Source organism: Saimiri boliviensis, chromosome 5, assembly GCF_048565385.1.
Source record: "Saimiri boliviensis isolate mSaiBol1 chromosome 5, mSaiBol1.pri, whole genome shotgun sequence".
In the NCBI taxonomy this organism is placed as follows: Eukaryota; Metazoa; Chordata; class Mammalia; order Primates; family Cebidae; genus Saimiri; species Saimiri boliviensis.
This window is the reverse complement of record NC_133453.1, coordinates 155,208,346-155,280,434: the sequence shown is the minus strand read 5'-3', so window position 1 is coordinate 155,280,434 and position 72,089 is coordinate 155,208,346.

Genomic DNA, 72,089 nt, shown 5'->3' with positions numbered 1-72,089 from the left:
GGAAGTTGTCTGACAGTGAAGTAAGATCGATTATTTGGGTGTGGAGCACAAACAGAGGAACCATCTCTTAGAAAACTTAACTCTCACATTCTGATGCGGCCAGGATGTTTTGTAGGAAGAGATTCCATAGCTCCCATCCACGACCAGTGAATAGGAATTAGGTACAAGGCGTGGTGGCTCATGCCTGCAATCCGAGCACTATCAGAGGCCAAGGTGGGCAGATCACCACGTCAGTTCAAGACCAGACAGGCCAATATGGTGAAACACCATCTCTGGGCCGGGCACGGTGGCTCAAGCCTGTAATCCCAGCACTTTGGGAGGCCGAGGTGGGCGGATCACAAAGTCAAGAGATCGAGGCCATCCTGGACAACATGGTGAAACCCGGTCTCTACGAAAAATACAAAAAATTAGCTAAGCATGGTGGCGCATGCCTGTAATCCCAGCTACACGGGAGGCAGAGGAAGGACAATTGCCTGAACCCAGAAGGCAGAGGTTGTGGTGAGCTGAGATCATGACACTGCACTCAAGCCTGGGTAACAAGAGAGAAACTCCGTCTCAAAGAAAAAGAAAAAAAGAAACCCCACCTCTATGAAAAATACAAAAATTAGCTGGGTGTGGTGGCAGGTGCCTGTAATCACAGATACTTGGGTGGCTGAGGCAGGAGAATCCCTTGAACCAATGAGGCAGAGGTTGCAGCGAGCTATCATGCCACTGCACTCTAGCCTAGGTGACAGAGCAAGATTCAGTATATATAAATATATATATATATATATATATAAAAAGACCGTTTTAGCTGAGTACTCTGAAAAACTTGTCTAGCATTCAAAGCACGGACAGTTTTAGCTGTGTATTTTCAAAAAGTTCTCTCTACCTGCCATAGCTCATGATGTTAAAACGAGTGATCTGTGTCCCCTTGAGTGGAGCATTCTTTTAGTAAGAAAGGATTAAGTTCAATTTGAATTCTGGAAAACGGCTTCTCATCTTCTCAATCAGCTGTCAGTTTTGTGCGTTAATTTCTAGGAGAGGTAATAGAGTCAATCCAAAACCAAAGGTGTATTCAAGTCCAGATTGACAAGTCAAACCAAGAAAGCAGGCACTGAGCTGGCAGAGGGATCTTTTCCCAGTGGGCGTTAAGGCCCACATAAATCCCTGTAAAGGAATCAGGAAACAGAGACAGAAAGGGACTCGCCTAAGGCTTGTCACATGAAAGTGCCTGGCAGACTGACTGGCAGAGGGCTGGAAATCAAATCCAAATCTTCGGACGTGTAATTTCACAGGGTGCACCGCCTCCCCCAGGCACAATGTGACACTTCAATGGTTTACCGAGAGCTTGACGGGATGGATGTCAACATGAAAAGACATTCGATTCCATCGGACCTGTCTTTGGCCCATTGTCTCTAAGGAGAATGTGCCTGGTTCAAATTCTCACTTTGCTTCTCATCTGAGAGATGTGGCCTCAGTGGTCAATGGGAAATGAGCTGGTTTCAGTCACCAACCTCTCACTCATCACCAAGAAAAATTACTTCAACCATACATGGATTGTGTTTTCAGGAGTGCTGGGCTTCATCCACAGTTCTCAGTAACATGCAAAAAGAGGAAAAAAGATTTGCTGATCAGGAATGGAGACAGAAATACAGACACACACACACAGACACACCTACACACACACAAACACACACACGAACACGTGACACAAAAAACACCCAAACACAGGCCGCACACACAACTGCTCGTGTTCAGCAAAATACTTAGTGGTATGAGGTGGGCTTTGAACCCGTCCATGCTCCAAAGGAAGACACACCTTTCGCTATTTCACCCATCTATTCTCGTAGGGAATGTGAATAATTCTTTAAGACATGGCTCATGATGACAGGGACCACTATCATTTCACCATCAGAGGCAGACAAGAGGACTGCAAAGGACTCAGGTGTCATACCTGCTGACTGAAGAGGACTCCCATTTCCCCTCAAACCCAAAGGCACAGCAAAAGCAGCTTTCTCTTTGAAGAGCACACAACTTTTTCAAAATACACAACTAAAACGGTCCCCGCTTTAAGTGCTTTAGCCCTTAAAGATGGGACCGTTATAGCTGTGTATTCTGAAAAACATGTCTAGCATTCAAAGCACGGACAGTTTTAGCTGTGTATTTTCAAAAAGTTGTCTCTACCTTCCATAGCTCATGAAGTCAAAATGAGTGATCAGTGTCCCCTTGAGTTGAGCATTCTATTTGTAAGAAAGGATTAAGTTGGATTTGAATTCTGGAAAACGGCTTCTCATTTTGTCAATCAGCTCTCAGTTTTGTGCGTTAATTTCTAGCAGAGGTAATAGAGTCAATCCAAAACCAAAGGTGTATTCAAGTCCAGATTGACAAGTCAAACCAAGAAAACAGGCACTGAGCTGGAAGAGGGAACTTTTCCCACTGGGCCTTAAAAACCACATAAATCCCTGTGAAGGAATCGGGAATCAGAGACAGAAAGGGACTCGCCTAAGGCTTGTCACATGAAAGTGCCTGGCAGAGTGACTGGCAGAGGCCTGGAAATCAAATCCAAATCTTCGGACGTGTAATTTCACAGGGTGCACCGCCTCCCCCAGGCCCAATGTGACACTTCAATGGCTTAACGAGAGCTTGTCGGGATGGATGTCAACAAGAAAAGATATTACATTCCATCGGACCGGTTTTTGGCCCATTGTCTCTAAGGAGAATGTGCCTGGTTCAAATTCTCACTTTGCTTCTCACCTGAGAGATGTGACCTCAGTGGTCAATGGGAAATGAGCTGGTTTCAGTCACCAACCTGTCACTCATTACCAAGAAAAATTCCTTCAACCATACATGGATTGTGTTTTCAGGAGTGCTGGGCTTCATCCACAGTTGTGAGTAACATGCTAAAAGAGGAAAAAAGATTTGCTGCTCAGGAATGGAGACAGAAATACAGACACACACACACAGACACACCCACACACACACATACACACACACACACGAACACCTGACACAAAAAACACCCAAACACAGGCCGCACACACAACTGCTCGTGTTCAGCAAAATACTTAGTGGTATGAGGTGGGCTTTGAACCCGTCCATGCTCCAAAGGAAGACACACCTTTCGCTATTTCACCCGTCTATTCTCGTAGGGAATGTGAATAATTCTTTCAGACATGGCTCATGATGCCAGGGACCACTCTCATTTCACCCTCAGAGGCAGAAAAGAGGACTGCAAAGGAATCAGGTGTCGTCCCTGCTGACTGAAGAGGACTCCCAATTCCCCTCGAACCCAAAGACACAGCAAAAGTAGCTTTCTCTTTGAAGAGCACACAAATTTTTCAAAATACACAGCTAAAACGTCTCCGCTTTAAGTCCTAAACCACGTAAAGCGGGGACCGTTTTAGCTGTGTATTCTGAAAAACAAGTCTAGCATTCAAAGCACGGACAGTTTTAGCTGTGTATTTTCAAAAAGTTGTCTCTACCTGCCATAGCTCATGAAGTCAAAACGAGTGAGCTGTGCCCCCTTGAGTTGAGCATTCTTTTAGTAAGAAAGGATTAAGTTCAATTTGAATTTTGGAAAACTGCTTCTCATCTTGTCAATCAGCTGTCAGTTTTGTGTGTTAATTTCTAGGAGAGGTAATAGAGTCAATCCAAAACCAAAGGTGTATTCTAGTCCAGATTGACAAGTCAAACCAAGAAAGCAGGCACTGAGCTGGCAGAGGGATGTTTCCCCAGTGGGCCTTAAGGCCCACATAAATCCCTGTGAAGGAATCCGGAAACAGAGACAGAAACGGACTCGCCTAAGGCTTTTCACATGAAAGTGCCTGGCAGACTGACTGGCAGAGGGCTGGAAATCAAATCCAAATATTCGGACGTGTAATTTCACAGGGTGCACCGCCTCCCCCAGGCCCAGTGTGACACTTCAATGCCTTAATGAGGGCTTGACGGGATGGATGTCAACATGAAAAGACATTCGATTCCATCGGACCTGTCTTTGGCCCATTGTCTCTAAGGAGAATGTGTCTGGTTCAAATTCTCACTTTGCTTCTCACCTGAGAGATGTGACCTCAGTGGTCAATGGGAAATGAGCTGGTTTCAGTCACCAACCTCTCACTCATCACCAAGAAAATTTCCTTCAACCATACATGCACTATGTTTTCAGGAGTGCTGGGCTTCATCCACAGTTCTGAGTAACATGTTAAAAGAGGAAAAAAGATTTGCTGCTCAGGAATGGAGACAGAAATACAGACACACACACACAGACACAGACACGCAAACACAAACACACACACACGACACAAAAAACACCCAAACACAGGCCGCACACACAAATGCTCGTGTTCAGCAAAATACTTAGTGGTATGAGGTGGGCTCTGAACACGTCCATGCTCCACAGGAAGACACACCTTTCGCTATTTCACCCGTCTATTCTCGTAGGGAATGTGAATATTTCTTTCAAACATGGCTCATGATGACAGGGACCACTCTCTTTTCACCCTCAGAGGCAGACAAGAGGACTGCAAAAGACTCAGGTGTCGTCCCTGCTCACTGAAGAGGACTCCCATTTCCCCTCGAACCCAAAGACACAGCAAAAGTAGCTTTCTCTTTGAAGAGCACACAACTTTTTCAAAATACACAGCTAAAACGGACCCGCTTTAAGTGCTAAAGCGGGGACCGTTTTAGCTGTGTATTCTGAAAAACATGTCTAGCTTTCAAAGCACGGACAGTTTTAGCTGTGTATTTTCAAAAAGTTGTCTCTACCTGCCATAGCTCATGAAGTCAAAACGAGTGAGCTGTGTCCCCTTGATTTGAGCATTCTTTTAGTAAGAAAGGATTAAGTTCAATTTGAATTTTGGAAAACTGCTTCTCATCTTGTCAATCAGCTGTCAGTTTTGTGTGTTAATTTCTAGGAGAGGTAATAGAGTCAATTCAAAACCAAAGGTGTATTCAAGTCCAGATTGACAAGTCAAACCAAGAAAGCAGGCACTGAGCTGGCAGAGGGATCTTTTCCCAGTGGGCGTTAAGGCCCACATAAATCCCTGTGAAGGAATCGGGAATCAGAGACAGAAAGGGACTCGCCTAAGGCTTGTCACATGAAAGTGCCTGGCAGACTGACTGGCAGAGGGATGGAAATCAAATCCAAATCTTCGGACGTGTAATTTCACAGGGTGCACCACCTCCCCCAGGCCCCATGTGACACTTCAATGGCTTAAGGAGGGCTTGACGGGATGGATGTCAACATGAAAAGACATTCGATTCCATCGGACCTGTCTTTGGCCCATTGTCTCTAAGGAGAATGTGCCTGGTACAAATTCTCACTTTGCTTCTCACCTGAGAGATGTGACCTCAGTGGTCAATGGGAAATGAGCTGGTTTCAGTCACCAACCTCTCACTCATCACCAAGAAAATTTCCTTCAACCATACATGGATTGTGTTTTCAGGAGTGCTGGGCTTCATCCACAGTTGTGAGTAACATGCTAAAAGAGGAAAAAAGATTTTCTGCTCAGGAATGGAGACAAAAATACAGACACACACACACAGACACACACACACACAAACACACACACACGCACATGACACAAAAATCACCCAAACACAGGCCGCACACACAACTGCTCGTCTTCAGCAAAATACTTAGTGGTATGAGTTGGGCTTTGAACCCGTCCATGCTCCAAAGGAAGACACAACTTTTGCTATTTCACCCGTCTATTCTCGTAGGGAATGTGAATAATTCTTTCAGACATGGCTCATGATGACAGGGACCACTCTCATTTCACCCTCAGAGGCAGACAAGAGGACTGCAAAGGACTCAGGTGTCGTCCCTGCTGACTGAAGAGGACTCCCATTTCCCCTCGAACCCAAAGACACAGCAAAAGTAGCTTTCTCTTTGAAGAGCACACAACTTTTTCAAAATACACAGCTAAAACGGTCCCCGCTTTAAGTGATTTAGCACTTGAAGCGGGGACCGTTTTAGCTGTGTATTCTGAAAAACATGTCTAGCATTCGAAGCACGGACAGTTTTAGCTGTGTATTTTCAAAAAGTTGTCTCTACCTGCCATAGCTCATGAAGTCAAAACGAGTGAGCTGTGTCCCCTTGATTTGAGCATTCTTTTAGGAAGAAAGGATTAAGTTCAATTTGAATTTTGGAAAACTGCTTCTCATCTTGTCAATCAGCTGTCAGTTTTGTGTGTTAATTTCTAGGTGAGGTAATAGAGTCAATCCAAAACCAAAGGTGTATTCAATTCTAGATTGACAAGTCAAACCAAGAAAGCAGGCACTGAGCTGGCAGAGGGATCTTTTCCCAGTGGGCGTTAAGGCCCACATAAATCCCTGTGAAGGAATCGGGAATCAGAGACAGAAAGGGACTCGCCTAAGGCTTGTCACATGAAAGTGCCTGGCAGACTGACTGGCAGAGGGCTGGAAATCAAATCCAAATCTTCGCAAGTGTAATTTCACAGGGTGCACCGCCTCCCCCATGCCCAATGTGACACTTCAATGGCTTAACGAGGGCTTGACGGGATGGATGTCAACATGAAAAGACATTCGATTCCATCGGACCTGTCTTTGGCCCATTGTCTCTAAGGAGAATGTGCCTGGTTCAAATTCTCACTTTGCTTCTCACCAGAGAGATGTGACCTCAGTGGTCAATGGGAAATGAGCTGGTTTCAGTCACCAACCTCTCACTCATCACCAAGAAAATTTCCTTCAACCATACATGGATTGTGTTTTCAGGAGTGCTGGGCTTCATCCACAGTTGTGAGTAACATGCTAAAAGAGGAAAAAAGATTTGCTGCTCAGGAATGGAGACAGAAATACAGACACACACACACAGACACACACACACACACACACACACACACACACAGACACGACACAAAAATCACCCAAACACAGGCCGCACACACAACTGCTCGTGTTCAGCAAAATACTTAGTGGTATGAGGTGGGCTTTGAACCCGTCCATGCTCCAAAAGAAGACACAACTTTTGCTATTTCACCCGTCTATTCTCGTAGGGAATGTGAATAATTCTTTAAGACATGGCTCATGATGACAGGGACCACTCTCATTTCACTCTCAGAGGCAGACAGGAGGACTGCAAAGGACTCAGGTGTCGTCCCTGCTGACTGAGGAGGACTCCCATTTCCCCTGGAACCCAAAGAAACAGCAAAAGTAGCTTTCTCTTTGAAGAGCACACAACTTTTTCAAAATACACAGCTAAAACGTTCCCGCTTTAAGTGCTAAAGCACTTAAAACTGAAAAACATGTTTAGCATTCAAAGCACGGACAGTTTTAGCTGTGTATTTTCAAAAAGTTGTCTCTACCTGCCATAGCTCATGAAGTCAAAACGAGTGAGCTGTGTCCCCTTGATTTGAGCATTCTTTTAGTAAGAAAGGATTAAGTTCAATTTGAATTTTGAAAAACTGCTTCTCATCTTGTCAATCAGCTGTCAGTTTTGTCTGTTAATATCTAGGAGAGGTAATAGAGTCAATCCAAATCCAAAGGTGTATTCAAGTCCAGATTGACAAGTCAAACCAAGAAAGCAGGCACTGAGCTGGCAGAGGGATCTTTTCCCAGTGGGCGTTAAGGCACACATAAATCCCTGTGAAGGAATCGGGAATCAGAGACAGAAAGGGACTCGCCTAAGGCTTGTCACATGAAAGTGCCTGGCAGACTGACTGGCAGAGGGCAGGAAATCAAATCCAAATCTTCGGACGTGTAATTTCACAGGGTGCACCGCCTCCCCCATGCCCAATGTGACACTTCAATGGCTTAACGGGGACTTGACGGGATAGATGTCAACAAGAAAAGACATTCGATTCCATCGGACCTGTCTTTGGCCCATTGTCTCTAAGGAGAATGTGCCTGGTTCAAATTCTCACTTTGCTTCTCACCTGAGAGATGTGACCTCAGTGGTCAATGGGAAATGAGCTGGTTTCAGTCACCAACCTCTCACTCATCACCAAGAAAATTTCCTTCAACCATACATGGATTGTGTTTTCAGGAGTGCTGGGCTTCATCCACAGTTGTGAGTAACATGCTAAAAGAGGAAAAAAGATTTGCTGCTCAGGAATGGAGACAGAAATACAGACACACACACAGAGAAACACACACACACACACACACACACACACACATGACACAAAAATCACCCAAACACAGGCCGCACACACAACTGCTCGTGTTCAGCAAAATACTTAGTGGTATGAGGTGCGCTTTGAACCCGTCAATGCTCCAAAAGAAGACACAACTTTTGCTATTTCACCCGTCTATTCTCGTAGGGAATGTGAATAATTCTTTAAGACATGGCTCATGATGACTGGGACCACTCTCATTTCACCCTCAGAGGCAGACAGGAGGACTGCAAAGGACTCAGGTGTCGTCCCTGCTGACTGAAGAGGACTCCCATTTCCCCTCGAACCCAAAGACACAGCAAAATTAGCTTTCTCTTTGAAGAGCACACAACTTTTTCAAAATACACAGCTAAAACGGTCCCGCTTTAAGTGCTAAAGCACTTAAAACTGAAAAAAATATTTAGCATTCAAAGCACGGACAGTTTTAGCTGTGTATTTTCAAAAAGTTGTCTCTACCTGCCATAGCTCATGAAGTCAAAACGAGTGAGCTGTGTCCCCTTGATTTGAGCATTCTTTTAGTAAGAAAGGATTAAGTTCAATTTGAATTTTTGAAAACTGCTTCTCATCTTGTCAATCAGCTGTCAGTTTTGTGTGTTAATTTCTAGGAGAGGAAATAGAGTCAATCCAAAACCAAAGGTGTATTCAAGTCCAGATTGACAAGTCAAACCAAGAAAGCAGGCACTGAGCTGGCAGAGGGATCTTTTCCCAGTGGGCGTTAAGGCCCACATAAATCCCTGTGAAGGAGTCGGGAATCAGAGACAGAAAGGGACTCGCCTAAGGCTTGTCACATGAAAGTGCCTGGTAGACTGACTGGCAGAGGGCTGGCAATCAAATCCAAATCTTCGGACGTGTAATTTCACAGGGTGCACCGCCTCCCCCAGGCCCAATGTGACACTTCAATGGCTTAACGAGGGCTTGACGGGATGGATGTCAACATGAAAAGACATTCGATTCCATCGGACCTGTCTTTGGCCCATTGTCTCTAAGGAGAATGTGCCTGGTTCAAATTCTCACTTTGCTTCTCACCTGAGAGATGTGACCTCAGTGGTCAATGGGAAATGAGCTGGTTTCAGTCACCAACCTCTCACTCATCACCAAGAAAATTTCCTTCAACCATACATGGATTGTGTTTTCAGGAGTGCTGGGCTTCATCCACAGTTGGGAGTAACATGCTAAAAGAGGAAAAAAGATTTGCTGCTCAGGAATGGAGACAGAAATACAGACACACACACACACACACACACACACACACACAAACACACACACACACACACACACACATGACACAAAAATAACCCAAACACAGGCCGCACACACAACTGCTCGTGTTCAGCAAAATACTTAGTGGTATGAGGTGGGCTTTGAACCCTTCCATGCTCCAAAGGAAGACACACCTTTTGCTATTTCACCCGTCTATGCTCGTAGGGAATGTGAATAATTCTTTCAGACATGGCTCATAATGACAGGGACCACTCTCATTTCACCCTCAGAGGCAGACAAGAGGACTGCAAAGGACTCAGGGGTCGTCCCTGCTGACTGAAGAGGACTCCCATTTCCCCTCGAACCCAAAGACACAGCAAAACTAGCTTTCTCTTTGAAGAGCACACAACTTTTTCAAAATACACAGCTAAAACATGCCTAGCATTCAAAGCACGGACAGTTTTAGCTGTGTATTTTCAAAAAGTTGTCTCTACCTGCCATAGCTCATGAAGTCAAAACGAGTGAGCTGTGTCCCCTTGATTTGAGCATTCTTTTAGGAAGAAAGGATTAAGTTCAATTTGAATTTTGGAAAACTGCTTCTCATCTTGTCAATCAGCTCTCAGTTTTGTGTGTTAATTTCTCGGAGAGGTAATAGAGTCAATCCAAAACCAAAGGTGTATTCAAGTCCAGAATGACAAGTCAAACCAAGAAAGCAGGCACTGAGCTGGCAGAGGGATCTTTTCCCAGTGGGCGTTAAGGCCAACATAAATCCCTGTGAAGGAATCGGGAATCAGAGACAGAAAGGGACTCGCCAAAGGCTTGTCACATGAAAGTGCCTGGCAGACTGACTAGCAGAGGGCTGGAAATCAAATCCAAAACTTCGGACGTGTAATTTCACAGGGTGCACCGCCTCCCCCAGGCCCAATGTGACACTTCAATGGCTTAACGAGGGCTTGACGGGATGGATGTCAACATGAAAAGACATTCGATTCCATCGGACCTGTCTTTGGCCCATTGTCTCTAAGGAGAATGTGCCTGGTTCAAATTCTCACCTTGCTTCTCACCTGAGAGATGTGACCTCAGTGGTCAATGGGAAATGAGCTGGTTTCAGTCACCAACCTCTGTCTCATCACCAAGAAAATTTCCTTCAACCATACATGGATTGTGTTTTCAGGAGTGCTGGGCTTCATCCACAGTTGTGAGTAACATGCTAAAAGAGGAAAAAAGATTTGCTGCTCAGGAATGGAGACAGAAATACAGACACACACACACAGACACACACACACACACACACACACACGACACAAAAATCACCCAAACACAGGCAGCACACACAACTGCTCGTGTTCAGCAAAATACTTAGTGGTATGAGGTGGGCTTTGAACCCGTCCATGCTCCAAAGGAAGACACACCTTTTGCTATTTCACCCGTCTATTCTTGTAGGGAATGTGAATAATTCTTTCAGACATGGCTCATGATGACAGGGACCACTCTCATTTCACCCTCAGAGGCAGACAAGAGGACTGCAAAGGACTCAGGTGTCGTCCCTGCTGACTGAAGAGGACTCTCATTTCACCTCGAACCCACAGACACAGCAAAAGTAGCTTTCTCTTTGAAGAGCACACAACTTTTTCAAAATACACAGCTAAAACGGTCCCGCTTTAAGTGCTAAAGCACTTAAAACTGAAAAACATGTCTAGCATTCAAAGCACGGACAGTTTTAGCTGTGTATTTTCAAAAAGTTGTATTTACCTGCCGTAGCTCATGATGTCAAAACGAGTGAGCTGTGTCCCGTTGATTTGAGCATTCCTTTAGTAAGAAAGGATTAAGTTCAATTTGAATTTTGGAAAATTGCTTCTCTTCTTGTCAATCAGCTGTCAGTTTTGTGTGTTAATTTCTAGGAGAGGTAATAGAGTCAATCCAAAACCAAAGGTGTATTCAAGTCCAGATTGACAAGTCAAACCAGGAAAGCAGGCACTGAGCTGGCAGAGGGATCTTTTCACAGTGGGCGTTAAGGCCCACATAAATCCCTGTGAAGGAATCGGGAATCAGAGACAGAAAGGGACTCGCCTAAGGCTTGTCACATGAAAGTGCCTGGCAGACTGACTGGCAGAGGGCTGGAAATCAAATCCAAATCTTCGGACGTGTAATTTCACAGGGTGCACCGCCTCCCCCAGGCCCAATGTGACACTTCAATGGCTTAACGAGGGCTTGACGGGATGGATGTCAACATGAAAATACATTCGATTCCATCGGACCTGTCTTTGGCCCATTGTCTCTAAGGAGAATGTGCCTGGTTCAAATTCTCACTTTGCTTCTCACCTGAGAGATGTGACCTCAGTGGTCAATGAGAAATGAGCTCGTTTCAGTCACCAACCTCTCACTCATCACCAAGAAAATTTCCTTTTAGCACTTATAGCGGGGACCGTTTTAGCTGTGTATTCTGAAAAACATGTCTAGCATGCAAAGCACGGACAGTTTTAGCTGTGTATTTTCAAAAAGTTGTCTCTACCTGCCATAGCTCATGAAGTCAAAACGAGTGAGCTGTGTCCCCTTGATTTGAGCATTCTTTTAGGAAGAAAGGATTAAGTTCAATTTGAATTTTGGAAAACTGCTTCTCATCTTGTCAATCAGCTGTCAGTTTTGTGTGTTAATTTCTAGGTGAGGTAATAGAGTCAATCCAAAACCAAAGGTGTATTCAATTCTAGATTGACAAGTCAAACAAAGAAAGCAGGCACTGAGCTGGCAGAGGGATCTTTTCCCAGTGGGCGTTAAGGCCCACATAAATCCCTGTGAAGGAATCGGGAATCAGAGACAGAAAGGGACTCGCCTAAGGCTTGTCACATGAAAGTGCCTGGCAGACTGACTGGCAGAGGGCTGGAAATCAAATCCAAATCTTCGAACGTGTAATTTCACAGGGTGCACCGCCTCCCCCAGGCCCAATGTGACACTTCAATGGCTTAACGAGGGCTTGACGGGATGGATGTCAACATGAAAAGACATTCGATTCCATCGGACCTGTCTTTGGCCCATTGTCTCTAAGGAGAATGTGCCTGGTTCAAATTCTCACTTTGCTTCTCACCAGAGAGATGTGACCTCAGTGGTCAATGGGAAATGAGCTGGTTTCAGTCACCAACCTCTCACTCATCACCAAGAAAATTTCCTTCAACCATACATGGATTGTGTTTTCAGGAGTGCTGGGCTTCATCCACAGTTGTGAGTAACATGCTAAAAGAGGAAAAAAGATTTGCTGCTCAGGAATGGAGACAGAAATACAGACACACACACACAGACACACACACACACACACACACACACACACACACGACACAAAAATCACCCAAACACAGGCCGCACACACAACTGCTCGTGTTCAGCAAAATACTTAGTGGTATGAGGTGGGCTTTGAACCCGTCCATGCTCCAAAAGAAGACACAACTTTTGCTATTTCACCCGTCTATTCTCGTAGGGAATGTGAATAATTCTTTAAGACATGGCTCATGATGACAGGGACCACTCTCATTTCACTCTCAGAGGCAGACAGGAGGACTGCAAAGGACTCAGGTGTCGTCCCTGCTGACTGAGGAGGACTCCCATTTCCCCTGGAACCCAAAGAAACAGCAAACTAGCTTTCTCTTTGAAGAGCACACAACTTTTTCAAAATACACAGCTAAAACGTTCCCGCTTTAAGTGCTAAAGCACTTAAAACTGAAAAACATGTTTAGCATTCAAAGCACGGACAGTTTTAGCTGTGTATTTTCAAAAAGTTGTCTCTACCTGCCATAGCTCATGAAGTCAAAACGAGTGAGCTGTGTCCCCTTGATTTGAGCATTCTTTTAGTAAGAAAGGATTAAGTTCAATTTGAATTTTGGAAAACTGCTTCTCATCTTGTCAATCAGCTGTCAGTTTTGTCTGTTAATTTCTAGGAGAGGTAATAGAGTCAATCCAAATCCAAAGGTGTATTCAAGTCCAGATTGACAAGTCAAACCAAGAAAGCAGGCACTGAGCTGGCAGAGGGATCTTTTCCCAGTGGGCGTTAAGGCACACATAAATCCCTGTGAAGGAATCGGGAATCAGAGACAGAAAGGGACTCGCCTAAGGCTTGTCACATGAAAGTGCCTGGCAGACTGACTGGCAGAGGGCAGGAAATCAAATCCAAATCTTCGGACGTTTAATTTCACAGGGTGCACCGCCTCCCCCATGCCCAATGTGACACTTCAATGGCTTAACGGGGACTTGACGGGATAGATGTCAACAAGAAAAGACATTCGATTCCATCGGACCTGTCTTTGGCCCATTGTCTCTAAGGAGAATGTGCCTGGTTCAAATTCTCACTTTGCTTCTCACCTGAGAGATGTGACCTCAGTGGTCAATGGGAAATGAGCTGGTTTCAGTCACCAACCTCTCACTCATCACCAAGAAAATTTCCTTCAACCATACATGGATTGTGTTTTCAGGAGTGCTGGGCTTCATCCACAGTTGTGAGTAACATGCTAAAAGAGGAAAAAAGATTTGCTGCTCAGGAATGGAGACAGAAATACAGACACACACACAGAGAAACACACACACACACACACACACACACACACACATGACACAAAAATCACCCAAACACAGGCCGCACACACAACTGCTCGTGCTCAGCAAAATACTTAGTGGTATGAGGTGCGCTTTGAACCCGTCAATGCTCCAAAAGAAGACACAACTTTTGCTATTTCACCCGTCTATTCTCGTAGGGAATGTGAATAATTCTTTAAGACATGGCTCATGATGACTGGGACCACTCTCATTTCACCCTCAGAGGCAGACAGGAGGACTGCAAAGGACTCAGGTGTCGTCCCTGCTGACTGAAGAGGACTCCCATTTCCCCTCGAACCCAAAGACACAGCAAAATTAGCTTTCTCTTTGAAGAGCACACAACTTTTTCAAAATACACAGCTAAAACGGTCCCGCTTTAAGTGCTAAAGCACTTAAAACTGAAAAAAATATTTAGCATTCAAAGCACGGACAGTTTTAGCTGTGTATTTTCAAAAAGTTGTCTCTACCTGCCATAGCTCATGAAGTCAAAACGAGTGAGCTGTGTCCCCTTGATTTGAGCATTCTTTTAGTAAGAAAGGATTAATTTCAATTTGAATTTTTGAAAACTGCTTCTCATCTTGTCAATCAGCTGTCAGTTTTGTGTGTTAATTTCTAGGAGAGGAAATAGAGTCAATCCAAAACCAAAGGTGTATTCAAGTCCAGATTGACAAGTCAAACCAAGAAAGCAGGCACTGAGCTGGCAGAGGGATCTTTTCCCAGTGGGCGTTAAGGCCCACATAAATCCCTGTGAAGGAGTCGGGAATCAGAGACAGAAAGGGACTCGCCTAAGGCTTGTCACATGAAAGTGCCTGGCAGACTGACTGGCAGAGGGCTGGCAATCAAATCCAAATCTTCGGACGTGTAATTTCACAGGGTGCACCGCCTCACCCAGGCCCAATGTGACACTTCAATGGCTTAAAGAGTGCTTGACGGGATGGATGTCAACATGAAAAGACATTCGATTCCATCGGACCTGTCTTTGGCCCATTGTCTCTAAGGAGAATGTGCCTGGTTCAAATTCTCACTTTGCTTCTCACCTGAGAGATGTGACCTCAGTGGTCAATGGGAAATGAGCTGGTTTCAGTCACCAACCTCTCACTCATCACCAAGAAAATTTCCTTCAACCATACATGGATTGTGTTTTCAGGAGTGCTGGGCTTCATCCACAGTTGGGAGTAACATGCTAAAAGAGGAAAAAAGATTTGCTGCTCAGGAATGGAGACAGAAATACAGACACACACACACAGACACACACACACACACACACAAACACACACACACACACACACACACACATGACACAAAAATAACCCAAACACAGGCCGCACACAAAACTGCTCGTGTTCAGCAAAATACTTAGTGGTATGAGGTGGGCTTTGAACCCTTCCATGCTCCAAAGGAAGACACACCTTTTGCTATTTCACCCGTCTATGCTCGTAGGGAATGTGAATAATTCTTTCAGACATGGCTCATAATGACAGGGACCACTCTCATTTCACCCTCAGAGGCAGACAAGAGGACTGCAAAGGACTCAGGGGTCGTCCCTGCTGACTGAAGAGGACTCCCATTTCCCCTCGAACCCAAAGACACAGCAAAACTAGCTTTCTCTTTGAAGAGCACACAACTTTTTCAAAATACACAGCTAAAACATGCCTAGCATTCAAAGCACGGACAGTTTTAGCTGTGTATTTTCAAAAAGTTGTCTCTACCTGCCATAGCTCATGAAGTCAAAACGAGTGAGCTGTGTCCCCTTGATTTGAGCATTCTTTTAGGAAGAAAGGATTAAGTTCAATTTGAATTTTGGAAAACTGCTTCTCATCTTGTCAATCAGCTCTCAGTTTTGTGTGTTAATTTCTCGGAGAGGTAATAGAGTCAATCCAAAACCAAAGGTGTATTCAAGTCCAAAATGACAAGTCAAACCAAGAAAGCAGGCACTGAGCTGGCAGAGGGATCTTTTCCCAGTGGGCGTTAAGGCCAACATAAATCCCTGTGAAGGAATCGGGAATCAGAGACAGAAAGGGACTCGCCAAAGGCTTGTCACATGAAAGTGCCTGGCAGACTGACTGGCAGAGGGCTGGAAATCAAATTCAAATCTTCGGACGTGTAATTTCACAGGGTGCACCGCCTCCCCCAGGCCCAATGTGACACTTCAATGGCTTAACGAGGGCTTGACGGGATGGATGTCAACATGAAAAGACATTCGATTCCATCGGACCTGTCTTTGGCCCATTGTCTCTAAGGAGAATGTGCCTGGTTCAAATTCTCACCTTGCTTCTCACCTGAGAGATGTGACCTCAGTGGTCAATGGGAAATGAGCTGGTTTCAGTCACCAACCTCTGTCTCATCACCAAGAAAATTTCCTTCAACCATACATGGATTGTGTTTTCAGGAGTGCTGGGCTTCATCCACAGTTGTGAGTAACATGCTAAAAGAGGAAAAAAGATTTGCTGCTCAGGAATGGAGACAGAAATACAGACACACACACACAGACACACACACACACACACACACACACGACACAAAAATCACCCAAACACAGGCCGCAAACACAACTGCTCGTGTTCAGCAAAATACTTAGTGGTATGAGGTGGGCTTTGAACCCGTCCATGCTCCAAAGGAAGACACACCTTTTGCTATTTCACCCGTCTATTCTTGTAGGGAATGTGAATAATTCTTTCAGACATGGCTCATGATGACAGGGACCACTCTCATTTCACCCTCAGAGGCAGACAAGAGGACTGCAAAGGACTCAGGTGTCGTCCCTGCTGACTGAAGAGGACTCTCATTTCACCTCGAACCCACAGCCACAGCAAAAGTAGCTTTCTCTTTGAAGAGCACAAAACTTTTTCAAAATACACAGCTAAAACGGTCCCGCTTTAAGTGCTAAAGCACTTAAAACTGAAAAACATGTCTAGCATTCAAAGCACGGACAGTTTTAGCTGTGTATTTTCAAAAAGTTGTATTTACCTGCCTTAGCTCATGATGTCAAAACGAGTGAGCTGTGTCCCGTTGATTTGAGCATTCCTTTAGTAAGAAAGAATTAAGTTCAATTTGAATTTTGGAAAACTGCTTCTCTTCTTGTCAATCAGCTGTCAGTTTTGTGTGATAATTTCTAGGAGAGGTAATAGAGTCAATCCAAAACCAAAGGTGTATTCAAGTCCAGATTGACAAGTCAAACCAAGAAAGCAGGCACTGAGCTGGCAGAGCGATCTTTTCCCAGTGGGCGTTAAGGCACACATAAATCCCTGTGAAGGAATCGGGAATCAGAGACAGAAAGGGACTAGCCTAAGGCTTGTCACATGAAAGTGCCAGGCAGACTGACTGGCAGAGGGCTGGAAATCAAATCCAAATCTTCGGACGTGTAATTTCACAGGGTGCACCGCCTCCCCCAGGCCCAATGTGACACTTCAATGGCTTAACGAGGGCTTGACGGGATGGATGTCAACATGAAAAGACATTCGATTCCATCGGACCAGTCATTGGCCCATTGTCTCTAAGGAGAATGTGCCTGGTTCAAATTCTAACTTTGCTTCTCACCTGAGAGATGTGACCTCAGTGGTCAATGGGAAATGAGCTGGTTTCAGTCACCAACCTCTCACTCATCACCAAGAAAATTTCCTTCAACCATACATGGATTGTGTTTTCAGGAATGCTGGGCTTCATCCACAGTTGTGAGTAACATGCTAAAAGAGGAAAAAAGATTTGCTGCTCAGGAATGGAGACAGAAATACAGACACACACACAGAGACACACACACACACACACACACAAACATGACACAAAAATCACCCAAACACAGGCCGCACACACAACTGCTCGTGTTCAGCAAAATACTTAGTGGTATGAGGTGGGCTTTGAACCTGTCCATGCTCCAAAGGAAGACACACCTTTTGCTATTTCACCCGTCTATTCTCGTACGGAATGTGAATAATTCTTTCAGACATTGCTCATGATGACAGGGACCACTCTCATTTCACCCTCAGAGGCAGACAAGAGGACTGCAAAGGACTCAGGTGTCGTCCCTGCTGACTGAAGAGGACTCCCATTTCCCCTCGAACCCAAAGACACAGCAAAAGTAGCTTTCTCTTTGAAGAGCACACAATTTTTCAAAATACACAGCTAAAACTGTACCCGCTTTAAATGCTAAAGCACTTATGCGGGGACCGTTTTAGCTGTGTATTCTGAAAAACATGTCTAGCATTCAAAGCACGGACAGTTTTAGCTGTGTATTTTCAAAAAGTTGTCTCTACCTGCCATAGCTCATGAAGTCAAAACGAGTGAGCTGTTTCCCCTTGATTTGAGCATTCTTTTAGGAAGAAAGGATTAAGTTCAATTTGAATTTTGGAAAACTGCTTCTCATCTTGTCAATCAGCTGTCAGTTTTGTGTGTTAATTTCTAGGAGAGGTAATCCAAAACCAAAGGTGTATTCAATTCCAGATTGACAAGTCAAAGCAAGAAGCAGGCACTGAGCTGGCAGAGGGATCTTTTCCCAGTGGGCGTTAAGGCCCACATAAATCCCTGTGAAGGAATCGGGAATCAGAGACAGAAAGGGACTCGCCTAAGGCTTGTCACATGAAAGTGCCTGGCAGACTGACTGGCAGAGGGCTGGAAATCAAATCCAAATCTTCGGACGTGTAATTTCACAGGGTGCACCGCCTCCCCCAGGCCCAATGTGACACTTCAATGGCTTAACGAGGGCTTGACGGGATGGATGTCAACAAGAAAAGACATTCGATTCAATCGGACCTGTCTTTGGCCCATTGTCTCTAAGGAGAAGGTGCCTGGTTCAAATTCTCACTTTGCTTCTCACCTGAGAGATGTGACCTCAGTGGTCAATGGGAAATGAGCTGGTTTCAGTCACCAACCTCTCACTCATCACCAAGAAAATTTCCTTCAACCATACATGGATTGTGTTTTCAGGAGCGCTGGGCTTCATCCACAGTTGTGAGTAACATGCTAAAAGAGGAAAAAAGATTTGCTGCTCAGGAATGGAGACAGAAATACAGACACAAACACACAGACACACACACACACACACACACACTCACACACACACACATGACATAAAAATCACCAAACACAGGCCGCACACACAACTGCTCGTGTTCAGCAAAATACTTAGTGGTATGAGGTGGGCTTTTAACCCATCCATGCTCCAAAGGAAGACACACCTTTTGCTATTTCACCCGTCTATTCTCGTAGGGAATGTGACTAATTCTTTCAGACATGGCTCATGATGACAGGGACCACTCACATTTAACCCTCAGAGGCAGACAAGAGGACTGCAAAGGACTCAGGTGTCGTCCCTGCTGACTGAAGAGGACTCCCATTTCCCCTCGAACCCAGAGACACAGCAAAAGTAGCTTTCTCTTTGAAGAGCACACAACTTTTTCAAAATACACAGCTAAAACTGTCCCCGCTTTAGCTGTGTATTCTGAAAAACATGTCTAGCATTCAAAGCACGGACAGTTTTAGCTGTGTATTTTCAAAAAGTTGTCTCTACCTGCCATAGCTCATGAAGTCAAAACGAGTGAGCTGTGTCCCCTTGATTTGAGCATTCTTTTAGTAAGAAAGGATTAAGTTCAATTTGAATTTTGGAAAACTGCTTCTCATCTTGTCAATCAGCTGTCAGTTTTGTGTGTTAATTTCTAGGAGAGGTAATAGAGTCAATCCAAAACCAAAGGTGTATTCAAGTCCAGATTGACAAGTCAAACCAAGAAAGCAGGCACTGAGCTGGCAGAGGGATCTTTTCCCAGTGGGCGTTAAGGCCCACATAAATCCCTGTGAAGGAATCGGGAATCAGAGACAGAAAGGGACTCGCCTAAGGCTTGTCACATGAAAGTGCCTGGCAGAATGACTGGCAGAGGGCTGGAAATCAAATCCAAATCTTCGGACGTGTAATTTCACAGGGGGTACCGCCTCCCCCAGGCCCAATGTGACACTTCAATGGCTTAACGAGGGCTTGACGGGATGGATGTCAACACGAAAAGGCATTCGATTCCATCGGACCTGTCTTTGGCCCATTGTCTCTAAGGAGAATGTGCCTGGTTCAATTTCTCACTTTGCTTCTCACCTGAGAGATGTGACCTCAGTGGTCAATGGGAAATGAGCTGGTTTCAGTCACCAACCTCTCACTCATCACCAAGAAAATTTCCTTCAACCATACATGGATTGTGTTTTCAGGAGTGCTGGGCTTCATCCACAGTTGTGAGTAACATGCTAAAAGAGGAAAAAAGATTTGCTGCTCAGGAATGGAGACAGAAATACAGACACACACACACAGACACACACACACACACACACACACTCACAAACACACACATGACACAAAAATCACCCAAACACAGGCCGCACACACAACTGCTCGTGTTCAGCAAAATACTTAGTGGTATGAGGTGGGCTTTGAACCCGTCCATGCTCCAAAGGAAGACACACCTTTTGCTATTTCACCCGTCTATTCTCGTAGGGAATGTGAATAATTCTTTCAGACATGGCTGATGATGACAGGGACCACTCTCATTTCACCCTCAGAGGCAGACAAGAGGACTGCAAAGGACTCAGGTGTCGTCCCTGCTGACTGAAGAGGACTCCCATTTCCCCTCGAACCCAAAGACACAGCAAAAGTAGCTTTTTCTTTGAAGAGCACACAACTTTTTCAAAATACACAGCCAAAACGGTCCCGCTTTAAGTTCTAAAGCACTTAAAACTGAAAAACATGTCTAGCATTCAAAGCACGGACAGTTTTAGCTGTGTATTTTCAAAAAGTTGTCTCTACCTGCCATAGCTCATGAAGTCAAAACGAGTGAGCTGTGTCCCCTTGATTTGAGCATTCTTTTAGTAAGAAAGGATTACGTTCAATTTGAATTTTGGAAAACTGCTTCTCATCTTGTCAATCAGCTGTCAGTTTTGTGTGTTAATTTCTCGGAGAGCTAATAGAGTCAATCCAAAACCAAAGGTGAATTCAAGTCCAGATTGACAAGTCAAACCAAGAAAGCAGGCACTGAGCTGGCAGAGGGATCTTTTCCCAGTGGGCGTTAAGGCCCACATAAATCCCTGTGAAGGAATCGGGAATCAGAGACAGAAAGGGACTCGCCTAAGGCTTGTCACATGAAAGTGCCTGGCAGACTGACTGGCAGAGGGCTGGAAATCAAATCCAAATCTTCGGACGTGTAATTTCACAGGGTGCACCGCCTCCCCCAGGCCCAATATGACACTTCAGTGGCTTAACGAGGGCTTGACGGGATGGATGTCAACATGAAAAGACATTCGATTCCATCGGACCAGTCTTTTGCCCATTGTCTTTAAGGAGAATGTGCCTGGTTCAAATTCTGACTTGCTTCTCACCTGAGAGATGTGACCTCAGTGGTCAATGGGAAATGAGCTGGTTTCAGTCACCAACCTCTCACTCATCACCAAGAAAATTTCCTTCAACCATACATGGATTGTGTTTTCAGGAGTGCTGGGCTTCATCCACAGTTGTGAGTAACATGCTAAAAGAGGAAAAAAGATTTGCTGCTCAGGAATGGAGACAGAAATACAGACACACACACAGAGACACACACACACACACACACACAAACATGACACAAAAATCACCCAAACACAGGCCGCACACACAACTGCTCGTGTTCAGCAAAATACTTAGTGGTATGAGGTGGGCTTTGAACCTGTCCATGCTCCAAAGGAAGACACACCTTTTGCTATTTCACCCGTCTATTCTCGTACGGAATGTGAATAATTCTTTCAGACATTGCTCATGATGACAGGGACCACTCTCATTTCACCCTCAGAGGCAGACAAGAGGACTGCAAAGGACTCAGGTGTCGTCCCTGCTGACTGAAGAGGACTCCCATTTCCCCTCGAACCCAAAGACACAGCAAAAGTAGCTTTCTCTTTGAAGAGCACACAATTTTTCAAAATACACAGCTAAAACTGTACCCGCTTTAAATGCTAAAGCACTTATGCGGGGACCGTTTTAGCTGTGTATTCTGAAAAACATGTCTAGCATTCAAAGCACGGACAGTTTTAGCTGTGTATTTTCAAAAAGTTGTCTCTACCTGCCATAGCTCATGAAGTCAAAACGAGTGAGCTGTTTCCCCTTGATTTGAGCATTCTTTTAGGAAGAAAGGATTAAGTTCAATTTGAATTTTGGAAAACTGCTTCTCATCTTGTCAATCAGCTGTCAGTTTTGTGTGTTAATTTCTAGGAGAGGTAATCCAAAACCAAAGGTGTATTCAATTCCAGATTGACAAGTCAAAGCAAGAAGCAGGCACTGAGCTGGCAGAGGGATCTTTTCCCAGTGGGCGTTAAGGCCCACATAAATCCCTGTGAAGGAATCGGGAATCAGAGACAGAAAGGGACTCGCCTAAGGCTTGTCACATGAAAGTGCCTGGCAGACTGACTGGCAGAGGGCTGGAAATCAAATCCAAATCTTCGGACGTGTAATTTCACAGGGTGCACCGCCTCCCCCAGGCCCAATGTGACACTTCAATGGCTTAACGAGGGCTTGACGGGATGGATGTCAACAAGAAAAGACATTCGATTCAATCGGACCTGTCTTTGGCCCATTGTCTCTAAGGAGAAGGTGCCTGGTTCAAATTCTCACTTTGCTTCTCACCTGAGAGATGTGACCTCAGTGGTCAATGGGAAATGAGCTGGTTTCAGTCACCAACCTCTCACTCATCACCAAGAAAATTTCCTTCAACCATACATGGATTGTGTTTTCAGGAGCGCTGGGCTTCATCCACAGTTGTGAGTAACATGCTAAAAGAGGAAAAAAGATTTGCTGCTCAGGAATGGAGACAGAAATACAGACACAAACACACAGACACACACACACACACACACACACACTCACACACACACACATGACATAAAAATCACCAAACACAGGCCGCACACACAACTGCTCGTGTTCAGCAAAATACTTAGTGGTATGAGGTGGGCTTTTAACCCATCCATGCTCCAAAGGAAGACACACCTTTTGCTATTTCACCCGTCTATTCTCGTAGGGAATGTGACTAATTCTTTCAGACATGGCTCATGATGACAGGGACCACTCTCATTTAACCCTCAGAGGCAGACAAGAGGACTGCAAAGGACTCAGGTGTCGTCCCTGCTGACTGAAGAGGACTCCCATTTCCCCTCGAACCCAGAGACACAGCAAAAGTAGCTTTCTCTTTGAAGAGCACACAACTTTTTCAAAATACACAGCTAAAACTGTCCCCGCTTTAGCTGTGTATTCTGAAAAACATGTCTAGCATTCAAAGCACGGACAGTTTTAGCTGTGTATTTTCAAAAAGTTGTCTCTACCTGCCATAGCTCATGAAGTCAAAACGAGTGAGCTGTGTCCCCTTGATTTGAGCATTCTTTTAGTAAGAAAGGATTAAGTTCAATTTGAATTTTGGAAAACTGCTTCTCATCTTGTCAATCAGCTGTCAGTTTTGTGTGTTAATTTCTAGGAGAGGTAATAGAGTCAATCCAAAACCAAAGGTGTATTCAAGTCCAGATTGACAAGTCAAACCAAGAAAGCAGGCACTGAGCTGGCAGAGGGATCTTTTCCCAGTGGGCGTTAAGGCCCACATAAATCCCTGTGAAGGAATCGGGAATCAGAGACAGAAAGGGACTCGCCTAAGGCTTGTCACATGAAAGTGCCTGGCAGAATGACTGGCAGAGGGCTGGAAATCAAATCCAAATCTTCGGACGTGTAATTTCACAGGGGGTACCGCCTCCCCCTGGCCCAATGTGACACTTCAATGGCTTAACGAGGGCTTGACGGGATGGATGTCAACACGAAAAGGCATTCGATTCCATCGGACCTGTCTTTGGCCCATTGTCTCTAAGGAGAATGTGCCTGGTTCAATTTCTCACTTTGCTTCTCACCTGAGAGATGTGACCTCAGTGGTCAATGGGAAATGAGCTGGTTTCAGTCACCAACCTCTCACTCATCACCAAGAAAATTTCCTTCAACCATACATGGATTGTGTTTTCAGGAGTGCTGGGCTTCATCCACAGTTGTGAGTAACATGCTAAAAGAGGAAAAAAGATTTGCTGCTCAGGAATGGAGACAGAAATACAGACACACACACACAGACACACACACACACACACACACACTCACAAACACACACATGACACAAAAATCACCCAAACACAGGCCGCACACACAACTGCTCGTGTTCAGCAAAATACTTAGTGGTATGAGGTGGGCTTTGAACCCGTCCATGCTCCAAAGGAAGACACACCTTTTGCTATTTCACCCGTCTATTCTCGTAGGGAATGTGAATAATTCTTTCAGACATGGCTGATGATGACAGGGACCACTCTCATTTCACCCTCAGAGGCAGACAAGAGGACTGCAAAGGACTCAGGTGTCGTCCCTGCTGACTGAAGAGGACTCCCATTTCCCCTCGAACCCAAAGACACAGCAAAAGTAGCTTTTTCTTTGAAGAGCACACAACTTTTTCAAAATACACAGCCAAAACGGTCCCGCTTTAAGTTCTAAAGCACTTAAAACTGAAAAACATGTCTAGCATTCAAAGCACGGACAGTTTTAGCTGTGTATTTTCAAAAAGTTGTCTCTACCTGCCATAGCTCATGAAGTCAAAACGAGTGAGCTGTGTCCCCTTGATTTGAGCATTCTTTTAGTAAGAAAGGATTACGTTCAATTTGAATTTTGGAAAACTGCTTCTCATCTTGTCAATCAGCTGTCAGTTTTGTGTGTTAATTTCTCGGAGAGCTAATAGAGTCAATCCAAAACCAAAGGTGAATTCAAGTCCAGATTGACAAGTCAAACCAAGAAAGCAGGCACTGAGCTGGCAGAGGGATCTTTTCCCAGTGGGCGTTAAGGCCCACATAAATCCCTGTGAAGGAATCGGGAATCAGAGACAGAAAGGGACTCGCCTAAGGCTTGTCACATGAAAGTGCCTGGCAGACTGACTGGCAGAGGGCTGGAAATCAAATCCAAATCTTCGGACGTGTAATTTCACAGGGTGCACCGCCTCCCCCAGGCCCAATATGACACTTCAGTGGCTTAACGAGGGCTTGACGGGATGGATGTCAACATGAAAAGACATTCGATTCCATCGGACCAGTCTTTTGCCCATTGTCTTTAAGGAGAATGTGCCTGGTTCAAATTCTGACTTGCTTCTCACCTGAGAGATGTGACCTCAGTGGTCAATGGGAAATGAGCTGGTTTCAGTCACCAACCTCTCACTCATCACCAAGAAAATTTCCTTCAACCATACATGGATTGTGTTTTCAGGAGTGCTGGGCTTCATCCACAGTTGTGAGTAACCTGCTAAAAGAGGAAAAAAGATTTGCTGCTCAGGAATGGAGACAGAAATACAGACACACACACACACAGACACACACACACACACACACACATGACACAAAAATCACCCAAACACAGGCCGCACACACAACTGCTTGTGTTCAGCAAAATACTTAGTGGTATGAGGTGGGCTTTGAACCCGTCCATGCTCCAAAGGAAGACACACCTTTTGCTATTTCACCCGTCTATTCTCGTAGGGAATGTGAATAATTCTTTCAGACATGGCTGATGATGACAGGGACCACTCTCATTTCACCCTCAGAGGCAGACAAGAGGACTGCAAAGGACTCAGGTGTCGTCCCTGCTGACTGAAGAGGACTCCCATTTCCCCTCGAACCCAAAGACACAGCAAAAGTAGCTTTTTCTTTGAAGAGCACACAACTTTTTCAAAATACACAGCCAAAACGGTCCCGCTTTAAGTTCTAAAGCACTTAAAACTGAAAAACATGTCTAGCATTCAAAGCACGGACAGTTTTAGCTGTGTATTTTCAAAAAGTTGTCTCTACCTGCCATAGCTCATGAAGTCAAAACGAGTGAGCTGTGTCCCCTTGATTTGAGCATTCTTTTAGTAAGAAAGGATTACGTTCAATTTGAATTTTGGAAAACTGCTTCTCATCTTGTCAATCAGCTGTCAGTTTTGTGTGTTAATTTCTCGGAGAGCTAATAGAGTCAATCCAAAACCAAAGGTGAATTCAAGTCCAGATTGACAAGTCAAACCAAGAAAGCAGGCACTGAGCTGGCAGAGGGATCTTTTCCCAGTGGGCGTTAAGGCCCACATAAATCCCTGTGAAGGAATCGGGAATCAGAGACAGAAAGGGACTCGCCTAAGGCTTGTCACATGAAAGTGCCTGGCAGACTGACTGGCAGAGGGCTGGAAATCAAATCCAAATCTTCGGACGTGTAATTTCACAGGGTGCACCGCCTCCCCCAGGCCCAATATGACACTTCAGTGGCTTAACGAGGGCTTGACGGGATGGATGTCAACATGAAAAGACATTCGATTCCATCGGACCAGTCTTTTGCCCATTGTCTTTAAGGAGAATGTGCCTGGTTCAAATTCTGACTTGCTTCTCACCTGAGAGATGTGACCTCAGTGGTCAATGGGAAATGAGCTGGTTTCAGTCACCAACCTCTCACTCATCACCAAGAAAATTTTCTTCAACCATACATGGATTGTGTTTTCAGGAGTGCTGGGCTTCATCCACAGTTGTGAGTAACCTGCTAAAAGAGGAAAAAAGATTTGCTGCTCAGGAATGGAGACAGAAATACAGACACACACACACACAGACACACACACACACACACACACATGACACAAAAATCACCCAAACACAGGCCGCACACACAACTGCTTGTGTTCAGCAAAATACTTAGTGGTATGAGGTGGGCTTTGAACCCGTCCATGCTCCAAATGAAGACACAACTTTTGCTATTTCACCCGCCTATTCTCGTAGGGAATGTGAATAATTCTTTCAGACATGGCTCATGATGACAGGGACCACTCTCATTTCACCCTCAGAGGCAGACAAGAGGACTGCAAAGGACTCAGGTGTCGTCCCTGCTGACTGAAGAGGACTCCCATTTCCCCTCGAAACCAGAGACACAGCAAAAGTAGCTTTCTCTTTGAAGAGCACACAACTTTTTCAAAATACACAGCTAAAACGGTCCCCGCTTAAAGCGGGGATCGTTTTAGCTGTGTATTCTGATAAACATGTCTAGCATTCAAAGCACGGACAGTTTTAGCTGTGTATTTTCAAAAAGTTGTCTCTACCTGCCATAGCTCATGAAGTCAAAACGAGTGAGCTGTGTCCCCTTGATTTGAGCATTCTTTTAGTAAGAAAGGATTAAGTTCAATTTATATTTTGGAAAACTGCTTCTCATCTTGTCAATCATCTGTCAGTTTTGTGTGTTAATTTCTAGGAGAGGTAATAGAGTCAATCCAAATCCAAAGGTGTATTCAAGTCCAGATTGACAAGTCAAACCAAGAAAGCAGGCACTGAGCTGGCAGAGGGATCTTTTCCCAGTGGGCGTTAAGGCCCACATAAATCCCTGTGAAGGAATCGGAATCAGAGACAGAAAGGGACTCGCCTAAGGCTTGTCACATGAAAGTGCCTGGCAGACTGACTGGCAGAGGGCTGGAAATCAAATCCAAATCTTTGGACGTGTAATTTCACAGGGTGCACCGCCTCCCCCAGGCCCAATGTGACACTTCAATGGCTTAACGAGTGCTTGACGGGATGGATGTCAACATGAAAAGACATTCGATTCCATCGGACCTGTCTTTGGCCCATTGTCTCTAAGGAGAATGTACCTGGTTCAAATTCTCACTTTGCTTCTCACCTGAGAGATGTGACCTCAGTGGTCAATGGGAAATGAGCTGGTTTCAGTCACCAACCTCTCACTCATCACCAAGAAAATTTCCTTCAACCATACATGGATTGTGTTTTCAGGAGGGCTGGGCTTCATCCACAGTTGTGAGTAACATGCTAAAAGAGGAAAAAAGATTTGCTGCTCAGGAATGGAGACAGAAATACAGACACACACACACACACACACACACACGACACAAAAATCACCCAAACACAGGCCGCACACACAACTGCTCGTGTTCAGCAAAATACTTAGTGGTATGAGGTGGGGTTTGAACTCGCCCATGCTCCAAAGGAAGACACACCTTTTGCTATTTCACCCGTCTCTTCTCGTAGGGAATGTGAATAATTCTTTCAGACATGGCTCATGATGACAGGGACCACACTCATTTCACCCTCAGAGGCAGACAAGAGGACTGCAAAGGACTCAGGTGTCGTCCCTGCTGACTGAAGAGGACTCCCATTTCCCCTCGAACCCAAAGACACAGCAAAAGTAGCTTTCTCTTTGAAGAGCACACAACTTTTTCAAAATACACAGCTAAAACGGTCCCCGCTTTAAGTTCTAAAGCACTTAAACTGGGGACCGTTTTAGCTGTTTATTCTGAAAAACATGTCTAGCATTCAAAGCACGGACAGTTTTAGCTGTGTATTTTCAAAAAGTTGTCTCTACCTGCCATAGTTCATGAAGTCAAAACGAGTGAGCTGTGTCCCCTTGATTTGAGCATTCTTTTAGTAAGAAAGGATTAAGTTCAATTTGAATTTTGGAAAACTGCTTCTCATCTTGTCAATCAGCTGTCAGTTTTGTGTGTTAATTTCTAGGAGAGGTAATAGAGTCAATCCAAAACCAAAGGTGTATTCAAGTCCAGATTGACAAGTCAAACCAAGAAAGCAGGCACTGAGCTGGCAGAGGGATCTTTTCCCAGTGGGCGTTAAGGCCCACATAAATCCCTGTGAAGGAATCGGGAATCAGAGACAGAAAGGGACTCGCCTAAGGCTTGTCACATGAAAGTGCCTGGCAGACTGACTGGCAGAGGGCTGGAAATCAAATCCAAATCTTCGGACGTGTAATTTCACAGGGTGCACCGCCTCCCCCAGGCCCAATGTGACACTTCAATGGCTTAACGAGGGCTTGACGGGATGGATGTCAACAAGAAAAGACATTCGATTCCATCGGACCTGTCTTTGGCCCATTGTCTCTAAGGAGAATGTGCCTGGTTCAAATTCTCACTTTGCTTCTCACCTGAGAGATGTGACCTCAGTGGTCAATGGGAAATGAGCTGGTTTCAGTCACCAACCTCTCACTCATCACCAAGAAAATTTCCTTCAACCATACATGGATTGTGTTTTCAGGAGCGCTGGGCTTCATCCACAGTTGTGAGTAACATGCTAAAAGAGGAATAAAGATTTGCTGCTCAGGAATGGAGACAGAAATACAGACACACACACACAGACACACATACACACACACACTCACACACACACACATGACATAAAAATCACCCAAACACAGGCCGCACACACAACTGCTCGTGTTCAGCAAAATACTTAGTGGTATGAGGTGGGCTTTGAACCCATCCATGCTCCAAAGGAAGACACACCTTTTGCTATTTCACCCGTCTATTCTCGTAGGGAATGTGAATAATTCTTTCAGACATGGCTCATGATGACAGGGACCACTCTCATTTCACCCTCAGAGGCAGACAAGAGGACTGCAAAGGACTCAGGTGTCGTCCCTGCTGACTGAAGAGGACTCCCATTTCCCCTCGAACCCAGAGACACAGCAAAAGTAGCTTTCTCTTTGAAGAGCACACAACTTTTTCAAAATACACAGCTAAAACGGTCCCCGCTTAAAGCGGGGATCGTTTTATCTGTGTATTCTGATAAGCATGTCTAGCATTCGAAGCACGGACAGCTTTAGCTGTGTATTTTCAAAAAGTTGTCTCTACCTGCCATAGCTCATGAAGTCAAAACGAGTGAGCTGTGTCCCCTTTATTTGAGCATTCTTTTAGTAAGAAAGGATTAAGTTCAATTTGAATTTTGGAAAACTGCTTCTCATCTTGTCAATCAGCTGTCAGTTTTGTGTGTTAATTTCTAGGAGAGGTAATAGAGTCAATCCAAAACCAAAGGTGTATTCAAGTCCAGATTGACAAGTCAAACCAAGAAAGCAGGCAATGAGCTGGCAGAGGGATCTTTTCCCAGTGGGCGTTAAGGCCCACATAAATCCCTGTGAAGGAATCAGGAATCAGAGACAGAAAGGGCCTCGCCTCAGGCTTGTCACATGAAAGTGCCTGGCAGAATGACTGGCAGAGGGCTGGAAATCAAATCCAAATCTTCGGACGTGTAATTTCACAGGGTGCACCGCCTCCCCCAGGCCCAATGTGACACTTCAATGGCTTAACGAGGGCTTGACGCGATGGATGTCAACATGAAAAGACATTCGATTCCATCGGACCTGTCTTTGGCCCATTGTCTCTAAGGAGAATGTGCCTGGTTCAAATTCTCACTTTGCTTCTCACCTGAGAGATGTGCCCTCAGTGGTCAATGGGAAATGAGCTGGTTTCAGTCACCAAACTCTCACTCATCACCAAGAAAATTTCCTTCAACCATACATGGATTGTGTTTTCAGGAGTGCTGGGCTTCATCCACAGTTGTGAGTAACATGCTAAAAGAGGAAAAAAGATTTGCTGCTCAGGAATGGAGACAGAAATACAGACACACACACACAGAGACACACACACACACACACACACACACACACACCCATGACACAAAAATCACCCAAACACAGGCCGCACACACAACTGCTCGTGTTCAGCAAAATACTTAGTGGTATGAGGTGGGCTTTGAACCCGTCCATGCTCCAAAGGAAGACACACCTTTTGCTATTTCACCCGTCTATTCTCGTAGGGAATGTGAATAATTCTTTCAGACATGGCTCATGATGACAGGGACCACTCTCATTTCACCCTCAGAGGCAGACAAGAGGACTGCAAAGGACTCAGATGTCGTCCCTGCTGACTGAAGAGGACTCCCATTTCCCCTCGAACCCAAAGACACAGCAAAAGTAGCTTTCTCTTTGAAGAGCACACAATTTTTCAAAATACACAGCTAAAACGGTCCCCGCTTTAAATGCTAAAGCACTTATGTGGGGACCGTTTTAGCTGTGTATTCTGAAAAACATGTCTAGCATTCAAAGCACGGACAGTTTTAGCTGTGTATTTTCAAAAAGTTGTCTCTACCTGCCATAGCTCATGAAGTCAAAACGAGTGAGCTGTGTCCCCTTGATTTGAGCATTCTTTTAGTAAGAAAGGATTAAGTTCAATTTGAATTTTGGAAAACTGCTTCTCATCTTGTCAATCAGCTGTCAGTTTTGTGTGTTAATTTCTAGGAGAGGTAATAGAGTCAATCCAAAACCAAAGGTGTATTCAAGTCCAGATTGACAAGTCAAACCAAGAAAGCAGGCACTGAGCTGGCAGAGGGATCTTTTCCCAGTGGGCGTTAAGGCCCACATAAATCCCTGTGAAGGAATCGGAATCAGAGACAGAAAGGGACTCGCCTAAGGCTTGTCACATGAAAGTGCCTGGCAGACTGACTGGCAGAGGGCTGGAAATCAAATCCAAATCTTTGGACGTGTAATTTCACAGGGTGCACCGCCTCCCCCAGGCCCAATGTGACATTTCAATGGCTTAACGAGGGCTTGACGGGATGGATGTCAACATGAAAAGACATTCGATTCCATCGGATCTGTCTTTGGCCCATTGTCTCTAAGGAGAATGTGCCTGGTTCAAATTCTCACTTTGCTTCTCACCTGAGAGATGTGACCTCAGTGGTCAATGGGAAATGAGCTGGTTTCAGTCACCAACCTCTCACTCATCACCAAGAAAATTTCCTTCAACCATACATGGATTGTGTTTTCAGGAGGGCTGGGCTTCATCCACAGTTGTGAGTAACATGCTAAAAGAGGAAAAAAGATTTGCTGCTCAGGAATGGAGACAGAAATACAGACACACACACACACACACACACACACACACACACACACGACACAAAAATCACCCAAACACAGGCCGCACACACAACTGCTCGTGTTCAGCAAAATACTTAGTGGTATGAGGTGGGCTTTGAACCCGTCCATGCTCCAAAGGAAGACACACCTTTTGCTATTTCACCCGTCTATTCTCGTAGGGAATGTGAATAATTCTTTCAGACATGGCTCATGATGACAGGGACCACTCTCATTTCACCCTCAGAGGCAGACAAGAGGACTGCAAAGGACTCAGGTGTCGTCCCTGCTGACTGAAGAGGACTCCCATTTCCCCTCTAACCCACAGACACAGCAAAAGTAGCTTTCTCTTTGAAGAGCACACAACTTTTTCAAAATACACAGCTAAAACGGTCCCGCTTTAAGTGCTAAAGCACTTAAAACTGAAAAACATGTCTAGCATTCAAAGCACGGACAGTTTTAGCTGTGTATTTTCAAAAAGTTGCCTCTACCTGCCATAGCTCATGAAGTCAAAACGAGTGAGCTGTGTCCCCTTGATTTGAGCATTCTTTTATGAAGAAAGGATTAAGTTCAATTTGAATTTTGGAAAACTGCTTCTCATCTTGTCAATCAGCTGTCAGTTTTGTGTGTTAATTTCTAGGAGAGGTAATAGAGTGAATCCAAAACCAAAGGTGTATTCAAGTCCAGATTGACAAGTCAAACCAAGAAAGCAGGCACTGAGCTGGCAGAGGGATCTTTTCCCAGTGGGCGTTAAGGCCCACATAAATCCCTGTGAAGGAATCGGGAATCAGAGACAGAAAGGGACTCGCCTAAGGCTTGTCACATGAAAGTGCCTGGCAGACTGACTGGCAGAGTGCTGGAAATCAAATCCAAATCTTCCGACGTGTAATTTCACAGGGTGCACCGCCTCCCCCAGGCCCAATGTGACACTTCAATGGCTTAACGAGGGCTTGACGGGATGGATGTCAACATGAAAAGACATTCGATTCCATCGGACCTGTCTTTGGCCCATTGTCTCTAAGGAGAATGTGCCTGGTTCAAATTCTCACTTTGCTTCTCACCTGAGAGATGTGACCTCAGTGGTCAATGGGAAATGAGCTGGTTTCAGTCACCAATCTCTCACTCATCACCAAGAAAATTTCCATCAACCATACATGGATTGTGTTTTCAGGAGTGCTGGGCTTCATCCACAGTTGTGAGTAACATTTTAAAAGAGGAAAAAAGATTTGCTGCTCAGGAATGGAGACAGAAATACAGACACACACACACAGAGACACACACACACACACACACACACACACACACACACGATACAAAAATCAACCAAGCAAAGGTCGCACATACAACTGCTCGTGTTCAGCAAAATACTTAGTGGTATGAGGTTGGCTTTGAACCCGTCCATGCTCCAAAGGAAGACACACCTTTTGCTATTTCACCCGTCTATTCTCGTAGGGAATGTGAATAATTCTTTCAGACATGGCTCATGATGACAGGGACCACTCTCATTTCACCCTCAGAGGCAGACAATAGGACTGCAAAGGACTCAGGTGTCGTCCCTGCCGACTGAAGAGGACTCCCATTTCCCCTCGAACCCAAAGACACAGCAAAAGTAGCTTTCCCTTTAAAGAGCACACAACTTTTTCAAAATACACAGCAAAAACGGTCCCAGCTTTAAGTTCTTTGGCACTTAAAGCGGGGACCGTTTTAGCTGTGTATTCTGAAAAACATGTCCAGCATTCCAAGCACGGACAGTTTTAGCTGTGTATTTTCAAAAAGTTGTCTCTACCTGCCATAGCTCATGAAGTCAAAACGAGTGAGCTGTGTCCCCTTAATTTGAGCATTCTTTTAGGAAGAAAGGATTAAGTTCAATTTGAATTTTGGAAAACTGCTTCTCATCTTGTCAATCAGCTGTCAGTTTTGTGTGTTAATTTCTAGGAGAGGTAATAGAGTCAATCCAAAACCAAAGGTGTATTCAAGTCCAGATTGACAAGTCAAACCAAGAAAGCAGGCACTGAGCTGGCAGAGGGATCTTTTCCCAGTGGGCGTTAAGGTCCACATAAATCCCTGTGAAGGAATCGGGAATCAGAGACAGAAAGGGACTCGCCTAAGGCTTGTCACGTGAAAGTGCCTGGCAGACGGACTGGCAGAGGGCTGGAAATCAAATCCAAATCTTCGGACGTGTAATTTCACAGGGTGCACCGCCTCCCCCAGTCCCAATGTGACACTTCAATGGCTTAACGAGGGCTTGACGGGATGGATGTCAACATGAAAAGACATTCGATTCCATCGGACCTGTCTTTGGCCCATTGTCTCTAAGGAGAATGTGCCTGGTTCAAATTCTCACTTTGCTTCTCACCTGAGAGATGTGACCTCAGTGGTCAATGGGAAATGAGCTGGTTTCAGTCACCAACCTCTCACTCATCGCCAAGAAAATTTCCTTCAACCATACATGGATTGTGTTTTCAGGAGTGCTGGGCTTCATCCACAGTTGTGAGTAACATGCTAAAAGAGGAAAAAAGATTTGCTGCTCAGGAATGGAGACAGAAATACAGACACACACACACAGACACACACAGACACACACACACACACACACACGACACAAAAATCACCCAAACACAGGCCGCACACACAACTGCTCGTGTTCAGCAAAATACTTAGTGGTATGAGGTGGGCTTTGAACCCGTCCATGCTCCAAAGGAAGACACACCTTTTGCTATTTCACCCGTCTATTCTCGTAGGGAATGTGAATAATTCTTTAAGACATGGCTCATGATGACAGGGACCACTCTCATTTCACCCTCAGAGGCAGACAAGAGGACTGCAAAGGACTCAGGTGTCGTCCCTGCTGACTGAAGAGGACTCCCATTTCCCCTCGAACCCAAAGACACAGCAAAAGTAGCTTTCTCTTTGAAGAGCACACAACTTTTTCAAAATACACAGCTAAAACTGTCACCGCTTTAAGTGCTTTAGCACTTAAAGCGGTGACCGTTTTAGCTGTGTATTCTGAAAAACATGAATAGCATTCGAAGCACGGACAGTTTTAGCTGTGTATTTTCAAAAAGTAAACTCTACCTGCCATAGCTCATGAAGTCAAAACGAGTGAGCTGTGTCCCCTTGATTTGAGCATTCTTTTAGTAAGAAAGGATTAAGTTCAATTTGAATTTTGGAAAACTGCTTCTCATCTTGTCAATCAGCTGTCAGTTTTGTGTGTTAATTTCTAGGAGAGGTAATAGAGTCAATCCAAAACCAAAGGTGTATTCAAGTCCAGACTGACAAGTCAAACCAAGAAAGCAGGCACTGAGCTGGCAGAGGGATCTTTTCCCAGTGGGCGTTAAGGCCCACATAAATCCCTGTGAAGGAATCGGGAATCAGAGACAGAAAGGGACTCGCCTAAGGCTTGTCACATGAAAGTGCCTGGCAGACTGACTGGCAGAGTGCTGGAAATCAAATCCAAATCTTCCGACGTGTAATTTCACAGGGTGCACCGCCTCCCCCAGGCCCAATGTGACACTTCAATGGCTTAACGAGGGCTTGACGGGATGGATGTCAACATGAAAAGACATTCGATTCCATCGGACCTGTCTTTGGCCCATTGTCTCTAAGGAGAATGTGCCTGGTTCAAATTCTCACTTTGCTTCTCACCTGAGAGATGTGACCTCAGTGGTCAATGGGAAATGAGCTGGTTTCAGTCACCAATCTCTCACTCATCACCAAGAAAATTTCCATCAACCATACATGGATTGTGTTTTCAGGAGTGCTGGGCTTCATCCACAGTTGTGAGTAACATTTTAAAAGAGGAAAAAAGATTTGCTGCTCAGGAATGGAGACAGAAATACAGACACACACACACAGAGACACACACACACACACACACACACACACACACACACGATACAAAAATCAACCAAGCAAAGGTCGCACATACAACTGCTCGTGTTCAGCAAAATACTTAGTGGTATGAGGTTGGCTTTGAACCCGTCCATGCTCCAAAGGAAGACACACCTTTTGCTATTTCACCCGTCTATTCTCGTAGGGAATGTGAATAATTCTTTCAGACATGGCTCATGATGACAGGGACCACTCTCATTTCACCCTCAGAGGCAGACAATAGGACTGCAAAGGACTCAGGTGTCGTCCCTGCCGACTGAAGAGGACTCCCATTTCCCCTCGAACCCAAAGACACAGCAAAAGTAGCTTTCCCTTTAAAGAGCACACAACTTTTTCAAAATACACAGCAAAAACGGTCCCAGCTTTAAGTTCTTTGGCACTTAAAGCGGGGACCGTTTTAGCTGTGTATTCTGAAAAACATGTCCAGCATTCCAAGCACGGACAGTTTTAGCTGTGTATTTTCAAAAAGTTGTCTCTACCTGCCATAGCTCATGAAGTCAAAACGAGTGAGCTGTGTCCCCTTAATTTGAGCATTCTTTTAGGAAGAAAGGATTAAGTTCAATTTGAATTTTGGAAAACTGCTTCTCATCTTGTCAATCAGCTGTCAGTTTTGTGTGTTAATTTCTAGGAGAGGTAATAGAGTCAATCCAAAACCAAAGGTGTATTCAAGTCCAGATTGACAAGTCAAACCAAGAAAGCAGGCACTGAGCTGGCAGAGGGATCTTTTCCCAGTGGGCGTTAAGGTCCACATAAATCCCTGTGAAGGAATCGGGAATCAGAGACAGAAAGGGACTCGCCTAAGGCTTGTCACGTGAAAGTGCCTGGCAGACTGACTGGCAGAGGGCTGGAAATCAAATCCAAATCTTCGGACGTGTAATTTCACAGGGTGCACCGCCTCCCCCAGTCCCAATGTGACACTTCAATGGCTTAACGAGGGCTTGACGGGATGGATGTCAACATGAAAAGACATTCGATTCCATCGGACCTGTCTTTGGCCCATTGTCTCTAAGGAGAATGTGCCTGGTTGAAATTCTCACTTTGCTTCTCACCTGAGAGATGTGACCTCAGTGGTCAATGGGAAATGAGCTGGTTTCAGTCACCAACCTCTCACTCATCGCCAAGAAAATTTCCTTCAACCATACATGGATTGTGTTTTCAGGAGTGCTGGGCTTCATCCACAGTTGTGAGTAACATGCTAAAAGAGGAAAAAAGATTTGCTGCTCAGGAATGGAGACAGAAATACAGACACACACACACAGACACACACAGACACACACACACACACACACACACGACACAAAAATCACCCAAACACAGGCCGCACACACAACTGCTCGTGTTCAGCAAAATACTTAGTGGTATGAGGTGGGCTTTGAACCCGTCCATGCTCCAAAGGAAGACACACCTTTTGCTATTTCACCCGTCTATTCTCGTAGGGAATGTGAATAATTCTTTAAGACATGGCTCATGATGACAGGGACCACTCTCATTTCACCCTCAGAGGCAGACAAGAGGACTGCAAAGGACTCAGGTGTCGTCCCTGCTGACTGAAGAGGACTCCCATTTCCCCTCGAACACAAAGACACAGCAAAAGTAGCTTTCTCTTTGAAGAGCACACAACTTTTTCAAAATACACAGCTAAAACTGTCACCGCTTTAAGTGCTTTAGCACTTAAAGCGGTGACCGTTTTAGCTGTGTATTCTGAAAAACATGAATAGCATTCGAAGCACGGACAGTTTTAGCTGTGTATTTTCAAAAAGTAAACTCTACCTGCCATAGCTCATGAAGTCAAAACGAGTGAGCTGTGTCCCCTTGATTTGAGCATTCTTTTAGTAAGAAAGGATTAAGTTCAATTTGAATTTTGGAAAACTGCTTCTCATCTTGTCAATCAGCTGTCAGTTTTGTGTGTTAATTTCTAGGAGAGGTAATAGAGTCAATCCAAAACCAAAGGTGTATTCAAGTCCAGACTGACAAGTCAAACCAAGAAAGCAGGCACTGAGCTGGCAGAGGGATCTTTTCCCAGTGGGCGTTAAGGCCCACATAAATCCCTGTGAAGGAATCGGGAATCAGAGACAGAAAGGGACTCGCCTAAGGCTTGTCACATGAAAGTGCCTGGCAGACTGACTGACAGAGGGCTGGAAATCAAATCCAAATCTTCGGACGTGTAATTTCACAGGGTGCACCGCCTCCCCCAGGCCCAATGTGACACTTCAATGGCTTAACGAGGGCTTGACGGGATGGATGTCAACATGAAAAGACATTCGATTCCATCGGACCTGTCTTTGGCCCATTATCTCTAAGGAGAATGTGCCTGGTTCAAATTCTCACTTTGCTTCTCACCTGAGAGATGTGACCTCAGTGGTAAATGGGAAATGAGCTGGTTTCAGTCACCAACCTCTCACTCATCACCAAGAAAATTTCCTTCAACCATACATGGATTGTGTTTTCAGGAGTGCTGGGCTTCATCCACAGTTGTGAGTAACATGCTAAAAGAGGAAAAAAGATTTGCTGCTCAGGAATGGAGACAGAAATACAGACATACACACACAGACACACACAGACACACACAAACACACACACGCACGACACAAAAATCACCCAAACACAGGCCGCACACACAACTGCTCGGGTTCAGCAAAATACTTAGTGGTATGAGGTGGGCTTTGAACCCGTCCATGCCCCAAAGGAAGACACACCTTTTGCTATTTCACCCGTCTATTCTCGTAGGGAATGTGAATAATTCTTTAAGACATGGCTCATGATGACAGGGACCACTCTCATTTCACCCTCAGAGGCAGACAAGAGGACTGCAAAGAACTCAGGTGTCGTCCCTGCTGACTGAAGAGGACTCCCATTTCCCCTCGAACCCAAAGACACAGCAAAAGTAGCTTTCTCTTTGAAGAGCACACAACTTTTTCAAAATACACAGCTAAAACTGTCACCGCTTTAAGTGCTTTAGCACTTAAAGCGGTGACCGTTTTAGCTGTGTATTCTGAAAAACATGAATAGCATTCGAAGCACGGACAGTTTTAGCTGTGTATTTTCAAAAAGTAAACTCTACCTGCCATAGCTCATGAAGTCAAAACGAGTGAGCTGTGTCCCCTTGATTTGAGCATTCTTTTAGTAAGAAAGGATTAAGTTCAATTTGAATTTTGGAAAACTGCTTCTCATCTTGTCAATCAGCTGTCAGTTTTGTGTGTTAATTTCTAGGAGAGGTAATAGAGTCAATCCAAAACCAAAGGTGTATTCAAGTCCAGACTGACAAGTCAAACCAAGAAAGCAGGCACTGAGCTGGCAGAGGGATCTTTTCCCAGTGGGCGTTAAGGCCCACATAAATCCCTGTGAAGGAATCGGGAATCAGAGACAGAAAGGGACTCGCCTAAGGCTTGTCACATGAAAGTGCCTGGCAGACTGACTGGCAGAGGGCTGGAAATCAAATCCAAATCTTCGGACGTGTAATTTCACAGGGTGCACCGCCTCCCCCAGGCCCAATGTGACACTTCAATGGCTTAACGAGGGCTTGACGGGATGGATGTCAACATGAAAAGACATTCGATTCCATCGGACCTGTCTTTGGCCCATTGTCTCTAAGGAGAATGTGCCTGGTTCAAATTCTCACTTTGCTTCTCACCTGAGAGATGTGACCTCAGTGGTCAATGGGAAATGAGGTGGTTTCAGTCACCAACCTCTCACTCATCACCAAGAAAATTTCCTTCAACCATACATGGATTGTGTTTTCAGGAGTGCTGGGCTTCATCCACAGTTGTGAGTAACATGCTAAAAGAGGAAAAAAGATTTGCTGCTCAGGAATGGAGACAGAAATACAGACATACACACACAGACACACACAGACACACACAAACACACACACGCACGACACAAAAATCACCCAAACACAGGCCGCACACACAACTGCTCGGGTTCAGCAAAATACTTAGTGGTATGAGGTGGGCTTTGAACCCGTCCATGCTCCAAAGGAAGACACACCTTTTGCTATTTCACCCGTCTATTCTCGTAGGGAATGTGAATAATTCTTTAAGACATGGCTCATGATGACAGGGACCACTCTCATTTCACCCTCAGAGGCAGACAAGAGGACTGCAAAGGACTCAGGTGTCGTCCCTGCTGACTGAAGTGGACTCCCATTTCCCCTCGAACCCAAAGACACAGCAAAAGTAGCTTTCTCTTTGAAGAGCACACAACTTTTTCAAAATACACAGCTAAAACGGTCCCCGCTTTAAGTGCTAAAAGCGGGGACCGTTTTAGCTGTGTGTTCTGAAAAACATGTCTAGCATTCAAAGCACGGACAGTTTTAGCTGTGTATTTTCAAAAAGTTGTCTCTACCTGCCATAGCTCATGAAGTCAAAACGAGTGAGCTGTGTCCCCTTGATTTGAGCATTCTTTTAGTAAGAAAGGATTAAGTTCAATTTGAATTTTGGAAAACTGCTTCTTATCTTGTCAATCAGCTGTCAGTTTTGTGTGTTAATTTCTAGGAGAGGTAATAGAGTCAATCCAAAACCAAAGGTGTATTCAAGTCCAGATTGACAAGTCAAACCAAGAAAGCAGGAACTGAGCTGGCAGAGGGATCTTTTCCCAGTGGGCGTTAAGGCCCACATAAATCCCTGTGAAGGAATCGGGAATCAGAGACAGAAAGGGACTCGCCTAAGGCGTGTCACATGAAAGTGCCTGGCAGACTGACTGGCAGAGGGCTGGAAATCAAATCCAAATCTTCGGACGTGTAATTTCACAGGGTGCACCGCCTCCCCCAGGCCCAATGTGACACTTCAATGGCTTAACGAGGGCTTGACGGGATGGATGTCAACATGAAAAGACATTCGATTCCATCGGACCTGTCTTTGGCCCATTGTCTCTAAGGAGAATGTGCCTGGTTCAAATTCTCACTTTGCTTCTCACCTGAGAGATGTGACCTCAGTGGTCAATGGGAAATGAGCTGGTTTCAGTCACCAACCTCTCACTCATCACCAAGAAAATTTCCTTCAACCATACATGGATTGTGTTTTCAGGAGTGCTGGGCTTCATCCACAGTTGTGAGTAACATGCTAAAAGAGGAAAAAAGATTTGCTGCTCAGGAATGGAGACAGAAATACAGACACACACACACACACACACACACACTCACACACACACACACACACGACACAAAAATCACCCAAACACAGGCCGCACACCCAACTGCTCGTGTTCAGCAAAATACTTAGTGGTATGAGGTGGGATTTGAACCCGTCCATGCTCCAAAGGAAGACACACCTTTTGCTATTTCACCCGTCTATTCTCGTTGGGAATGTGAATAATTCTTTCAGACATGGCTCATGATGACAGGGACCACTCTCATTTCACCCTCAGAGGCAGACAAGAGGACTGCAAAGGACTCAGGTGTCGTCCCTGTTGACTGAAGAGGACTCCCATTTCCCCTCGAACCCAAAGACACAGCAAAAGTAGCTTTCTCTTTGAATAGCACACAGCTTTTTCAAAATACACAGCTAAAACGGTCCCCGCTTTAGCTGTGTATTCTGAAAAACATGAATAGCATTCGAAGCACGGACAGTTTTAGCTGTGTATTTTCAAAAAGTAAACTCTACCTGCCATAGCTCATGAAGTCAAAACGAGTGAGCTGTCTCCTTTTGATTTGAGCATTCATTTAGTAAGAAAGGATTAAGTTCAATTTGAATTTTGGAAAACTGCTTCTCATCTTGTCAATCAGCTGTCAGTTTTGTGTGTTAATTTCTAGGAGAGGTAATAGAGTCAATCCAAAACCAAAGGTGTATTCAAGTCCAGATTGACAAGTCAAACCAAGAAAGCAGGCACTGAGCTGGCAGAGGGATCTTTTCCCAGTGGGGGTTAAGGCCCACATAAATCCCTGTGAAGGAATCGGGAATCAGAGACAGAAAGGAACTCGCCTAAGGCTTGTCACATGAAAGTGCCTGGCAGACTGACTGGCAGAGGGCTGGAAATCAAATCCAAATCTTCGGACGTGTAATTTCACAGGGTGCACCGCTTCCACTGGCCCAATGTGACACTTCAATGGCTTAACGAGGGCTTGACGGGATGGATGTCAACATGAAAAGACATTCGATTCCATCGGACCTGTCTTTGGCCCATTGTCTCTAAGGAGAATGTGCCTTGTTCAAATTCTCACTTTGCTTCTCACCTGAGAGATGTGACCTCAGTGGTCAATGGGAAATGAGGTGGTTTCAGTCACCAACCTCTCACTCATCACCAAGAAAATTTCCTTCAACCATACATGGATTGTGTTTTCAGGAGTGCTGGGCTTCATCCACAGTTGTGAGTAACATGCTAAAAGAAGAAAAAAGATTTGCTGCTCAGGAATGGAGACAGAAATACAGACACACACACACAGACACACAGAGACACACACACACACACACACACACACGACACAAAAATCACCCAAACACAGGCCGCACACACAACTGCTCGTGTTCAGCAAAATACTTAGTGGTATGAGGTGGGCTTTGAACCCGTCCATGCTCCAAAGGAAGACACACCTTTTGCTATTTCACCCGTCTATTCTCGTAGGGAATGTGAATAATTCTTTCAGACATGGCTCATGATGACAGGGACCACTCTCATTTCACCCTCAGAGGCAGACAAGAGGACTGCAAAGGAATCAGGTGTCGTCCCTGCTGGCTGAAGAGGACTCCCATTTCCCCTCGAACCCAAAGACACAGCAAAAGTAGCTTTCTCTTTGAAGAGCGCACAACTTTTTCAAAATACACAGCTAAAACGGTCCCCGCTTTAATTGCTAAAGCACTTAAAGCGGGGACCGTTTTAACTGTGTATTCTGAAAAACATGTCTAGCATTCAAAGCACGGACAGTTTTAGCTGTGTATTTTCAAAAAGTTGTCTCTACCTGCCATAGCTCATGAAGTCAAAAAGAGTGAGCTGTGTCCCCTTGATTTGAGCATTCTTTTTGTTAGAAAGGATTAAGTTCAATTTAAATTTTGGAAAACTGTTTCTCATCTTGTCAATCAGCTGTCAGTTTTGTGTGTTAATTTCTAGGAGAGGTAATAGAGTCAATCCAAAACCAAAGGTGTATTCAAGTCCAGACTGACAAGTCAAACCAAGAAAGCAGGCACTGAGCTGGCAGAGGGATCTTTTCCCAGTGGGCATTAAGGCCCACATAAATCCCTGTGAAGGAATCGGGAATCAGAGACAGAAAGGGACTCGCCTAAGGCTTGTCACATGAAAGTGCCTGGCAGACTGACTGGCAGAGGGCTGGAAATCAAATCCAAATCTTCGGACGTGTAATTTCACAGGGTGCACCGCCTCCCCCAGGCCCAATGTGACACTTCAATGGCTTAACGAGGGCTTGACGGGATGGATGTCAACATGAAAAGACATTCGATTCCATCGGACCTGTCTTTGGCCCATTGTCTCTAAGGAGAATGTGCCTGGTTCAAATTCTCACTTTGCTTCTCACCTGAGAGATGTGACCTCAGTGGTCAATGGGAAATGAGCTGGTTTCAGTCACCAACCTCTCACTCATCACCAAGAAAATTTCCTTCACCAATACATGGATTGTGTTTTCAGGAGTGCTGGGCTTCATCCACAGTTGGGAGTAACATGCTAAAAGAGGAAAAAAGATTTGCTGCTCAGGAATGGAGACAGCAATACAGACACACACACACAGACACACACACACACACACACACGACACAAAAATCACCCAAACACAGGCCGCACACACAACTGCTCATGTTCAGCAAAATACTTAGTGGTATGAGGTGGGCTTTGAACCCGTCCATGCTCCAAAGGAAGACACACCTTTTGCTATTTCACCCGTCTATTCTCGTAGGGAATGTGAATAATTCTTTAAGACATGGCTCATAATGACAGGGACCACTCTCATTTCACCCTCAGAGCCAGACAGGAGGACTCAAAGGACTCAGGTGTCGTCCCTGCTGACTGAAGAGGACTCCCATTTCCCCTCGAACCCAAAGACACAGCAAAAGTAGCTTTCTCTTTGAAGAGCACAAAACTTTCTCAAAATACACAGCTAAAACGGTCCCCGCTTTAAGTGCTTTAGCACTTAAAGCGGTGGCCGTTTTTGCTGTGTATTCTGAAAAACATGTCTAGTATTCAAAGCACGGACAGTTTTAGCTGTGTATTTTCAAAAAGTTGTCTCTACCTGCCATAGCTCATGAAGTCAAAACGAGTGAGCTGTATCCCCTTGATTTGAGCATTCTTTTAGTAAGAAAGTATTAAGTTCAATTTGAATTTTGGAAAACTGCTTCTCATCTTGTCAATCAGCTGTCAGTTTTGTGTGTTAATTTCTAGGAGAGGTAATAGAGTCAATCCAAAACCAAAGGTGTATTCAAGTCCAGATTGACAAGTCAAACCAAGAAAGCAGGCACTGAGCTGGCAGAGGGATCTTTTCCCAGTGGGCGTTAAGGCTCACATAAATCCCTGTGAAGGAATCGGGAATCAGAGACAGAAAGGGACTCGCCTAAGGCTTGTCACATGAAAGTGCCTGGCAGACTGACTGGCAGAGGGCTGGAAATCAAATCCAAATCTTCGGACGTGTAATTTCACAGGGTGCACCGCCTCCCCCAGGCTCAATGTGACACTTCAATGGCTTAACGAGTGCTTGACGGGATGGATGTCAACATGAAAAGACATTCGATTCCATCGGACCTGTCTTTGGCCCATTGTCTCTAAGGAGAATGTGCCTGGTTCAAATTCTCACTTTGCTTTGCACCTGAGAGATGTGACCTCCGTGGTCAATGGGAAATGAGCTGGTTTCAGTCACCAACCTCTCACTCATCACCAAGAAAATTTCCTTCAACCATACATGGATTGTGTTTTCAGGAGTGCTGGGCTTCATTCACAGTTGTGAGTAACATGCTAAAAGAGGAAAAAAGATTTGCTGCTCAGGAATGGAGACAGAAATACAGACACACACACAGACACACACACACACACACACACACACACAAACGACACAAAAATCACCCAAACACAGGCCGCACACACAACTGCTCGTGTTCAGCAAAATACTTAGTGGTATGAGGTGGGCTTTTAACCCGTCCATGCTCTAAAGGAAGACACAATTTTGATATTTCACCCGTATATTCTCGTAGGGAATGTGAATAATTCTTTCAGACATGGCTCATGATGACAGGGACCACTCTCATTTCACCCTCAGAGGCAGACAAGAGGACTGCAAAGGACTCAGGTGTCGTCCCTGCTGACTGAAGAGGACTCCCATTTCCCCTCGAACCCAAAGACACAGCAAAAGTAGCTTTCTCTTTGAAGAGCACACAACTTTTTCAAAATACACAGCTAAAACGGTCCCGCTGTAAGTGCTAAAGCACTTAAAACTGAAAAACATGGCTAGCATTCAAAGCACGGACAGTTTTAGCTGTGTATTTTCAAAAAGTTGTCTCTACCTGCCATAGCTCATGAAGTCAAAACGAGTGAGCTGTGTCCCCTTGATTTGAGCATTCTGTTAGTAAGAAAGGCTTAAGTTCAATTTGAATTTTGGAAAACTGCTTCTCATCTTGTCAATCAGCTGTCAGTTTTGTGTGTTAATTTCTAGGAGAGGTAATAGAGTCGATCCAAAACCAAATGTGTATTCAAGTCCAGATTGACAAGTCAAACCAACAAAGCAGGCACTGAGCTGGCAGAGGGATCTTTTCCCAGTGGGCGTTAAGGCCCACATAAATCCCTGTGAAGGAATCGGGAATCAGAGACAGAAAGGGACTCGCCTAAGGCTTGTCACATGAAAGTGCCTGGCAGACTGACTGGCAGAGGGCTGGAAATCAAATCCAAATCTTCGGACGTGTAATTTCACAGGGTGCACCACCTCCCCCAGGCCCAATGTGACACTTCAATGGCTTAACGAGTGCTTGACGGGATGGATGTCAACATGAAAAGTCATTCGATTCCATCGGACCTGTCTTTGGCCCATTGTCCCTAAGGAGAATGTGCCTGGTTCAAATTCTCACTTTGCTTCTCACCTGAGAGATGTGACCTCAGTGGTCAATGGGAAATGAGCTGGTTTCAGTCACCAACCTCTCACTCATCACCAAGAAAATTTCCTTCAACCATACATGGATTGTGTTTTCAGGAGTGCTGGGCTTCATCCACAGTTGTGAGTAACATGCTAAAAGAGGAAAAAAGATTTGCTGCTCAGGAATGGAGACAGAAATACAGACACACACACACACACACACACACACACACACACACGACACAAAAATCACCCAAACACAGGCCGCACACACAACTGCTCGTGTTCAGCAAAATACTTATTGGTATGAGGTGGGCTTTGAACCCGTTCATGCTCCAAAGGAAGACACAACTTTTGATATTTCACCCGTCTATTCTCGTAGGGTATATGAATAATTCTTTCAGACATGGCTCATGATGACAGGGACCACTCTCATTTCACCCTCAGAGGCAGACAAGAGGACTGCAAAGGACTCAGGTGTCGTCCCTGCTGACTGAAGAGGACTCCCATTTCCCCTCGAACCCAAAGACACAGCAAAAGTAGCTTTCTCTTTGAAGAGCACTCAACTTTTTCAAAATACACAGTTAAAACGGTCCCCGCTTTAAGTGCTAAAGCACTTAAAGCGGGGACCGTTTTAGCTGTGTATTCGGAAAAACATGTCTAGCATTCGAAGCACGGACAGTTTTAGCTGTGTATTTTTAAAAAGTAGTCTCTGCCTGCCATAGCTCATGAAGTCAAAACGAGTGAGCTGTGTCCCCTTGATTTGAGCATTATTTTAGTAAGAAAGGATTAAGTTCAATTTGAATTTTGGATAACTGCTTCTCATCTTGTCAATCAGCTGTCAGATTTGTGTGTTAATTTCTAGGAGAGGTAATAGAGTCAATCCAAAACCAAAGGTGTATTCAAGTCCAGATTGACAAGTCAAACCAAGAAAGCAGGCACTGAGCTGGCAGAGGGATCTTTTCCCAGTGGGCGTTAAGGCCCACATAAATCCCTGTGAAGGAATCGGGAATCAGAGACAGAAAGGGACTCGCCTAAGGCTTGTCACAAGAAAGTGCCTGGCAGACTGACTGGCAGAGGGCAGGAAATCAAATCCAAATCTTCGGACGTGTAATTTCACAGGGTGCACCGCCTCCCCCAGGCCCAATGTGACACTTCAATGGCTTAACGAGGGCTTGACGGGATGGATGTCAACATGAAAAGACATTCGATTCCATCGGACCTGTCTTTCGACCATTGTCTCTATGGAGAATGTGCCTGGTTCCAATTCTCACTTTGCTTCTCACCTGAGAGATGTGACCTCAGTGGTCAACGGGAAATGAGCTGGTTTCAGTCACCAACCTCTCACTCATCACCAAGAACATTTCCTTCAACCATACAAGGATTGTGTTTTCAGGAGTGCTGGGCTTCATCCACAGTTGTGAGTAACATGCTAAAAGAGGAAAAAAGATTTGCTGCTCAGGAATGGAGACAGAAATACAGACACACACACACACAGACACACACACACACACACACACACAAACACACATTACACAAAAATCACCCAAACACAGGCCGCACACACAACTGCTCGTGTTCAGCAAAATACTTAGTGGTATGAGGTGGGCTTTGAACCCATCCATGCTCCAAAGGAAGACACACCTTTTGCTATTTCACCCGTCTATTCTCGTAGGGAATGTGAATAATTCTTTCAGACATGGCTCATGATGACAGGGACCACTCTCATTTCACGCTCAGAGGCAGACAAGAGGACTGCAAAGGACTCAGGTGTCATCCCTGCTGACTAAAGAGGACTCCCATTTCCCCTCGAACCCAAAGACACAGCAAAAGTAGCTTTCTCTTTGAAGAGCACACAACTTTTTCAAAATACACAGCTAAAACGGTCCCCGCTTTAGCTGTGTATTCTGAAAAACATGTCTAGCATTCAAAGCACGGACAGTTTTAGCTGTGTATTTTCAAAAAGTTGTCTCTACCTGCCATAGCTCATGAAGTCAAAACGAGTGAGCTGTGTCCCCTTGATTTGAGCATTCTTTTAGTAAGAAAGGATTAAGTTCAATTTGAATTTTGGAAATCTGCTTCTCATCTTGTCAATCAGCTGTCAGTTTTGTGTGTTAATTTCTAGGAGAGGTAATAGAGTCAATCCAAACCAAAGGTGTATTCAAGTCCAGATTGACAAGTCAAACCAAGAAAGCAGGCACTGAGCTGGCAGAGGGATCTTTTCCCAGTGGGCGTTAAGGCCCACATAAATCCCTGTGAAGGAATCGGGAATCAGAGACAGAAAGGGACTCGCCTAAGGCTTGTCACATGAAAGTGCCTGGCAGACTGACTGGCAGAGGGCTGGAAATCAAATCCAAATCTTCGGACGTGTAATTTCACAGGGTGCACCGCCTCCCCCAGGCCCAATGTGGCACTTCAATGGCTTAACGAGGGCTTGACGGGACGGATGTCAACATGAAAAGACATTCGATTCAATCGGACCTGTCTTTGGCCCATTGTCTCTAAGGAGAATGTGCCTGGTTCAAATTCTCACTTTGCTTCTCACCTGAGAGATGTGACCTCAGTGGTCAATGGGAAATGAGCTGGTTTCCGTCACCAACCTCTCACTCATCACCAAGAAAATTTCCTTCAACCATACATGGATTTTGTGTTCAGGAGTGCTGGGCTTCATCCACAGTTGTGAGTAACATGCTAAAAGAGGAAAAAAGATTTGCTGCTCAGGAATGGAGACAGAAATACAGACACACACACACAGACCCACACACACACACACACACACACACGACACAAACATCACCAAACACAGGCCGCACACACAACTGCTCGTGTTCACCAAAATACTTAGTGGTATGAGGTGGGCTTTGAACCCGTCCATGCTCCAAAGGAAGACACTCCTTTTGCTATTTCAGCCGTCTATTCTCGTAGGGAATGTGAATAATTCTTTCAGACATGGCTCATGATGACAGGGACCACTCTCATTTCACCCTCAGAGGCAGACATGAGGACTGCAAAGGACTCAGGTGTCGTCCCTGCTGACTGAAGAGGACTCCCATTTCCCCTCGAACCCAAAGACACAGCAAAAGTAGCTTTCTCTTTGAAGAGCACACAACTTTTTCAGAATACACAGCTAAAACGGTCCCCGCTTTAAGTGGTTTAGCACTTAAAGCAGGGACAGTTTTAGCTGTGTATTCTGAAAAACATGTCTAGCATTCAAAGCACGGACAGTTTTAGCTGTGTATTTTCAAAAAGTTGTCTCTACCTGCCATAGCTCATGAAGTCAAAACGAGTGAGCTGTGTCCCCTTGATTTGAGCATTCTTTTTGTAAGAAAGGATTAAGTTCAATTTGAATTTTGGAAAACTGCTTCTCATCTTGTCAATCAGCTGTCAGTTTTGTGTGTTAATTTCTAGGAGAGGTAATAGAGTCAATCCAAAACCAAAGGTGTATTCAAGTCCAGATTGACAAGTCAAACCAAGAAAGAAGGCACTGAGCTGGCAGAGGGATCTTTTCCCAGTGGGCGTTAAGGCCCACATAAATCCCTGTGAAGGAATCGGGAATCAGAGACAGAAAGGGACTCGCCTAAGGCTTGTCACATGAAAGTGCCTGGCAGACTGACTGGCAGAGGGCTGGAAATCAAATCCAAATCTTCGGACGTGTAATTTCACAGGGTGCACCGCATCCCCCAGGCCCAATGTGACACTTCAATGGCTTAACGAGGGCTTGACGGGATGGATGTCAACATGAAAAGACATTCGATTCCATCTGACCTGTCTTTGGCCCATTGTCTCTAAGGAGAATGTGCCTGGTTCAAATTCTCACTTTGCTTCTCACCTGAGAGATGTGACCTCAGTTGTCAATGGCAAATGAGCTGGTTTCAGTCACCAACCTCTCACTCATCACCAAGAAAATTTCCTTCAACCATACATGGATTGTGTTTTCAGGAGTGCTGGGCTTCATCCACAGTTGTGAGTAACATGTTAAAAGAGGAAAAAAGATTTGCTGCTCAGGAATGGAGACAGAAATACAGACACACAAACACAGACACACACAAACACACACACACACACATGATACAAAAATCACCCAAACACAGGCCGCAAACACAACTGCTCGTGTTCAGCAAAATGCTTAGTGGTATGAGGTGGGCATTGAACCCGTCCATGCTCCAAAGGAAGACACACCTTTCGCTATTTCACCCGTCTATTCTCGTAGGGAATGTGAATAATTCTTTCAGACATGGCTCATGATGACAGGGACCACACTCATTTCACCCTCAGAGGCAGACAAGAGGACTGCAAAGGACTCAGGTGTCGTCCCTGCTGACTGAAGAGGACTCCCATTTCCCCTCGAACCCAAAGACACAGCAAAAGTAGCTTTCTCTTTGAAGAGCACACAACTTTTTCAAAATACACAGCTAAAACGGTCCCCGCTTAAAGTGCTTTAACACTTAAAGCGGGGACCGTTTTAGCTGTGTATTCTGAAAAACATGTCTAGCATTCAAAGCACGGACAGTTTTAGCTGAGTATTTTCAAAAAGTTGTCTCTACCTGCCATAGCTCATGAAGTCAAAACGAGTGAGCTGTGTCCCCTTGATTTGAGCATTCTTTTAGTAAGAAAGGATTAAGTTCAATTTGAATTTTGGAAAACTGCTTCTCATCTTGTCAATCAGCTGTCAGTTTTGTGTGTTAATTTCTAGGAGAGGTAATAGAGTCAATCCAAAACCAAAGGTGTATTCAAGTCCAGGTTGACAAGTCAAACCAAGAAAGCAGGCAATGAGCTGGCAGAGGGATCTTTTCCCAGTGGGCGTTAAGGCTCACATAAATCCCTGTGAAGGAATCGGGAATCAGAGACAGAAAGGGACTCGCCTAAGGCTTGTCAAATGAAAGTGCCTGGCAGACTGACTGGCAGAGGGCTGGAAATCAAATCCAAATCTTCGGACGTGTAATTTCACAGGGTGCACCGCCTCCCCCAGGCCCAATGTGACACTTCAATGGCTTAACGAGGGCTTGACGGGATGGATGTCAACATGAAAAGACATTCGATTCCATCGGACCTGTCTTTGGCCCATTGTCTCTAAGGAGAATGTGCCTGGTTCAAATTCTCACTTTGCTTCTCCCCTGAGAGATGTGACCTCAGTGGTCAATGGGAAATGAGCTGGTTTCAGTCACCAACCTCTCACTCATCACCAAGAAAATTTCCTTCAACCATACATGGATTGTGTTTTCAGGAGTGCTGGGCTTCATCCACAGTTGTGAGTAACATGCTAAAAGAGGAAAAAAGATTTGCTGCTCAGGAATGGAGACAGAAATACAGACACACACACACAGACACACACACACACACACACACACACACACACACACGACACAAAAATCACCCAAACACAGGCCGCACACACAACTGCTCGTGTTCAGCAAAATACTTAGTGGTATGAGGTGGGCTTTGAACCCGTCCATGCTCCAAAGGAAGACACACCTTTTGCTATTTCACCCGTCTATTCTCGTAGGGAATGTGAATAATTCTTTCAGACATGGCTCATGATGACAGGGACCACACTCATTTCACCCTCAGAGGCAGACAAGAGGACTGCAAAGTACTCAGGTGTCGTCCCTGCTGACTGAAGAGGACTCCCATTTCCCCTCGAACACAAAGACACAGCAAAAGTAGCTTTCTCTTTGAAGAGCAAACAACTTTTTCAAAATACACAGCTAAAACGGTCCCGCTTTAAGTGCTAAAGCACTTAAAACTGAAAAACATTTCTAGCATTCAAAGCACGGACAGTTTTAGCTGTGTATTTTCAAAAAGTTGTCTCTACCTGCCATAGCTCATGAAGTCAAAACGAGTGAGCTGTGTCCCCTTGATTTGAGCATTCTTTTTGTAAGAAAGGATTAAGTTCAATTTGAATTTTGGAAAACTGCTTCTCATCTTGTCAATCAGCTGTCAGTTTAGTGTGTTAATTTCTAGGAGAGGTAATAGAGTCAATCCAAAACCAAAGGTGTATTCAAGTCCAGATTGACAAGTCAAACCAAGAAAGCAGGCACTGAGCTGGCAGAGGGATCTTTTCCCAGTGGGCGTTAAGGCCCACATAAATCCCTGTGAAGGAATCGGGAATCAGAGACAGAAAGGGACTCGTCTAAGGCTTGTCACATGAAAGTGCCTGGCAGACTGACTGGCAGAGGGCTGGAAATCAAATCCAAATCTTCGGACGTGTAATTTCACAGGGTGCACCGCCTCCCCCAGGCCCAATGTGACACTTCAATGGCTTAACGAGGGCTTGACGGGATGGATGTCAACATGAAAAGACATTCGATTCCATCGGACCTGTCTTTGGCCCATTGTCTCTAAGGAGAATGTGCCTGGTTCAAATTCTCACTTTGCTTCTCACCTGAGAGATGTGACCTCAGTGGTCAATGGGAAATGAGCTGGCTTCAGTCACCAACCTCTCACTCATCACCAAGAAAATTTCCTTCAACCATACATGGATTGTGTTTTCAGGAGTGCTGGGCTTCATCCACAGTTGTGAGTAACATGCTAAAAGAAAAAAAAAGATTTGCTGCTCAGGAATGGAGACAGAAATACACACACACACACACACACACACACACACACACACACGACACAAAAATCACCCAAACACAGGCCGCACACACAACTGCTCGTTTTCAGCAAAACACTTAGTGGTATGAGGTGGGCTTTGAACCCTTCCATGCTCCAAAAGAAGACACACCTTTTGCTATTTCACCCGTCTATTCTCGTAGGGAATGTGAATAATTCTTTAAGACATGGCTCATGATGACAGGGACCACTCTCATTTCACCCTCAGAGGCAGACAGGAGGACTGCAAAGGACTCAGGTGTCGTCCCTGCTGACTGAAGAGGACTCCCATTTCCCCTCGAACCCAAAGACACAGCAAAAGTAGCTTTCTCTTTGAAGAGCACACAACTTTTTCAAAATACACAGCTAAAACGGTCCCCGCTTTAGCTGTGTATTCTGAAAAACATGTCTAGCATTCAAAGCACGGACAGTTTTAGCTGTGTATTTTCAAAAAGTTGTCTCTACCTGCCATAGCTCATGAAGTCAAAACGAGTGAGCTGTGTCCCCTTGATTTGAGCATTCTTTTAGTAAGAAAGGATTAAGTTCAATTTGAATTTTGGAAAACTGCTTCTCATCTTGTCAATCAGCTGTCGGTTTTGTGTGTTAATTTCTAGGAGAGGTAATAGAGTCAATCCAAAACCAAAGGTGTATTCAAGTCCAGATTGACAAGTCAAACCAAGAAAGCGGGCACTGAGCTGGCAGAGGGATCTTTTCCCAGTGGGCGTTATGGCCCACATAAATCCCTGTGAAGGAATCGGGAATCAGAGACAGAAAGGGACTCGCCTAAGGCTTGTCACATGAAAGTGCCTGGCAGACTGACTGGCAGAGGGCTGGAAATCAAATCCAAATCTTCGGACGTGTAATTTCACATGGTGCACCGCCTCCCCCAGGCCCAATGTGACACTTCAATGGCTTAACGAGGGCTTTACGGGATGGATGTCAACATGAAAAGACATTCGATTCCATCGGACCTGTCTTTGACCCATCGTCTCTAAGGAGAATGTGCCTGGTTCACATTCTCACTTTGCTTCTCACCTGAGAGATGTGACCTCAGTGGTCAATGGGAAATGAGCTGGTTTCAGTCACCAACCTCTCACTCATCACCAAGAAAATTTCCTTCAACCATACATGGATTGTGTTTTCAGGAGTGCTGGGCTTCATCCACAGTTGTGAGTAACATGCTAAAAGAGGAAAAAAGATTTGCTGCTCAGGAATGGAGACAGAAATACAGACACACACACACAGACACACAGACACACACACACACACACACACACACACACACATGACACAAAAATCACCCAAACACAGGCCGCACACACAACTGCTCGTGTTCAGCAAAATACTTAGTGGTATGAGGTGGGCTTTGAACCCGTCCATGCTCCAAAGGAAGACACACCTTTTGCTATTTCACCCGTCTATTCTCGTAGGGAATGTGAATAATTCTTTCAGACATGGCTCATGATGACAGGGACCACTCTCATTTCACCCTCAGAGGCAGAAAAGAGGACTGCAAAGGACTCAGGTGTCGTTCCTGCTGACTGAAGTGGACTCCCATTTCCCCTCGAACACAAAGACACAGCAAAAGTAGCTTTCTCTTTGAAAAGCACACAACTTTTTCAAAATACACAGCTAAAACGGTCCCGCTTTAAGTGCTAAAGCACTTTAAACTGAAAAACATGTCTAGCATTCAAAGCACGGACAGTTTTAGCTGTGTATTTTCAAAAAGTTGTCTCTACCTCCCATAGCTCATGACGTCAAAACGAGTGAGCTGTGTCCCCTTGATTTGAGCATTCTTTTAGTAAGAAAGGATTAAGTTCAATTTGAATTTTGGAAAACTGCTTCTCATCTTGTCAATCAGCTGTCAGTTTTGTGTGTTAAATTCTAGGAGAGGTAATAGAGTCAATCCAAAACCAAAGGTGTATTCAAGTCCAGATTGACAAGTCAAACCAAGAAAGCAGGCACTGAGCTGGCAGAGGGATCTTTTCCCAGTGGGCGTTAAGGCCCACATAAATCCCTGTGAAGGAATCGGGAATCAGAGACAGAAAGGGACTCGCCTAAGGCTTGTCACATGAAAGTGCCTGGCAGACTGACTGGCAGAGGGCTGGAAATCAAATCCAAATCTTCGGACGTGTAATTTCACAGGGTGCACCGCCTCCCCCAGGCCCAATGTGACACTTCAATGGCTTAACGAGGGCTTGACGGGATGGATGTCAACATGAAAAGACATTCGATTCCATCGGACCTGTCTTTGGCCCATTGTCTCTAAGGAGAATGTGCCTGGTTCAAATTCTCACTTTGCTTCTCACCTGAGAGATGTGACCTCAGTGGTCAATGGGAAATGAGCTGGTTTCAGTCACCAACCTCTCACTCATCACCAAGAAAATTTCCTTCAACCATACATGGATTGTGTTTTCAGGAGTGCTGGGCTTCATCCACAGTTGGGAGTAACATGTTAAAAGAGGAAAAAAGATTTGCTGCTCAGGAATGGAGACAGAAATACAGACACACACACACAGACACACACACACACACACACACACACACTCACAAACACACACACACACACACACACACTCACAAACACACACATGACACAAAAATCACCCAAACACAGGCCGCACACACAACTGCTCGTGTTCAGCAAAATACTTAGTGGTATGAGGTCAGCTTTGAACCCGTCCATGCTCAAAAGGAAGACACACCTTTTGCTATTTCACCCGTCTATTCTCGTAGGGAATGTGAATAATTCTTTCAGACATGGCTGATGATGACAGGGACCACTCTCATTTCACCCTCAGAGGTAGACAAGAGTACTTCAAAGGACTCAGGTATCGTCCCTGCTGACTGAAGAGGACTCCCATTTCCCCTCGAACCCAAAGACACAGCAAAAGTAGCTTTCTCTTTGAAGAGCACACAACCTTTTCAAAATACACAGCTAAAACGGTCCCGCTTTAAGTGCTAAAGCACTTAAAACAGAAAAACATGTCTAGTATTCAAAGCACGGACAGTTTTAGCTGTGTATTTTCAAAAAGTTGTCTCTACCTGCCATAGCTCATGAAGTCAAAACGAGTGAGCTGTGTCCCCTTGATTTGAGCATTCTTTTAGTAAGAAAGGATTAAGTTCAATTTGAATTTTGGAAAACTGCTTCTCATCTTGTCAATCAGCTGTCAGTTTTGTGTGTTAATTTTAGGAGAGGTAATAGAGTCAATCCAAAACCAAAGGTGTATTCAAGTCCAGATTGACAAGTCAAACCAAGAAAGCAGGCACTGAGCTGGCAGAGGGATCTTTTTCCAGTGGGCGTTAAGGCCCACATAAATCCAGGTGAAGGAATCGGGAATCAGAGACAGAAAGGGACTCGCCTAAGGCTTGTCACATGAAAGTGCCTGGCAGACTGACTGGCAGAGGGCTGGAAATCAAATCCAAATCTTCGGACGTGTAATTTCACAGGGTGCACCGCCTCCCCCAGGCCCAATGTGACACTTCAATGGCTTAACGAGGGCTTGACGGGATGGATGTCAACATGAAAAGACATTCGATTCCATCGGACCTGTCTTTGGCCCATTGTCTCTAAGGAGAATGTGCCTGGTTCAAATTCTCACTTTGCTTCTCACCTGAGAGATGTGACCTCAGTGGTCAATGGGAAATGAGCTGGTTTCAGTCACCAACCTCTCACTCATCACCAAGATCATTTCCTTCAACCATACATAGATTGTGTTTTCAGGAGTGCTGGGCTTCATGCACAGTTGTGAGTAACATGCTAAAAGAGGAAAAAAGATTTGCTGCTCAGGAATGGTGACAGAAATACAGACACACACACAGAGACACACATACACCCACACACACACACACACACACACACACACATGATACAAAATCACCCAAAAACAGGCCGCACACACAACTGCTCGTGTTCAGCAAAATACTTAGTGGTATGAGGTGGGCTTTGAACCCGTCCATGCTCCAAAGGAAGACACACCTTTTGCTATTTCACCCGTCTATTCTCGTAGGGAATGTGAATAATTCTTTCAGACATGGCTCATGATGACAGGGACCACTCTCATTTCACCCTCAGAGGCAAACAAGAGGACTGCAAAGGACTCAGGTGTCGTCCCTGCTGACTGAAGAGGACTCCCATTTCCCCTCGAACCCAAAGACACAGCAAAAGTAGCTTTCTCTTTGAAGAGCACACAACTTTTTCAAAATACACAGCTAAAACGGTCCCCGCTTTAAGTGCTTTATAGCACTTAAAGCGGGGACCGTTTTAGCTGTGTATTCTGAAAAACATGTCTAGCATTCAAAGCACGGACAGTTTTAGCTGTGAATTTTCAAAAAGTTGTCTCTACCTGCCATAGCTCATGAAGTCAAAACGAGTGCGCTGTGTCCCCTTGATTTGAGCATTCTTTTAGTAAGAAAGGATTAAGTTCAATTTGAATTTTGGAAAACTGCTTCTCATCTTGTCAATCAGCTGTCAGTTTTGTGTGTTAATTTCTAGGAGAGGTAATAGAGTCAATCCAAAACCAAAGGTGTATTCAAGTCCAGATTGACAAGTCAAACCAAGAAAGCAGGCACTGAGCTGGCAGAGGGATCTTTTCCCAGTGGGCGTTAAGGCCCACATAAATCCCTGTGACGGAATCGGGAATCAGAGACAGAAAGGGACTCGCCTAAGGCTTGTCACATGAAAGTGCTTGGCAGACTGACTGGCAGAGGGCTGGAAATCAAATCCAAATCTTCGGACGTGTAATTTCACAGGGTGCACCGCCTCCCCCAGGCCCAATGTGACACTTCAATGGCTTAACGAGGGCTTGACGGGATGGATGTCAACATGAAAAGGCATTCGATTCCATCGGACCTGTCTTTGGCCCATTGTCTCTAAGGAGAATGTGCCCGGTTCAAATTCTCACTTTGCTTCTCACCTGAGAGATGTGACCTCAGTGGTCAATGGGAAATGAGCTGGTTTCAGTCACCAACCTCTCACTCATCACCAAGAAAATTTCCTTCAACCATACATGGATTGTGTTTTCAGGAGTGCTGGGCTTCATCCACAGTTGTGAGTAACATGCTAAAAGAGGAAAAAAGATTTGCTGCTCAGGAATGGAGACAGAAATACAGACACACACACACAGACACACACACACACACACACACACACACACACACACGACACAAAAATCACCCAAACAAAGGCCGCACACACAACTGCTCGTGTTCAGCAAAATACTTAGTGGTATGAGGTGGGCTTTGAACCCGTCCATGCTCCAAAGGAAGACACACCTTTTGCTATTTCACCCATCTATTCTCGTAGAGAATGTGAATAATTCTTTCAGACATGGCTCATGATGACAGGGACCACTCTCATTTCACCCTCAGAGGCAGACAAGAGGACTGCAAAGGACTCAGGTGTCGTCCCTGCGGACTGAAGAGGACTCCCATTTCCCCTCGAACCCAAAGACACAGCAAAAGTAGCTTTCTCTTTGAAGAGCACACAACTTTTTCAAAATACACAGCTAAAAGGGTCCCCGCTTTAACTGCTTTAGCACTTAAAGCGGGGACCCTTTTAGCTGTGTATTCTGAAAAACATGTCTAGCATTCAAAGCACGGACAGTTTTAGCTGTGTATTTTCAAAAAGTTTTCTCTACCTGCCATAGCTCATGAAGTCAAAACGAGTGAGCTGTGTCCCCTTGATTTGAGCATTCTTTTAGTAAGAAAGGATTAAGTTCAATTTGAATTTTGGAAAACTGCTTCTCATCTTGTCAATCAGCTGTCAGTTTTGTGTGTTAATTTCTAGGAGAGGTAATAGAGTCAATCCAAAACCAAAGGTGTATTCAAGTCCAGATTGACAAGTCAAACCAAGAAAGCAGGCACTGAGCTGGCAGAGGGATCTTTTCCCAGTGGGCGTTAAAGCCCACATAAATCCCTGTGAAGGAATCGGGAATCAGAGACAGAAAGGGACTCGCCTAAGGCTTGTCACATGAAAGTGCCTGGCAGACTGACTGACAGAGGGCTGGAAATCAAATCCAAATCTTCGGACGTGTAATTTCACAGGGTGCACCGCCTCCCCCAGGCCCAATGTGACACTTCAATGGCTTAACGAGGGCTTGACGGGATGGATGTCAACATGAAAAGACATTCGATTCCATCGGACCTGTCTTTGGCCCATTGTCTCTAAGGAGAATGTGCCTGGTTCAAATTCTCACTTTGCTTCTCACCTGAGAGATGTGACCTCAGTGGTCAATGGGAAATGAGCTGGTTTCAGTCACCAACCTCTCACACATCACCAAGAAATTTTCCTTCAACCATACATGGATTGTGTTTTCAGGAGTGCTGGGCTTCATCCACAGTTGTGAGTAACATGCTAAAAGAGGAAAAAAGATTTGCTACTCAGGAATGGAGACTGAAATACAGACACACACACACAGACACATACACACACACACACACAAACACGACACAAAAATCACCCAAACACGGGACGCACACACAACTGCTAGTGTTCAGCAAAATACTTATTGGTATGAGGTGGGCTTCGAACCCGTCCATGCTCGAAAGGAAGACACACCTTTTGCTATTTCACCCGTCTATTCTCGTAGGAAATGTGAATAATTCTTTCAGACATGGCTCATGATGACAGGGACCACTCTCATTTCACCCTCAGAGGCAGAAGAGAGGACAGCAAAGGACTCAGGTGTCGTCCCTGCTGACTGAAGAGGACTCCCATTTCCCCTCGAACCCAAAGACACAGCAAAAGTAGTTTTCTCTTTGAAGAGCACACAACTTTTTCAAAATACACAACTAAAACGGTCCCCGCTTTAGCTGTGTATTCTGAAAAACATGTCTAGCATTCAAAGCACGGACAGTTTTAGCTGTGTATTTTCAAAAACTTGTCTCTACCTGCCATAGCTCATGAAGTCAAAACGAGTGAGCTGTGTCCCCTTGATTTGAGCATTCTTTTAGTAAGAAAGGATTAAGTTCAATTTGAATTTTGAAAAAACTGCTTCTCATCTTGTCAATCAGCTGTCAGTTTTGTGTGTTAATTTCTAGGAGAGGTAATAGAGTCAATCCAAAACCAAAGGTGTATTCAAGTCCAGATTGACAAGTCAAACCAAGAAAGCAGGCACTGAGCTGGCAGAGGGAATCTTTTCCCAGTGGGCGTTAAGGCCCACATAAATCCCTGTGAAGGAATCGGGAATCAGAGAAAGAAAGGGACTCGCCTAAGGCTTGTCACATGAAAGTGCCTGGCAGACTGACTGGCAGAGGGCTGGAAATCAAATCCAAATCTTCGGACGTGTAATTTCACAGGGGGCACCGCCTCCCCCAGGCCCAATGTGACACTTCAATGGCTTAACGAGGGCTTGACGGGATGGATGTCAACATGAAAAGACATTCGATTCCATCGGACCTGTCTTTGGCCCATTGTCTCTAAGGAGAATGTGCCTGGTTCGAATTCTCACTTTGCTTCTCACCTGAGAGATGTGACCTCAGTGGTCAATGGGAAATGAGCTGGTTTCAGTCACCAACCTCTCACTCATCACCAAGAAAATTTCCTTCAACCATACATGGATTGTGTTTTCAGGAGTGCTGGGCTTCATCCACAGTTGTGAGTAACATGCTAAAAGAGGAAAAAAGATTTGCTGCTCAGGAATGGAGACAGAAATACAGACACACACACACAGACACACACACACAGACACACACACACACACACACACACACACGACACAAAATACACCCAAACACAGACCGCACACACAACTGCTCGTGTTCAGCAAAATACTTAGTGGTATGAAGTGGGCTTTGAACCCGTTCATGCTCCAAAGGAAGACACACCTTTTGCTATTTCACCCGTCTATTCTCGTAGGGAATGTGAATAATTCTTTCAGACATGGCTCATGATGACAGGGACCACTCTCATTTCACCCTCAGAGGCAGACAAGAGGACTGCAAAGGACTCAGGTGTCGTCCCTGCTGACTGAAGAGGACTCCCATTTCCCCTCGAACCCAAAGACACAGCAAAAGTAGCTTTCTCTTTGAAGAGCACACAACTTTTTCAAAATACACAGCTAAAACGGTCCCCGCTATAAGTGCTTTAGCACTTAAAGCGGGGACCGTTTTAGCTGTGTAATCTGAAAAACATGTCTAGCATTCAAAGCACGGACTGTTTTAGCTGTGTATTTTCAAATAGTTGTCTCTACCTGCCATAGCTCATGAAGTCAAAACGAGTGAGCTGTGTCCCCTTGATTTGAGCATTCTTTTAGTAAGAAAGGATTAAGTTCAATTTGAATTTTGGAAAACTGCTTCTCATCTTGTCAATCAGCTGTCAGTTTTGTGTGTTAATTTCTAGGAGAGGTAATAGAGTCAATCCAAAACCAAAGGTGTATTCAAGTCCAGATTGACAAGTCAAACCAAGAAAGCAGGCACTGAGCTGGCAGAGGGATCTTTTCCCAGTGGGCGTTAAGGCCCACATAAATCACTGTGAAGGAATCGGGAATCAGAGACAGAAAGGGACTCGCCTAAGGCTTGTCACATGAAAGTGCCTGGCAGACTGACTGGCAGAGGGCTGGAAATCAAATCCAAATCTTCGGACGTGTAATTTCACAGGGTGCACCGCCTCCCCCAGGCCCAATGTGACACTTCAATGGCTTAACGAGGGCTTGACGGGATGGATGTCAACATGAAAAGACATTCAATTCCATCGGACCTGTCTTTGGCCCATTGTCTCTAAGGAGAATGTGCCTGGTTCACATTCTCACTTTGCTTCTCACCTGAGAGATGTGACCTCAGTGGTCAATGGAAAATGAGCTGGTTTCAGTCACCAACCTCTCACTCATCACCAAGAAAATTTCCTTCAACCATACATGGATTGTGTTTTCAGGAGTGCTGGGCTTCATCCACAGTTGTGAGTAACATGCTAATAGAGGAAAAAAGGTTTGCTGCTCAGGAATGGAGACAGAAATACAGACACACACAGAGACACACACAGACACACACACACACACACACACACACACACACACGACACAAAAATCACCCAAACACAGGCCGCACACACAACTGCTCGTGTTCAGCAAAATACTTAGTGGTATGAGGTGGGCTTTGAACCCGTCCATGCTCCAAAGGAAGACACACCTTTTGCTATTTCACCCGTCTATTCTCGTAGGGAATGTGAATAATTCTTTCAGACACGGCTCATGATGACAGGGACCACTATCATTTCACCCTCAGAGGCAGACAAGAGGATTGAAAAAGACTCAGGTGTCGTCCATGCTGGCTGAAGAGGACTCCCATTTCCCCTCGAACCCAAAGACACAGGAAAAGTAGCTTTCTCTTTGAAGAGCACACAACTTTTTCAAAATACACAGCTAATAAATCACTTAAAGCGGGGACCGTTTTAGCTGTGTATTCTGAAAAACATGTCTAGCATTCAAAGCACGGACAGTTTTAGCTGTGTATTTTCAAAAAGTTGTCTCTACCTGCCATAGCTCATGAAGTCAAAACGTGTGAGCTGTGTCCCCTTGATTTTAGCATTCTTTTAGTAAGAAAGGATTAAGTTCAATTTGAATTTTGGAAAAATGCTTCTCATCTTGTCAATCAGCTGCCAGTTTTGTGTGTTAATTTCTAGGAGAGGTAATAGAGTCAATCCAAAACCAAAGGTGTATTCAAGTCCAGATTGACAAGTCAAACCAAGAAAGCAGGCACTGAGCTGGCAGAGGGATCTTTTCCCAGTGGGCGTTAAGGCCCACATAAATCCCTGTGAAGGAATCGGGAATCAGAGACAGAAAGGGACTCGCCTAAGGCTTGTCACATGAAAGTGCCTGGCAGACTGACTGGCAGAGGGCTGGAAATCAAATCTAATCTTCGGACGTGTAATTTCACAGGGTGCACCGCCTCCCCCAGGCCCAATGTGACACTTCAATGGCTTAACGAGGGCTTGACGGGATGGATGACAACATTAAAAGACATTCGATTCCATCGGACCTGTCTTTTGCCCATTGTCTCTAAGGAGAATGTGCCTGGTTCAAATTCTCACTTTGCTTCTCACCTGAGAGATGTGACCTCAGTGGTCAATGGGAAATGAGCTGGTTTCAGTCACCAACCTCTCACTCATCACCAAGAAAATTTCCTTCAACCATACATGGATTGTGTTTTTAGGAGTGCTGGGTTTCATCCACAGTTGTGAGTAGCATGCAAAAAGAGGAAAAAAGATTTGCTGCTCAGGAATGGACACAGAAATACAGACACACACACACAGAAACACACACACACACACACACACACACACACATGACAGAAAAATCACCCAAACACAGGCCGCACACACAACTGCTCGTGTTCAGCAAAATACTTAGTGGTATGAGGTGGGCTTTGAGCCCGTCCATGCTCCAAAGGAATACACACCTTTTGCTATTTCACCCGTCTATTCTTGTAGGGAATGTGAATAATTCTTTCAGACATGGCTCATGATGACAGGGACCACTCTGATTTCACCCTCAGAGGCAGAAAAGAGGACTGCAAAGGACTCAGGTGTCGTCCCTGCTGACTGAAGAGGACTCCCATTTCCCCTCGAACCCAAAGACACAGCAAAAGTACCTTTCTCTTTGAAGAGCACACAACTTTTTCAAAATACACAGCTAATAAAGCACTTAAAGCGGGGACCGTTTTAGCTGTGTATTCTGAAAAACATGTCTAGCATTCAAAGCACGGACAGTTTTAGCTGTGTATTTTCAAAAAGTTGTCTCTACCTGCCATAGCTCATGAAGTCAAAACGAGTGAGCTGTGTCCCCTTGATTTGAGCATTCTTTTCGGAAGAAAGGATTAAGATCAATTTGAATTTTGGAAAACTGCTTCTCATCTTGTCAATCAGCTGTCAGTATTGTGTGTTAATTTCTAGGAGAGGTAATAGAGTCAATCCAAAACCAAAGGTGTATTCAAGTCCAGATTGACAAGTCAAAGCAAGAAAGCAGGCACTGAGCTGGCAGAGGGAACTTTTCCCAGTGGGCGTTAAGGCCCACATAAATCACGGTGAAGGAATCGGGAATCAGAGACAGAAAGGGACTCGCCAAAGGCTTGTCACATGAAAGTGCCTGGCAGACTGAATGGCAGAGGGCTGGAAATCAAATCCAAATCTTCGGACGTGTAATTTCACAGGGTGTACCGCCTCCCCCAGGCCCAATGTGACACTTCAACGGCTTAACGAGGGCTTGACGGGATGGATGTCAACATGAAAAGACATTCGATTCCATCGGACCTGTCTTTGGCCCATTGTCTCTAAGGAGAATGTGCCTGGTTCAAATTCTCACTTTGCTTCTCACCTGACAGATGTGACCTCAGTGATCAATGGGAAATGAGCTGGTTTCAGTCACCAACCTCTCACTCATCACCAAGAAAATTTCCTTCAACCATACATGGATTGTGTTTTCAGGAGTGCTGGGCTTCATCCACAGTTGTGAGTAACATGCTAAAAGAGGAAAAAAGATTTGCTGCTCAGGAATGGAGACAGAAATACAGACACACACACACAGACACACCCAGACACACACACACACACGACACAAAAATCACCCAAACACAGGCCGCACACACAACTGCTCGTGTTCAGCAAAATACTTAGTGGTATGAGGTGGGCTTTGAACCCGTCTATGCTCCAAAGGAAGACACACCTTTTGCTATTTCACCCGTCTATTCTCGTAGGGAATGTGAATAATTCTTTCAGACATGGCTCATGAAGACAGGGACCGCTCTCATTTCACCCTCAGAGGCAGACAAGAGGACTGCAAAGGACTCAGGTGTCGTCCCTGCTGACTGAAGAGGACTCCCATTTCCCCTCGAACCCAAAGACACAGCAAAAGTAGCTTTCTCTTTGAAGAGCACACAACTTTTTCAAAATAAACAGCTAATAAAGCACTTAAAGCGGGGACCGTTTTAGCTGTGTATTCTGAAAAACATGTATAGCATTCAAAGCACGGACAGTTTTAGCTGTGTATTTTCAAATAGTTGTCTCTACCTGCCATAGCTCATGCAGTCAAAACGTGTGACCTGTGTCCCTTTGATTTGAGCATTCTTTTAGTAAGAAAGGATTAAGTTCAATTTGAATTTTGGAAAACTGCTTCTCATCTTGTCAATCAGCTGTCAGTTTTGTGTGTTAATTTCTATGAGAGATAATAGAGTCAATCCAAAACCAAAGGAGTATTCAAGTCCAGATTGACAAGTCAAAGCAAGAAAGCAGGCACTGAGCTGGCAGAGGGATCTTTTCCCAGTGGGCGTTAAGGCCCACATAAATCCCTGTGAAGGAATCGGGAATCAGAGACAGAAAGGGACTCGCCTAAGGCTTGTCACATGAAAGTGCCTGGCAGACTGACTGACAGAGGGCTGGAAATCAAATCCAAATCTTCGGACGTGTAATTTCACAGTGTGCACCGCCTCCCCCAGGCCCAATGTGACACTTCAATGGCTTAACGATGGCTTGACGGGATGGATGTCAACATGAAAAGACATTCGATTCCATCGGACCTGTCTTTGGCCCATTGTCTCTAAGGAGAATGTGCCTGGTTCAAATTCTCACTTTGCTTCTCACCTGAGAGATGTGACCTCAGTGGTCAATGGGAAATGAGCTGGTTTCAGTCACCAACCTCTCACTCATCACCAAGAAAATTTCCTTCAACCATACATGGATTGTGTTTTCAGGAGTGCTGGGTTTCATCCACAGTTGTGAGTAGCATGCTAAAAGAGGAAAAAAGATTTGCTGCTCAGGAATGGAGACAGAAATACAGACACACACACACAGAAACAAACACACACACCCACACACACACACACACATGACAGAAAAATCACCCAAACACAGGCCGCACACACAACTGCTCGTGTTCAGCAAAATACTTAGTGGTATGAGGTGGGATTTGAGCCTGTCCATGCTCCAAAGGAAGACACACCTTTTGCTATTTCACCCGTCAATTCTCGTAGGGAATGTGAATAATTCCTTCAGACACGGCTCATGATGACAGGGACCACTCTCTTTTCACCCTCAGAGGCAGACAAGAGGACTTCAAAGGACTCAGGTGTCATCCCTTCTGACTGAAGAGGACTCCCATTTCCCCTCGAACCCAAAGACACAGCAAAAGTACCTTTCTCTTTGAAGAGCACACAACTTTTTCAAAATACACAGCTAATAAAGCACTTAAAGCGGGGACCGTTTTAGCTGTGTATTCTGAAAAACATGTCTAGCATTCAAAGCACGGACAGTTTTAGCTGTGTATTTTCAAAAAGTTGTCTCTACCTGCCATAGCTCATGAAGTCAAAACGAGTGAGCTGTGTCCCCTTGATTTGAGCATTCTTTTAGTAAGAAAGGATTAAGTTCAATTTGAATTTTGGAAAACTGCTTCTCATCTTGTCAATCAGCTGTCAGTTTTGTGTGTTAATTTCTAGGAGAGGTAATAGAGTCAATCCAAAACCAAAGGTGTATTCAAGTCCAGATTGACAAGTCAAACCCAGAAAGCAGGCACTGAGTTGGCAGAGGGATCTTTTCCCAGTGGGCGTTAAGGCCCACATAAATCCCTGTGAAGGAATCGGGAATCAGAGACAGAAAGGGACTCGCCTCAGGCTTGTCACATGAAAGTGCCTGGCAGACTGACTGGCAGAGGGCTGGAAATCAAATCCAAATCTTCGGACGTGTAATTTCACAGGGTGCACCGCCTCCCCCAGGCCCAATGTGACACTTCAATGGCTTAACGAGGGCTTGACGGGATGGATGTCAACATGAAAAGACATTCGATTCCATCGGACTTGTCTTTGGCCCATTGTCTCTAAGGAGAATGTGCCTGGTTCAAATTCTCACTTTGCTTCTCACCTGAGTGATGTGACCTCAGTGGTCAATGGGAAATGAGCTGGTTTCAGTCACCAACCTCTCACTCATCACCAAGAAAATTTCCTTCAACCATACATGGATTGTGTTTTCAGGAGTGCTGGGCTTCATCCACAGTTGTGAGTAACATGCTAAAAGAGGAAAAAAGATTTGCTGCTCAGGACTGGAGACAGAAATACAGACACACACACACAGACACACACACACACACACACACACACACACACACACGACACAAAAATCACCCAAACACAGGCCGCACACACAACTGCTCGTGTTCAGCAAAATACTTAGTGGTATGAGGTGGGCTTTGAACCCGTCCATGATCCAAAGGAAGACCCACCTTTTGCTATTTCACCCGTCTATTCTCGTAGGGAATGTGAATAATTCTTTCAGACATGGCTCATGATGACAGGGACCACTCTCATTTCACCCTCAGAGGCAGACAAGAGGACTGCAAAGGACTCAGGTGTCGTCCCTGCTGACTGAAGAGGACTCCCATTTCCCCTCGAACCCAAAGACACAGCAAAAGTAGCTTTCTCTTTGAAGAGCACACAACTTTTTCAAAATACACAGCTAAAACGGTCCCGCTTTAAGTGCTACACCACTTAAAACTGAAAAACATGTCTAGCATTCAAAGCAAGGACAGTTTTAGCTGTGTATTTTCAAAAAGCTGTCTCTACCTGCCATAGCTCATGAAGTCAAAACGAATGAGCTGTGTCCCCTTGATTTGAGCATTCTTTTAGTAAGAAAGGATTAAGTTCAATTTGAATTTTGGAAAACTGCTTCTCATCTTGTCAATCAGCTGTCAGTTTTGTGTGTTAATTTCTAGGAGAGGTAATAGAGTCAATCCAAAACCAAAGGTGTATTCAAGTCCAGATTGACAAGTCAAACCAAGAAAGCAGGCACTGAGCTGGCAGAGGGATCTTTTCCCAGTGGGCGTTAAGGCCCACCTAAATCCCTGTGAAGGAATCGGGAATCAGAGACAGAAAGGGACTCGCCTAAGGCTCTTCACATGAAACTGCCTGGCAGACTGACTGGCAGAGGGCTGGAAATCAAATCCAAATCTTCGGACATGTAATTTCACAGGGTGCACCGCCTCCCACAGGCCCAATGTGACACTTCAATGGCTTAACGAGGGCTTTACGGGATGGATGTCGACATGAAAAGACATTCGATTCCATCGGACCTGTCTTTGGACCATTGTCTCTAAGGAGAATGTGCCTGGTTCAAATTCTCACTTTGCTTCTCACCTGAGAGATGTGACCTCAGTGGTCAATGGGTAATGAGCTGGTTTCAGTCACCAACCTCTCACTCATCGCCAAGAAAATTTCCTTCAACCATACATGGATTGTGTTTTCAGGAGTGCTGGGCTTCATCCACAGTTGTGAGTAACATGCTAAAAGAGGAAAAATGATTTGCTGCTCAGGAATGGAGACAGAAATACAGACACACACACACAGACACACAGACACACACACACACACACACACACACATGACACAAAAATCACCAAAACACAGGCCGCACACACAACTGTTCGTGTTCAGCAAAATAATTAGTGGTATGAGGTGGGCTTTGAACCCGTCCATGCTCCAAAGGAAGACACACCTTTTGTTATTTCACCCGTCTATTCTCGTAGGGAATGTGAATAATTCTTTCAGACATGGCTCATGATGACAGGGACCACTCTCATTTCACTTTCAGAGGCAGACAAGAGGACTGCAAAGGACTCATGTGTCGTCCCTGCTGACAGAAGAGGACTCCCATTTCCCCTCGAACCCAAAGACACAGCAAAAGTAGCTTTCTCTTTGAAGAGCACACAACTTTTTCAAAATACACAGCTAAAACGGTCCCCGCTTTAGCTGTGTATTCTGAAAAACATGTCTAGCATTCAAAGCACGGACAGTTTTAGCTGTGTATTTTCAAAAAGTTGTCTCTACCTGCCATAGCTCATGAAGTCAAAACGAGTGAGCTGTGTCCCCTTGATTTGAGCATTCTTTTAGGAAGAAAGGATTAAGTTCAATTTGAATTTTGGAAAACTGCTTCTCATCATGTCAATCAGCTGTCAGTTTTGTGTGTTAATTTCTAGGAGAGGTAATACAGTCAATCCAAAACCAAAGGTGTATTCAAGTCCAGATTGACAAGTCAAACCAAGAAAGCAGGCACTGAGCTGGCAGAGGGATCTTTTCCCATTGGGCGTTAAGGCCCACATAAATCCCTGTGAAGGAATCGGGAATCAGAGATAGAAAGGGACTCGCCTAAGGCTTGTCACATGAAAGTGCCTGGCAGACTGACTGGCAGCGGGCTAAAAATCAAATCCAAATCTTCGGACTTGTAATTTCACAGGGTGCACCGCCTCCCCCAGGCCCAATGTGACACTTCAATGGCTTAACGAGGGCTTGACGGGATGGATGTCAACATGAAAAGACATTCGATTGCATCGGACCTGTCTTTGGCCCATTGTCTCTAAGGAGAATGTGCCTGGTTCAAATTCTCACTTTGCTTCTCACCTGAGAGATGTGACCTCAGTGGTCAATGGGAAATGAGCTGGTTTCAGTCACCAACCTCTCACTCATCACCAAGAAAATTTCCTTCAACCATACATGGATTGTGTTTTCAGGAGTGCTGGGCTTCATCCACAGTTGTGAGTAACATGCTAAAAGAGGAAAAATGATTTGCTGCTCAGGAATGGAGACAGAAATACAGACACACACACACAGACACGCACACACACACACACACACACACACACACACGACACAAAAATCACCCAAACACAGGCCGCACACACAACTGCTCGTGTTCAGCAAAATACTTAGTGGTATGAGGTGGGCTTTGAACCCGTCCATGCTCCAAAGGAAGACACACCTTTTGCTGTTTCACCCGTCTATTCTTGTAGGGAATGTGAATAATACTTTCAGACATGGCTCATGATGACAGGGACCACTCTCATTTCACCCTTAGAGGGAGACAGGAGGACTGCAAAGGACTCAGGTGTCGTCCCTGCTGACTGAAGAGGACTCCCATTTCCCCTCGAACCCAAAGACACAGCAAAAGTAGCTTTCTCTTTGAAGAGCACACAAGTTTTTCAAAATACACAGCTAAAACGGTCCCCGCTTTAAGTGCTAAAGCACTTAAAGCGGGGACCGTTTTAGCTGTGTATTCTGAAAAACATGTCTAGCATTCAAAGCACGGACAGGTTTAGCTGTGTATTTTCAAAAAGTTGTCTCTACCTGCCATAGCTCATGAAGTCAAAACGAGTGAGCTGTGTCCCCTTGATTTGAGCATTCTTTTAGTAAGAAAGGATTAAGTTCAATTTGAATTTTGGAAAACTGCTTCTCATCTTGTCAATCAGCTGTCAGTTTTGTGTGTTAATTTCTAGGAGAGGTAATAGAGTCAGTCCAAAACCAAAGGTGTATTCAAGTCCAGATTGACAAGTCAAACCAAGAAAGCAGGCACTGAGCTGGCAGAGGGATCTTTTCCCAGTGGGCGTTAAGGCCCACATAAATCCCTGTGAAGGAACCGGGAATCAGAGACAGAAAGGGACTCGCCTAAGGCTTGTCACATGAAAGTGCCTGGCAGACTGACTGGCAGAGGGCTGGAAATCAAATCCAAATCTTCGGACGTGTAATTTCACTGGGTGCACCGCCTCCCCCAGGTCCAATGTGACACTTCAATGGCTTAAGGAGGGCTTGACGGGATGGATGTCAACATGAAAAGACATTCGATTCCATCGGACCTGTCTTTGGCCCATTGTCTCTAAGGAGAATGTGCCTGGTTCAAATTCTCACTTTGCTTCTCACCTGAGAGATGTGACCTCAGTGGTCAATGGGAAATGAGCTGGTTTCAGTCACCAAACTCTCACTCATCACCAAGAAAATTTGCTTCAACCATACATGGATTGTGTTTTAAGGAGTGCTGGGCTTCATCCACAGTTGTGAGTAACATGCTAAAAGAGGAAAAAAGATTTGCTGCTCAGGAATGGAGACAGAAATACAGACACACACACACAGACACACACACACACACACACACACACACACACACACGACACAAAAATCACCCAAACACAGGCCGCACACACAACTGCTCATGTTCAGCAAAATACTTAGTGGTATGAGGTTGGCTTTGAACCCGTCCATGCTCCAAAGGAAGATACAACTTTTGCTATTTCACCCGTCTATTCTCGTAGGGAATGTGACTAATTCTTTCAGACATGGCTCATGATGACAGGGACCACTCTCTTTTCACCCTCAGAGGCAGACAAGAGGACTGCAAAGGACTCAGGTGTCGTCCCTGCTGACTGAAGAGGACTCCCATTTCCCCTCGAACCCAACGACACAGCAAAAGTAGCTTTCTCTTTGAAGAGCACACAACTTTTTCAAAATACACAGCTAAAACGGTCCCCGCTTTAGCTGTGTATTCTGAAAAACATGTCTAGCATTCAAAGCACGGACAGTTTTAGCTGTGTATTTTCAAAAAGTTGTCTCTACCTGCCATACCTCATGAAGTCAAAACGAGTGAGCTGTGTCGCCTTGATTTGAGCATTCTTTTAGTAAGAAAGGATTAAGTTCAATTTGAATTTTGGAAAACTGCTTCTCATCTTGGCAATCAGCTGTCAGTTTTGTGTGTTAATTTCTAGGAGAGGTAATAGAGTCAATCCAAAACCAAAGGTGTATTCAAGTCCAGATTGACAAGTCAAACCAAGAAAGCAGGCACTGAGCTGGCAGAGGGATATTTCCCCAGTGGGCGTTAAGGCCCACATAAATCCCTGTGAAGGAATCGGGAATCAGAGACAGAAAGGGACTCGCCTAAGGCTTGTCACATGAAAGTGCCTGGCAGACTGACTGGCAGAGGGCTGGAAATCAAATCCAAATCTTCGGACGTGTAATTTCACAGGGTGCACCGCCTCCCCCAGGCCCAATGTGACACTTCAATGGCTTAACGAGGGCTTGACGGGATGGATGTCAACATGAAAAAACATTCGATTATATCGGACCTGTGTTTGGCCCATTGTCTCCAAAGAGAATGTGCCTGATTCAAATTCTCACTTTGCTTCTCACCTGAGAGATGTGACCTCAGTGGTCAATGGGAAATGAGCTGGTTTCAGTCACCAACCTCTCACTCATCGCCAAGAAAATTTCCTTCAACCATACATGGATTGTGTTTTCAGGAGTGCTGAGCTTCATCCACTGTTGTGAGTAACATGCTAAAAGAGGAAAAAAGATTTGCTGCTCAGGAATGGAGACAGAAATACAGACACACACACACAGACACACACACACACACACACACACACACACACACACACACATGACACAAAAATCACCCAAACACAGGCAGCACACATAACTGCTCGTGTTCAGCAAAATACTTAGTGGTGTGAGGTGGGCTTTGAACCCGTCCATGCTCCAAAGGAAGACACACCTTTTGCTATTTCACCCGTCTATTCTCGTAGGGAATGTGAATAATTCTTTCAGACATGGCTCATGATGACAGGGACCACACTCATTTCACCCTCAGAGGCAGACAAGAGGACTGCAAAGTACTCAGGTGTCGTCCCTGCTGACTGAAGAGGACTCCCATTTCCCCTCGAACCCAAAGACACAGCAAAAGTAGCTTTCTCTTTGAAGAGTACACAACTTTTTCAAAATACACAGCTAAAACGGTCCCGCTTTAAGTGCTAAACCACTTAAAACTGAAAAACATGTCTAGCATTCAGAGCACGGACAGTTTTAGCTGTGTATTTTCAAAAAGTTGTCTCTACCTGCCATAGCTCATGAAGTCAAAACGAGTGAGCTGTGTCCCCTTGATTTGAGCATTCTTTTAGGAAGAAAGGATTAAGTTCAATTTGAATTTTGGAAAACTGCTTCTCATCTTGTCAATCAGCTGTCAGTTTTGTTTGTTAATTTCTAGGAGAGGTAATACAGTCAATCCAAAACCAAAGGTGTATTCAAGTCCAGATTGACAAGTCAAACCAAGAAAGCAGGCACTGAGCTGGCAGAGGGATCTTTTCTCAGTGGGCGTTGAGGCCCACCTAAATCCCTGTGAAGGAATCGGGAATCAGAGACAGAAAGGGACTCGCCTAAGGCTTGTCACATGAAAGTGCCTGGCAGACTGACGGGCAGAGGGCTGGAAATCAAATCCAAATCT